Genomic DNA, 72,089 nt, shown 5'->3' with positions numbered 1-72,089 from the left:
AGGACCTACCTTACAAAGTTGTCATAAGAATTAATACATATATGGGGTTTAGCAATGTACCAGGCATATGGTTAGCATCGTGTAAGTCTTAGTTGTTACTACAATTGCCACTATTATCATCATCAGTATAATTGGTAAAAATCCAAAAAAAGTCCAACAAAGACAGAATTAAAATCCAATACTGTCCCAAAGTAAGCAAGAGTCACACTCCAGATTAATTCCTTTTTTTTTTTTAAATTTTTTAAATGTTTATTTATTTTTGAGACAGAGAGAGACAGAGCATGAACAGAGGAGGGGCAGAGAGAGAGGGAGACAGAATCTGAAGCAGGCTCCTGGCTCTGAGCTGTCAGCACAGAGCCCGACGCGGGGTTCGAGCTCGTCAACTGTGAGATTATGACCTGAGCCGACGTCAGATGCTCAACCGACTAAGCCACCCAGGAGCCCCTGGATTAATTCTAAGCACAGATGGAACAGAGAGGGCTTATGGGAACAGCACACACGCACTCGTACTGAGCCTTACAGTGCCGGAAACAACCGGCTCAGCCGTCAGAGTCTTCCACACACAAAAATACAAACAGGCAAGCAACTTCTCAAGTGGTCTGAAGAATGCTTAGTACTTGGACACCCATGTTGTTTTAAGAAATAAAATTACTTAGGGAGCCCCTGGGTGGCCCTGTCAGTTAGGCGTCTGACTTGATTTCGGCTCAGGTCATGATCTCACGGTTTGTGGGATTCAGCCTTGTGCTGGGCTCTGTGCTGACAGAGGAGGCCGCTTGGGATTCTCTCTCTCTCTCTCTCTGCCCCTCCCCACTTGTGTGCTCACACAAGTGCACGCTCTCTCTCTTTCTCTCTCTCTCAAAATAAATAAACTTAAAAAAAAAAACCTTCAGGAGCATCTGGATGGCTCAGTAAGTTAAATGCCCAGCTCCTGATTTCAGCTCAGGTCACGATCTCATGGTTGGCAAGTTCAAGCCCTGCATCCGGATCTGTGCTGACAGTGCAGAGCCTGCTTGGAATTCTCTGTCTCCCTCTCTTTCTGCCCCTCTCCCACTTGCTCTATATCTCTCTTTCTCAACATAAATAAACATTAAATTTTTTTTTAACCTGAAAAAATAAAGTTACTTAGAATAATGAGAGTAAAATAGACCGAGTACTTAAAATGTGCAATGCACGTACTCACCTCTTTACATACATGATCTCATTTAATGTAGTTTAATTCAAATGATGACCCAACATATTTTTACCCCTGTATTCGGGATGTGGAAACCAGGCTCAGAGAACATAAGGTTTGAAATAAACCCGTGCTTTATATAGTGGGTTGAAAAAGAACGGGAATTACATACAGAGGGAACAAGAAATCTCATTACTCGTTTAATAGGAAGGGATAAGCTTCTCTGCAGTGTTCTTCGAATGCACGAAGACTGAAGATATGAAATGTAGCACCTGACTCTATGCCTCACTGGCAGAAGCAGGGGCCATCAACTTGGGCGAGAGGCCTCTGACATTGATTTTCCCTCACATCTTCCTTTATAGCCTTCCCTCCTCTCCCCTTCCCAAAAAACAACCACAAAGAAAAATAAGCCATTAAGTCACACCTCCATCCCTCAATCACACAGATGCACACTGTGGCCGTTTGGTGGGGTGAGGGTGTCACTTTGAGGAGAAGAGGAGTGGTCAGAAAGGAGGAGCCCAGTGAGACTGAGTCAGTCTTCCACAAATCGGCTAACCTTGTGCTTTGCCCTTCTTCAGTGGATACATCCTTCCACAAAGAACTCTTACTTGCCAGAACAAAGATGGAACATAGCAATGGCCCTAGGAGCTACAGAGAGTTTCACTCCTTGTGTCTAAGGAAAGTTTGGTTGACTCTAGAGCTAGAAGGCAAGATCAATATCTTTCACTTCCTTCTGAAGGGCTGCAAGAATGAAAAGATGATGATTTTAAGACACAAATGTCTTGATGTCTTTAGGCATGCTGCTCAAAAACATACCAACAGGAGCTGGTGAGCATGCATTTTCATGGGCGGGTCCATTGGGCACTCCCCATGGGGCTCTGGGGGCACCGGTTCAGTCTCCATGGACCCTGACCTGATGTTGGGAAATATCATATATCCTTTCACAGTTCGTGCTCAGCTATCAGCTGAGCCAGAAGCAAAATGCTTTAGGGCTGCCTCGTTCCTGTTCCTCATCCCCCTTAAGCTCTGCTACCCCAGGTGTCATGTGCAGATAAGAATCATGGGCATCACTGAAGAGTTTATGAGAATTGCAGAATCTTGCGCTCCACCCAAACCTACTGGATCGGAGTCTTTATTTTGGTAAGCACCCTAGATGATTCATATGTACACACATTAAGGTCTGAGAAGCATTGCCTTGGACTATTAGGGACTAAACTGGGGTCTTTATGATGAACATAACTGCCAGCGATAGGGTGGGGAGAGATGTAAACATGCTTTGTCAACTGTAGTTTGTATGGGGCCAAAGAGGAGCACAGACACCTATCCCTCCTCCTCCCATGGATGTGGGGAACTACAGTTACTGGGCAATTGGTTATGAGTAGTTTGGCCCAACCATCGGTGAAAACAGTATACAGGTGAGCAGAACAAGCCTGTACGTACCAGTCCTCTAAAGGTAATTTGAATCATTGGTACCAGGGATGCAAGGTACTCAATAGGGCTGAAAATCATTACCTTTCCTCTTCCCCCAGGAAAATGGTAGGATGGTTTTGATATGGTGGGATCAACGTCTTTGACCCTCTATTCTTACGTGGTTTCTGAAACATTTATCTTTATTGCATAACAAAATAAGTCTCCCAAAATAAGAAAGAGGGGAGATTTCTCTAGTTTACCCAGATTGGTGTGTGCTTTGTGATAGGGCAGGCAAAACAAGACGGAAAAGAAATGGGTAGGCATGGATGATGGGGGGAAGGGTGAAGGGTAGGGAAATGTCTCTCTCCACAGGCCAGACAGAGTGATATTAACGCATGCAAGTGTTCTGTGGTTTATAAAACACATGTATGGACTTTATTTATCTCATCTTATTCGTGCAGAAACCTCATGGCAGATATTCTTATTGATTGCACCATTTCACAGATGGTAATAATAAGATTGAGAGAGATGAATCAGCTTGCCTAAATTGCCCAAATGAGGAAGCAGTGAATCAGTCCTCAACACCAGGTAGATCAGCAAAGTGCGAGTATTTTGTACTGTACAGCAAAAAAGAGGAGGAGGGAGGGGGGAAGGAGGATGGGGGAAAAAATAGAAGAAAGGAGACAAGAAGAGAGGGAGAAAAAAAGGAGAGAAGAAAAACTGCTCATTTTGAACTGCAATTTCCCAACATTTTGACTAGACATTTTGTCCTGCTTCCCTTCTTAATTGATCTTTTGCAACTTGGTCCTACTTCGTACCATTTTTTATTTGACATTTAAAAAAACGTCGCTAGTAACTGTGATTACTAATTACATAAAAGAGAGAAGGGAAATTTCAAATACTTTTGATTTAGTATTCTGTGCGCTTATGACGCACACAGAATCAAAGTGTTTCCCACCGTCTCATTTTTGCTACAGCTGTCATTTCCGTCGATATAAGCCTATTTATCTCAAAGTTTCATTTTATCTTAATTGATTTTGAGATTAATGTTACCACAGTAGTAATTCAGGGCTTGACCTGAAGGGGAAGAAATATCAGTATGTTAGGAAGCATTTATTGTTTTTTTTTTTTTTAATTTTTTTTTTTAACGTTTATTTATTTTTGGGACAGAGAGAGACAGAGCATGAACGGGGGAGGGGCAGAGAGAGAAGGAGACACAGAATCGGAAACAGGCTCCAGGCTCTGAGCCATCAGCCCAGAGCCTGACGCGGGGCTCGAACTCACAGACCGCGAGATCGTGACCTAGCTGAAGTCGGACGCTTAACCGACTGCGCCACCCAGGCGCCCCGCATTTATTGTTTTTAAATTTATTTATTTATTTTGGGAGACAGGGTACACGTAAGAAGGGGAGGGGGAGAGAGACAGAGGGAGAGACAGAGAGAGAGAGAGAGGGAGAATCCCAAGCAGGCTCCATGCTGTCAGCACAGAGCCCGATGCTGGGCTCGATCCCATAAACATGAGATCATGATCTGAGATTAAATGAAGAGTCAGATGCTTGATCGACTGAGCCACCCAGGTGCTCCTGTAAGGAAGCATTTAGATGCCACATTTGTTGCTGGGCTATTATGTTATCATTGTTCTTACAGCTTCCATCGATAAGGAAAGTTGAAATCCTAAAGCTAGAGTGTTAACACTAGAGAAGACCGAATAGGTGACCTGTTTCCATCACGAAACAGAAGAAATTTATTATGAAGAAATGGTGTTCCATCATGGACACCAGGGATTTGTCTAAGATTCCACAACTACCTAATCATTGGTACTCAGGCATTCAGAGTACATAAGAAAAATAATTTGTTAACAAGCTAAAGATTTCCTTTTGTTGTTGGAACATTAGCATAATCACTCTGGCCCCTCGTTGTCAAACCAATCAGGTTTTTGTTGTTGTTGTTTTACCTACATGGTCAAAATAAATCATTTTCACATCATCATGCTTTATTTCTCCCCTCAAGGGACCATCACAATGGGGACTCACTGGTTTCTGTATCTTTTGCTTCTTCTTAAATATTTCAATTCCTGCAGGATGGGAAAAGACACCTTCACATTCTATTCCACCCACTTCTGATTAGAGTCGGATGATAATTCCGTGTCCTCAGTACCTGGTACAAAGGCTTGGCACTGTATTCGTCATCGGAAGTAAATCACTTATTTAATCTGTCCGTCTAAATAAAGAGGTAAACCGAGGCAAACTCATATTACCTGAAATTGAGTTAATTCCGGAACAGCAGAGGAAATGGCAATTTGCAAACACGCGCCATAGCTACTAGGGGAAGGTCTGGCCAGAGTCCACTCTGTAAACCCATTTGCTTGAGAATGGGGAGAGATTCTTGGCAAGTGTTCCTCGGTCGGGAGATAAGTCTTGATCTTATGTAAATCAGGCACTACAGGAAATCAGTCTCTCTGTGCTTCACTTCTGTTCTGAGGGCGCAAGCATTCGATTTTCCATTTAATGCCTTCCAGTTCCCTTTCAGATTGAGATCTTTTCACAAATCCTTACGACCTTCTGAGTGGCGGAGTGTCCATTTGACAGAGGGGAAAACTGAGAGTGCTCGAGGAGAAGTAACTCGGCCAAAGCAGCACAGTCAGAATCTGGTGGAGCCCTGCCCCAAACCCAAATCTGTCTCACTCGAGACTCTACGTCTTTCCTCGATTTCAGGTAAATACAAAACTCGCATCTTGATTAGGTGAGGGAATAGAGAACCAAATGAATAAAAGAATATGCATTTTGCCCCAAGGCTACTGAACATTGCACCGATCACTGGGGCAAAGGAGTCAAGAAAGAAAATCTATCCTAGTTGGATAACTCAGTTGTTTGCTGGAATCACCGAGAAGGAGACAAAGCTGCCAGAGAAGACCACCAGGAGACACTGACAGAGATTGACAGGAGGCGTTCTGCTTTCCCAACTCGGCTGCCTCGAAGCGCCTCAAAGCAACGCGGGCCCCCCAGCTCTCACTCAGTGCCACCAGGGCGGGTGGCCAGCCGCCAGGCTGCTGTAAATCTGTTTTTTAATTTAACCTTCTCGCTGGCCTCGCCATTGGGATTGCTGCACAAACAAGGAAACCAAGAGGAGCCCCTCTGTGATTATTATCACCGGATGAAATCCAGAGCATGCTACGGAACAGACCATGGCAGCAGTGTGGGGCAAGGGGAAGGTTGATTTCAGGATTCTGTGAGGGTCCTTGTAAATCATTGAGGGTAAGAAACAGGATAAACTGAAAATAAATGTAGCATACAAAATTATCAGTGTTGCTCTACAAGGGAAGTGTTTAAATACAGCCGGAATCCTTGGAACATAACCAGAGGACTCCTGTTGTCTCCAAAGCTATTCACAATAAGTGGCCCCTGTGACTCCAACGTGCCAATTAAACAGTTTGTCTCTACCTCAACCTTAATTTGGCAGACAGCTCTGTTGTAAATCTGCGTACTGGGATGGCAAAAAGTTGTTTCTTAGTGATGCCCCCCCTCCCCCAGAGTTTATTCTTTGCTTAACACAAAATGTAAATATGCCATTGCGCTGACTGGAAGTCAAATGAAAGATGTCAATTGGAACGAAATAGCCAAGCCCCAGATTAATTACTGCGTGAAATATTCTAATTTATTGCCCATGGTTTGTATATCAGAAGAGGCACAGGGCCTGTGAACCTTGCCGACACAGAATTACCTTAGGACGTAGGAGGGAGAGGTCTAGAAACTCCGCACATCGTCTTTTTGTTGAGATTACATTGCTAGAAACTTCCCTGCCTAAAACCTAGATGACTTGTGTCACACAGTAAGAAGTCATCAGAGTCCTGAGTAGCGAAGGCAGTGGCCACTTGACAAAGGTTAATGTAACAAAGTTCAAGAATCGTATTTAAACGTTTTGTACAAAGCCTATCATCTCTATTTATTTGGGGGTTAGCTGTGAGAAACGTGACTACCATCTAGCTGCAATAATGTTGGCAGATTTTATGGGACAGTTCCACTATGAAAAACTCAAAAACTCTCTAGAAGCCAGACATCTGTATTCTGTGCCGTAGTTAATGATGATTCTCTTGCTGCAAGGAAAATTGAATAACTTCTGCCAGACTATCTAAGTGTGGCTGCTGCGGTGAATGCTAGAAGACAATGAGCTCAGAGGGTGTTTGGCCAGTCTACCATTTACAATATCGGATTGAACCTCAAGCTCTGAGGCAATCTTTTTCCTGTGCAAAAAGGAAAGGCCTGGTTTGGGACAGGTGTGAGAAAAGAGTAATGCAATCTGGGCCTACCTTAACATTTAATTCAGGGTTCTCGAATCATTCCTTAGCTAGGTTCCCATCTGCTTCAGTGATGTATGGAATATAACTGGAGTAGGCATGCTGCACCAAAGAGTGCCCCTTATATAAACTCTTCTTGTTTTCGAAAAACTGCTTGTTTCCAGAAAAGCCGCAGAGGTCATGGAGTTCCTATACACCCTTCAGTTCATTTTACATCACCATGGTACATCTGTCAAAAGAAACAACACTATTTATTTATTGCTATTAACTAGACTCCAGATTTATTTGGATTTTCCATTAATGTCCCTTTTATTTTTCTGTGCCAGGCTCCTACCCAGGATATTCCATTTCATATATTGGCCAGGTCTCTTAAATCTCCTCTGGTCTGTCATGGCCCTCATATTTCCCTGCTCCAGTTCAAAGTGAGGGGCTGGGGGCGGTTGGCTAACTACACCTCTAGGCATATTAGAGTGGGGACCATCTAGATACATTGTCTTGAATTCTTCTATAAGGAAGAATTGTCTTTTCTCCTTTATTCTATCTATCTATCTATCTATCTACCTATCTATCATCTATCTACCAATCATCTATTATTTATTTTCTATTATTGATCTATTAACTATCTATTTATCTATCATCTATCATCTATCTATTGCACTATGGACTTGTGTATTTATACACGGCTTTGTATTTTTACTCACGGATATTTATTTTGTACTTTGGGTTATAATCCAATACTGTGTTATGTATTTTGTTGTTCAAAGTCCAGCTTTGGCCAATGGGAGCTCTTTCGAGTGGTTCCTGTGTCCCTTTAATATGACCCCATTCTTTAATTTTGTGAGTACTTCCTTAGCTTTTGGTACTACAGCGTGTTCCATGTTCATTGTACGTTTCCCTTGCCCCAGCCCTAGAATCACCCATTTCTCCAAAGAAATTTGGTTCCATTTATTGGAGAACAGAATTTTGGAATTAAGATCCTGATGCTCTATGTGCCTATTGCTACCAGGTGCTGTTGCTTCCAAGCCTTCTTAAGTAATAGAACCAGGTAATGTGTGTGTGTCTAGCAACACACACACACACACACACACACACCCCTATAATTGTTTCTGCATCTATCCATCTGTGTATATATTAAGTGAAACCTGAGTAAAAGCTGATGTGCTGGTCTCTAATCTCAGAACTACATCTGTAACCTCCTTTTCCATCACTGAGAAACCTCAGCTCCCCCCGACCCATCATCATCCATTCATTCATGTGTTCAACCCCAGTCCACATGTAGAACATTTCTAGAATTGCTCATCTGTACCACCAGAAGAAACACACTTGCCAGCTAACAACCAGTGTGATTCCTGACAGCTCCCAGTCAAAATACTGTTTTCCAGAGTTAGTTAGGTCAGCTCCTTTACCCTCCACCCTCTTCTGTAAAGTTGTCATGCATTTGTAATAACATGAGATTCATGTGTCACAGTCGGCACACGATTCTGGTTGGTGATGGTGGTACTTTTTTTTTTTAGTTTGCATATATTAATGCTCACTCTTCGTGATTTGCAGCTCTATTGTTTTGTGACAACTCTTTTTTTTTTTCCTTCAGACAGATCCAAGCTTCTAAAATGAGCTAACCCAAGAGAGGAGCTGGAGAACCCACTGCTCAACTCTACATAACCACAGCCCTTCTTTCTTGCTCACCCTTTGATGTAGGAATTCTCTGCCCAAATGAGCTAAACCTGCTTCCAGCTCCAACATGGGCCTCTTCCCTATATACTTCCTCCTGAGACCAAGGGAAAGCCAAGGGGAGGCTGTTGGCCGGGTGGCAATGAGGAGGGGGGCAGTACAAGAAGTGCTCTGGGGATGAAGGAGATCGATACTCTTGCCCTGAGCCCCACGAATATGTTAGAAGCAGATCATGTGCTAAGTGCTCAAATGATCTCACTTAGTATGCCAAACAATCCTATCAGGTATCCACATTATACTGAGGAGGAGTAGGACACAGGAAAGTTAAGTAGGTTGTCTCAAGGTACGCAGCATAGAAATAGTAGAGGATAGACTACAAGTTCAGATTGATTTAACTATGGACGTGGGGGGTTAACCATTACACTACTGTCTCTCGTGTACTGTCTCTTTCAGAGCTTCCATGTTGCGTGACTCCATTGTCTTCAGGTAGGAGTGCGTCCTGAACGCGGGGACTGCACCTGGCTGTACCAGGTGGCTATGGCTGTAAAAAGAAACAGTTGATCTTGCGCAACATCCAACCTGTTAACTGTGCTTCCCTCATTTCTCACCTGCTACTCTCTTCTCTCCTTTTGGATTTGTCCTCAACCAGCAGCGTGGGCTCCTGGATTTACAGCATCTGTGGTCCTCAGCTCTCTAGTGCATATGCGTGTGCTTGAGAATCCATGCGTCTTTCAATCAGGAGGTTTAAAATGGGTCAGCTCATTCTTAGCAAATGGCAGGTATGCCTCTCAAGGTGGGAGGGCATGACATCTCTGCCACGTGCCACCTCCTCCCTCCTAGCCTCCCCCACAAAGGAGTATTTTAATAGAAGGTTAATGGAGGGCACACAGAACAAAAAGAAAACCCTGTCATCGTTATTCCATGTTTTACTCTAATAGAGGTCAGCTCTCCCCGATTCTTCCTAGTATCCATCTTTAAAATGAATTATTTAGCCTATGAAAACAAAAACTAGTTTATTTATGATGACAGAGAAGCTGTAAATGTGCTCCTGATCTGTGCATTGACTAATTAGATTAATTAAGCCAGCATGCATTTCAGACCAGGCAGGCAGGTGGCAAATAACATTTGAGATGATTTATATGATATATTCCATCAAGCTTACAGTTGATAAATAATATCACATTCATTCCATTAAGATATCAAAGCAGAAAAAGAAAACAGTGCATTCTTGGCTCTGGGCTGTTACCAAAAGAGCAACTATTGAGGTTACTACATGGCCATTATTTACTCCGCTCAAAAGGGTAAAGGGGAAACACACACACACACACACACACACACACACACACACAAGGCAAATCTCAAACTCAAGTTAGTCTCATCCGTTCCTCTCATTATGCAGAGGTAATTCTTTGCCGTGGCAGTAGAATTGAATTTTAGGAGTAAGAGATGAGATTTGAATTTTAATTAGGCCATTGCTGCCTACTACCACATTTGCCAGAAGCTTCCATACTATGGTGTTTTCTAATCAGCCTGCTTTCAGTGGGTACTCCTCGTAAATGAATGTGAAACTAGTTAATGCAAGATCTCTCTTTCTGAAGCCTTCAAACCTCAACATGCCTAAGAACCCTGGGAACGTTTATTTGAAAGCAGGTTCCTAAGTCCTGCTTCCAGGAGGTCTGGATGGAGCCCAGCAATGTGTATTTTTTAAATTAACACCTTGGATATTGATATTACCCTATACCAATAAATTCATATACCAAGAACTGAAGCCTATGATTTGACTTTTGGTCTTCTAGGATTCTCAGTTTCATTGACTATTATCAGACCCACTTCTTCTCTTAAAGAACTCCATGGTTCTCAATGGATTGGCTAAAGGACCTGCTTTAGAATTTCCTTGGGGACGTGATTAAACATCAGATTCCCGGGCTTGAACACCTACTGAATCTGAATTTATAAGAGCAATACAGGACCATCTGTGTTTTAGCAAATGATACAGATGACTCTGATGAATACTAAAACTCAAGAACTACTGTCTTGGACCAAGAACTATTTGATGTAGGCATAAACTGGCAGGATCTTCCCCTGTAGTTATAGTTTTGCTTCGAAGACAAAGGTGTATGTCTTGCCTTACCCAGGTCAGTGACTTCTCTAAGAATGATCTCAGGTCTAGACAGAAAGCAGTGCCGGGATGGTCTGCTCCGCAGGGTCACCTTTTGGTTTTCCAACGCTTGTCAGTTTCTGCCCGAAGGGTCTTTGCAAAATTGCTACCATCCTGTTGAGGGCTGCTCCACATTGCCTCTAGGATGCTGGGATGAAAGTGGTAAGTCCCCTGAGCTCCTGCTGCTGGGATGTGTTGGTGTGTTTGCAGGTGTCGTGGCAATGACTAATGGCAACGATTGGTATGTGAGATGGGCCCAATGAAAGACTGACAATCTCCCCAGCCCTGGAAGAGATGATAACCCTTCCCACTGCAGAAGAATGGCAGGCAAAGTGGCAGAAGAGAAATTTTGAGAATAGACAGGCAGACAGGCACATTAGCTGAGTAACCCAGGAAAGGGGCAGCCACATTTTACCGAGCATACTAGCCCAAGAAAAGCCTCCTCCAAAGGCATGTGGTAATGTCTTTTTTAAACTTTGCACAATCAAGTAAACAGAGATATAGAATAATCTGAAAACCTTAAGAGAGTTCTAATAATGAGATGATATCAGTTCATCCCAGACTACATCGGACAAGGACAAGCTGGCTGTAAAAGGAGAACTTTGGAATCTGGGAGGAGAGGTCTTTGTTCAAGACCAGAACGTACTGGCTAAAATTATCACTTGTTCGACAATGAGAAGGAACTAGAAATTGATTTCAGAGCCTCTTTTATATCCTTCATAATTCTTGCGATATTTTTTTTTTACTTGTTACTGAGTCTTGTTTTCTCCTTCCATAGTGTAGACTCAGGTTATTCTCAATAAATCCTTTGGTTATCAAGTTCCCAAAGAAAGAACCTTCCAGATATCAATACATATTAGGGACCTTAGGTAAATCCTCCTTGATGGATACAGAGAACATTCTAGTTCCCAGAGTAGGCAAACTTTGTAGGTACTGTTCCTCTGAAGAACCTTTCTAGGTAGGTGAGCTACATCTTTACATAGTGAAAGGAATAATATCACTCAACACGGTAAAAATATATCTTAGCCCATTTGAAATGCCTGACCTTATAAAGCACTTTTGTTAAGATGGTCTCTATTAAGTTATAATTTCCAGATTATACACAGTTAAGCAGTTTTCCTTCATATAAAGAAGTTACTGTTGGAATCAGTTATGAGTGGTCTCACCTTCTGTTGCCTTGTCACAACAGGGGCTTGTTCTACCTTGGACCTGTCCATCAGCAAAGAGGCAAACTGATTCAGAAACAAGCCCAGTTATGCATATCTATCTATCTATCTATCTATCTATCTAGTCAAGGGCATACGGTTTTGTCCAATCCTCTCAATTGCTAATCTCAATTTGTCCCTATCTCCTTTTGACTCTATGTATGTTTCAGATTTTATTTTATGCTCTGCCTGTTTCTAAGAAGGCTCTTAAATGTCTGATAGTAAAAGACATGCAAAAGGTAGGTTTATTAAAAGGAAATCGAAAATGTCAACCATACCCAGAGAAAGTGCATTGTTAATCCAAAGGGCATTCGTGGTTACTCTGATTGGGTGTTAGATTTAGCTATAAACTTCCTCAAGCCAAGGCCAATGCCAACTCGAACGTAAATTGGTTAACATAAATGTTATTATTTAGATTTTAAAAATCTACTAATTCTTTAAGGCATGAAACTATTTTTAAATCAGATTTATTGATGTATTATTTGCATATAATAAATGTGCCTATTTAAAGGCACTTTATACACTTTGACAAATGTGTATAATCATGTACGTAACCACTACCACTCCAAAAAGTTGTCTCTGCCCCTTTACCATCAATCTCCTCCCCTAGTTCTTGGCCTAGAAAATGCTTTGCCTTCTGTCACTTTATTTTTACATTTTCTGTAATTTCATATAAATGGAATCATACAACATATACTCTTTTATGTCTGGTTTCTTTCCCTGAATGTAATAGTTTTGAATATTATATAGGAGTGAATCACAGTTGTTCATCCATTCATTAGCTGATATATATCTTTTCCAATTTTTGCTATTAGCAAAAAGCCTTATATGACATATGTGTGGACATATGCTTTCATTTATCTTGGGTAAGTATCTAGGAATTGCTCTGTATCCCTGCTATATGCTTGGCATTGTCAGAATTTTTTTAATTTCAGCTATTCTAGCGGGTGTGTAGCAATATCTATTTGTGGTTTTAATTTGAATTTTCCTAATGACTAATTATATTGAGAGTCTTTTCATATGTTTATATATCTTTGGCAAACTGCTCAAGTTTTTGCACACTTTTTATCAAGTTCCTGTCTTTTTATTTTAAAACTTGTAAGATTTCTATATACTCTATAAGCTACATATATTCTGGATTCCATTCAGATATGTGTTTTGCAAGTGTTTTCTCCTAGTCTGTGGCTTGACTTTTCATTTCATTAACCATGTCTTTTGAAGAATAAAGAATTTAAATTTTGATAAAGTTCAACTTGTCAATTTTTTTTTTTATAGTTCTTGCTTGGGGAGCTTGGGTGGCTCAGTTAAGCCTCCAACTTCCGCTCAGGTCATGATCTCACGGTCCATGAGTTCAAGCCCCGCATAGGGCTCTGTGATGACAGCTCAGAGCCTAGAGCCTGCTTCAGATTCTGTGTCTCCCTCTCTCTGCCCCTCCCCCACTCATGCTCTGTCTCTCTGTCTCTCTCTGTCTCTGTCTCTGTCAAAAATAAATAAACATTATAGTTCTTGCTTTTTGTGTCCTAGGGAAATTTGTCTAATCCAAGGCACAAAGATTTTATTCCTATGCCTTTTCCATAAATTGTATCATTTCAGTTTTTACCTTTAGGTCTATGATCCATTTTGTGTAAATTTTTGCATATGGTGTGAGTTAAGGGTCTGGGTTTATTATTGTTATCATTGCTTCATTCATCATTTGTGGAAAAGACTACTCTTGTCACTGAATTTCCTTGGCATCTTTGTCAGGAATAAATTGGCCATTTCCAGACTCCATTTTGCTCTTTTCATCTATATGTCTATACTTAGGCCAACGTCTTAATTACTATAGTTTCATAGTAAGTCTAGAATTCATATGGTGTGAGTCTTCTGACTTTGTGTTTCAAAATTGTTTTGGTTATTTTAGATTTTTTGTGTTTCATATGAATTTTAGAATCAGCTTGTCAATTTCTAAAAAAAAAGTCTATAAAAACTACTCTTTCTATGGAAGAACATTTTCACACAGCCCATATGTTATTGAAATACAATGTTAACCTAATCTCTTTCCTTCCAGTCTCCCCCTTTTCCAGTCCACTCCAGGCTGGCTACCAGATTAATCTTCCAGAAATGTCCCCTTCATGATGATGTCCTGCTGTTGAGAATATTTAAGCTCATTGTAAGAAACGGTGTGAGAAGGAGTAGGAGCTCTGGAACCATGTAAGACTGGTTTCAAATGTTACCTTCTCTCCATGTCTCTTTCCCTATTATACTTATTGTGAGAAATGAGAATAAATAATGGAGTTAGGCACCTGGTACATGGTCAGCATGTGTTAGTTTTCTCTGCACTTTGACTCAGCAGTGCTGATGGACATAAAATTTCTTTTATTTCCCATTATTTTTATTGGAGCATAATTAACATGCGATGTTACAGCAGTTGCAAGTGTACAACATATTGATTCGGCAATTCTATACTCAATGCTCACCACAGTAAGTGTAGTAACCATCTGTCACCATACATTATTAGAAAATTATTGACTGTATTCCCTATGCTGTACTTTTCACCTCTCTGACTTAATTGTTTTAGAACTGAAAGTTTGAACCTCTTAACCCCCTTCCCCTACTTTGCCTATCCTCCACCCACCTCCCCCCTGGCAATCAACAGTTTGTTCGACATAACATTTCTTGAAAGGCAAAAGATATGGAAACATACAGGGAAGGTCACACAGAAACGGAGATGACACCTCACATTCCCCTGCACTGATGTGGACTTCCAAGTCCCCACGAGGCCACAGAGCTGCTAATGATGACACCTCTGCATGGAGGGAGGATTCCACTTGGCCCTGGCTCAGCTCTGCCATCCTCACAGGTTTATTTATACATTTCTGCCCATTCCCCACCATCAGCTAACTGTTCTGGAAAATCACCACGTTTCCACCTGCCTCTCAGATGGAAGTCAGGGGTACAAAACAAGCTCAACCTAGCCCTAAGCAGTTGCTATGAGCCTGGTTGGATTAAGACAAGTTCTCAGATGTAGAACGCTTTGTCAGACTCAGGTGTTAGACCGGCCTGAGGTCCAATCCTCTCTAGTCTAGTACCAACAACCTTCAGGTAAGCGGTCCCACTTTACTTCCTTGAACTTTATCTCGCCTCTGCCCTCCATATCGTCGTTGCTTCAAGTAGAATATTTGCCATATCGCACACTACCTATGACGTTGGTGTCCTTGCTACCCTGACTCTGGCCTGCTTTCCCTGCTTCTAAGGCCTATTCAAGCCTCTCCCATTAAAATTTTCCTGACGAATTCCAGTCCACAGTGATATTTTCTCCCCTGTTTTCAATAGACTCTTTTGTATCCGTAGAACCCAGTCTGGCCTGAAAGTCCATTTTCAGATTTAAACATAATTCAGGTGGTGTCAAAATGAGATGTCAGAAAATGAGTAGCATATGAATAAATTCTAATTGAAATAAGAACAAATGATCCAGCAAGTCATAAATGCTTCTAAGTGTCTCAGGGAAAAAAAAAATTAGATAGAATAGAAATCACATATGGGTTCAGGACAGGCTTAACAAAAAGGTCCTAACTTGGGATCCATAGATCTTCTGACTAAGAAAAATGATTCGAAGTTCAGACAAAGATCCACGAGGGGCCCAAAGACAAGTAACTACTTACAAAGCACTCTAAGGCATTCGCAGGAAGATGGAATTGGTGTTTTCGTGTTAGTTTGCTCAGGGGCCAATTCTAGTTTCCTCCAGTGGATACCTTTCATCTCTACACGGTTTTACCACAAAAGTGGAGAAAGCAATCTCTAGCCAACACAGGATTCTAACAGGGCCAACATAACTTGGTGCGGCCAAGGCAGAGTTGATACCTAGTGTGGAGGGTAAGTAAAACCTTATTTTTTTTTCCGTATTATTTCCTTCTGTTGTCTCTCAGTTTCAGGTTATCCTTATTAGGCGAAAAGGAGACCATGCTAGAACTAAGGAAATTTGAATAAAGTATGGATGTTAGCTAATGATCGCTATTGGTTCATTAATTACATAAACATGTTATATAGCCACAGCAATTTTTCTGTAAATTTAAAACTGTTCTCAAAATAGTCTATTAAAAAAAAAGAAGGGAAGAGTGTTTTCTGACCACTAGACGTGTCTGGGCCACCAAAGTTACGCAAACTTTTCAGACTTCTCAGTTTTTCTTAGCTCCAGTTATGTTTACTTTCACATGTTTGAAGGCAAATAAAAGCAGTGGGATGAAGAATTATCATCATGCATTGCCCTGCAGGAATGCTGCTTGGTGGATAGAATGTGCTGGAACAGCATGGTTCATGCCAGACGGCAGCACATAATTTATGACAATTTCTTTCTTTATTTTTTTTTTTTAATTTTTTTTTTCAACGTTTATTCATTTTTGGGACAGAGAGAGACAGAGCATGAACGGGGGAGGGGCAGAGAGAGAGGGAGACACAGAATCGGAAACAGGCTCCAGGCTCTGAGCCATCAGCCCAGAGCCCGACGCGGGGCTCGAACTCCCGGATCGCGAGATCGTGACCTGGCTGAAGTCGGACGCTTAACCGACTGCGCCACCCAGGCGCCCCTTCTTTCTTTATTTTTAAAGCAACCAACTTGCCTATAAAAAAGCCCAAAATTATACAGCTTCTCTCCCCTATTAGCTTATTAATTCCTTGAAGGTATAAGCCATACCTTCTCATTCTTTTATGCAGCACACAGTACCTTGTACTCAATAAATAGCTGTGGTTTGAATGAACACTATAAATGGAGACATTGATAACCATTGGGTAGTCTCCATATCTAATCTCAAAAATATATATATACTAGTCAATCTAGATTCTCATCAATTAAATATAACAGAAGCTTGTTACTGCCTTTAAAAATTAAACGCTATTGAAATTACTACGGCAATTAAATCTACATCATGAATTCATCGTATTGAAAGAGCTTCTCTACCCAGAAGAAAATAGAAGGTTTTCAGTTCAACAAGCAAAAACCATATTTTGAAAGATTAATTTCCATCTTTTTGACATCCTTGTCACTCAAAGCCAGAAAACTTGATTTAGGGGTTTCAAATTCTTGTCACTTAGAACAAATCTCAAGCTGTGGATGTCTATGCAAAATTTCAGCAGAAATGTTTTCCTGGCCAAGTTATTGCGGCCTTCAAAATAGAATTTGTAGCAGGCTCTGGCAGTTTCTAAATGCAGAAGATTGAATATTGATGTAATGTCAAAAGAGTTCCATAATTAAAGGTGTTTCTTTATAGCATCTCCCTTCATCCATTCATTAACTCAACAAATATTTATTGAGTACCACCTATATGCCAGACATTGCATTAGCAAGGCTTTTCTGTTTCCTGAGTCAGATCACATTACCTGAATGAGTGAATGAATGGATGGATGAATTAATGAATGAGAAGGTGCCTCCCAAAGCCGCATTACTGCACTGCTCAAGACCCCATTGAGGGGGTATGTGTGAAGGGAAAAATGGAAAAGCACAAAATGCTCACTTTGAAAGGCTTCCGTTCACGTTCTCTACTCTTTCCAGATTTCAACCCAGAAAGGGAACCAGGCTATCATCAACCGAGCTCTTTCGAGCTCTCCTCGCTTGCTGTCTCCTCTTCCAAGCTTCCAAGCAATGGAGAAAGGCTTTCCATTGGTTAGGAAATGTTAGGTCATATCCATCTTTTGGGGACCGTAAGTCTGTGGTTTTTATTGTTAGTGCTGCTGCAGTTCGTTTAAACTTCTATTATGAAGAATTTAGAACACACAAAACTAAACAAGATAGTATAATAAACCCTCATGTACCCATCACACATCCTCAAAAACACATCACCTCATGGCCAGTCCCGCCCTACCCACATCCTCACCCACTACACCATCCTAATATTATTTTGAAGTAAATCCTCAGCATCATATATTTTCAGTTATATCCTGGACTAAATGGAAAAACCGCAAATTTCTGAGGGAAGGAAGGAAGTGAAAAGCAGGGTTTTTTTTTAGCTTACAGTAGGATGAACCTCAAGAAGTAAAAGGGAATCGGGTGAATACAGCCCTAGGAATGGCAAGAGCTGGGACCCGAAAAGCGTCTGAACTTCCTGTCTTGTTCTTGTTCTTTCCACTTCGTATCCCCGTAATTCTCTCCCATGGGCTTAGTCCACCCTCAACTGGATTGACTCTGTCCCTACAGAAGGACTCAAAGCTGCAGAAGCTGTCTCTAAACAAATATGTATTGAGTACCACCTATATACATGATATCTATATACCTTAGATGCATGAGACAAAGTGAAGCTATATGACCTTGAGCAATTTTCTTAATTTCTCTGTGCCTCAGTTTCCTGGTGTGTAAAATCATGATAATACTCTCCAATTTGACGGCAAGAATTGAGAAAAAGAATATACGTAAAGTGCCTCCCATGCTTCCTGGCTTGCAGTATGAAATAAGTAAATGGTTGCAATTATTAGTATTATTTCTATAGCCTGGTCCTCCAGGTGACTACAAAGAGATGATTATCAAGACCAGAAGGAAGCTAGGGTCACCAGCTGCGACCAATTGCTGTGACTGTGAACTGAAAACACCTGCCTTTATTGTTTCTTCAAAGCTAAGATCCAAAAAATACAAAGGTGTTTGTTATTTTCTTGTATCAACTGAATGCCCTTTCCTCCAAATCCAAGAATTTACTGAAAGCCAAACCGAGGAAGATGATGAGGTTACTAAAAAGGGGGAACACTGAAAAGCACCCAAAACTCACTGCCCAAGAAAGTGAAAGTGAGTGGCTTTATCAAATTAGAGTAGATAGCATTCCTATTTCTGGTTCTTGCTTGAAAGGGAAGCCAATAAAATGGCCTTAATGAGGAAAATTGCCCCCATGAATGGTTCTAGCCTTCCAAACCTAACATCTAATGATTTAACAACAGGGTCTCTTTGCTGAAGACGAGGCAACTGCTATGGCTGTTACAGCTGGAAAAGATTGGCAGCGCAAGTACAGAGACGATTCTGGATAAATACTGCGGTAGGAATAGATCCAGTACTCCAAACAAAATTGTCTGCCTGAATTTGCAGCTTGCCAAACGTGTTTCTGCTTTGGAAGGATACAACTCACTCTAGAAGGAAATTGTATAAGAAAGGCGCAGAAAATTTAAACCAATGGAATGCAGAAATTGTACACAGCCCCATTGTGATATTTCTGGAACCAGAAAATCCAGGAAGGCCCAGGAAGATACGGACAGTCTGGAGATGTGTGTGAGGCTTCTTTCCTCGCTTCGGGGCATCATGCCGTTCCACGCAGATGAGTTTGTATCCTCTCTGGTTTCACCCAGATTAAGTTATGAAAACTTGGGGCGCCTGGGTGGCTCTGTCAGTTGAGCGTCCGACTTCGGCTCAGGTCATCATCTCACGGTTCATGGGTTCGAGCCCTGCGTCAGGCTCTGTGCTGACAGCTCAGAGCCTGGAGGCTGCTTGGGATTCTGTGTCTCCCTCTCCCTCTGCCCCTCCCCCACTTGCGCCCTGTCTCCCTCTGTCTCAGAAATAAACAAACATTAAAAAAACTTATATCTCCCGGGCTTATCACTTTGCCTACAACCATGAAATAGTAAATGGAGACTGGAAACTGGGATGATAAACATACGTATGATCAGAGTCAAGTTCTAAAGAGCCTTCAGAAATATCAGAAGCAGGCATTTTTCAGCACTTGTCAGTATGACCTGCCAAAACCTGAAATAAATCTCCATTTCTGACACCAGAGAGACAGGCTAACATCGAGCATTGGAGGGAGAACAATAATCAAAAGTAAGAACTCTTCTTTTGCATCTAATGTCTTGGATTTGCACTGAGCTTTCAGAACTAGGTTCTATTTACTTATTCATTCAGGGGAACCTGGGTGGCCCCTTCAGTTAAGCGTCTGGCTGTTGATTTCGGCTCAGGTCATGATCTCATGGTTCGTGAGATCAAGCCCCACATAGGGCTCCGTGCTGAGAGCAAGGAGCCTGCTTGGGATTCTCTCTCTCTCTCTCTCTCTCTCTCTCTCTCTCTCTCTCTCTCTCTCCCTCTCTCTCCCCTGCTCGCTCTCTCTCTCTCTCTCTCTCTCTCAAAATAAATGAATAAACTTTTAAAAAAGATAATTTACTTATTCATTCAAAAGGGATGCCTGGGTGGCTCAGTCAGTTAAGCATTCGACTTCGGCTCAGGTCATGATCTCCTAGTTTGTGAGTTCAAGCCCCATGTCTGGCTCTGTGCTGACAGCTCAAACCCCGGAGCCTGCTTCAGATTCTGTGTCTCCCCCTCTCTCTGCCCTCCCCTGCCCGGGCACTGTCTCTCTCTCAAGAATAAACATTTAAAAAAAAACTTTTTTTTTTTTTTTTTAATTTTCTCACTGACCACCTCTGTGAAGTCCTCAGTGATGATCAGGCCAGAAGAATGATTGATGTCTCTCCAAATCTGAGATTCTAAAGGGAGCAGATTCCTTTAGGACTCAGTGGAGTTGAGCAGGTAGGTCTTGATTTCATGCAGTGCCTCCCGCAGGATGAGAAATTTCAGTACAATGTGGCACTAAGCTCCAGTATGGGAGGGAGAGTCGGGGGTCAGCCTGTGGTCTTTGTTTTCTTTGACCTAATCTCTCACCTGTCTGGTCATTCTCAGCCCTTTCTCTCCTATTTCTCCTTAAGCCCACCCAGGCTCATCATTTCCAAACTGAGCCCTAGCAGAGATTTGGCTGTGCCCACAGTGGGTGGCCCAACGACACAGCCTGCCTCTCAAGTTTTCCCTGAGCGAGGCAGTAACCCATTCTGGGCTGCCTGGGGAAACTGTCCCATGCCACCCTATCCTGGCGAAGGATAGCCCTGGAAACTGAAATGCCTGCATTCCAAATCTATGTTGGCCCATGGCCCACTGAGCGGTCAAGTGCTAAACGTGGCTAAATGATACCAGATTAGCTACAAATTGTCCAGGCCAAACATGCACGTTTATAGCTCCTTTATTCAATAATGACATCACTAACAATTACTTTAAAATTTTTATTATGGAAAATGTCAAACATATATAAAAGTAGAGGGGGATAATGAACTCCCGTGCACCCATCAGACAGCCTCACAATTACTTTTTAAGTTTATGACGGTAAAAAGAGTTGCATAACTAGCAAATCATTTCAATACTGCACAATTACATTTTGACTCAAGCCATATTTGCACTTCAGCGTGGGCAAGCCCTGCCTTTCAAGATCAGATCCTGCTTCGCTCCGTTATTACAGGCCATTCCTCCTGGCAGACTTAGACTGAACGGTTTAAGCAAATCTACCCGAGATATTATGTGTTTGCTCCCTTTCGTAAAAACAGAAGGCAATTGAAAAGGTCATCAAAATGTTCATCCGTCAGGTCAGTCCACGCAGTTCTCCTTTTTGTCCCTGCTGGGAATTAGGCAGGAGAACATGTTTACTGCCTCCGATCCCAACCATAAAAAGGCCAGGGAGGTAACACACACCATGCAGCCCCCCTTAATAATTAATTACACAGCCCATCCGTGAGTTTATCTACACATTTTTTGAAGCCACTTCTATTTCTAGCCTGTGCCAGTTCTGAAAGAGCCCGGGAGAGACCATGTTCTGAAAGAGCCCGGGAGAGACCATGGAGATATCGAAGTGGAATCAGAAGGTGGTGGGACAGGTAATAAATTACACTTGCATGGATTTTACGCCTCGAGATACAAACAGAAGCCAAAGCCGAGCAGTTGAAGTAGCAGGTGAACTGGTACAATGTTCTCTTTATCACTAACGAGCCTATCGCCTAAACCAACACATCCGCACCCAGTCACGGCAAAATTGGACATACCTGCTGTGTGGCGTTGCCTTTTGAGGTTAAAATAGAATTCTGAGCATGATGAATCTCCATCCCCAAACGAGCTCATTAGTTTTATCAGCAAACAAAATCTCTAACTCCTCCACCTAAAGCTGATCTGTGTCCTCTTTCCTGCCCCTTCCTTTTCTGGATACATCATGTGCTCATCTCTAGTAGGATGGGATAAGGGAGGAAAAAACTCTGAGTCCAAGAAAAAAAAAATTCAAAGAGCACACCATATTGACCATGAATTCTGAGGGACATCCTGCACGAAGGACAGACATGCATTCTATGTAATGACACTGTGTATTCACTTGAATCATGTTCCTTAGAAAAAGCGTAATATCGAATTCTAATAAAGTCTCTCTTTAAGGACAAATTTTATATACTACACATTTCTCCAAATCAGAAATTCATTCACTGTAACCTGAGTCTCTGCTCTTGCCATTATGCGGCATTGTTTTTGTGACTACATCAAAATAACTGTCATCTATCATCGGGTTTAGTCTGGAGTCATGTGATTTTGAATGAGGTATGAAAGCATGCCTTGAACCACATGCAAAGTTCTGTATTGCTAACAGATGCTTCTCCTTGAACAGAGCTTGGTTTTCCTAGCTGACTCACGGAATTACCCTTCTGGAAGCCTCAGGCATTTCCGTAGCAGCGGGAGAAGCACGGATTCTCCTTTCAGGTGCTAACTGGGGCACGCTCGGTTTAGGCAGAAGACAAAACTGAGTTTTGGGGAAGGTCAGTGTTACAGCTTCGTCACGGAAGGAATTTTGACTCAGTTGCTGTCAAGTACTACTCTAAGACTAAGACTACGCCCCAAGGGGAGAAAGAACCGAAGGCGTGTTCCTTTGTCCACCTGAGGACACTCGCTGTGACCTGTCTAGTCATCTGATGGCAGGACGCTGTAAGACACGGCCTCTCTCTTGTCATGGGAGGGAGCTTTGCGTGCTGCTGTTTCCTTGGCCTGGAGTGCTCCCACCTCCAATGTAGCCCCTCCTCATCCTGTACATTTCAGCCCTTCCCCAGAGAAGCCAGCCCTAGCTGGGCCATGCTTCCTTAATCTAGGCATGCATAGAACCCAGATTATAGAGCATTTATGTTGCCCATAAATTACTTATAAGTGCTTCCGCATACACTGTGTGTGTCTTGATCTCTATCTTGAGGGTGTTTAATTCACAGTTGGAGGACTTTAATCTAAAATGCACACTCCAGTTTGGTTCGTTAGCATCTAAAAGCTCCAACAAGAACAACAACAAGAACAACAAAACCTATACTCCAGGGACAGCTACACAAAGACTTCAAGTGTCTCTTAGTCCACAAGATGGTTTAACACTGAGTAAATTGCATCTTTAAAAATAATTTTCGTTGACTTGATGACTGGCATTTCAAAAATGTGGATTGGCTAGAAATCTTCTGCACTGTCTCTTGCCTCTGCAGCAAAAGGGCAAAGAATTGAGCAAGTGCAGGGGCATAAACCCTTCAGAAGGGTGACTTAGGTTTAAGGGGCCATCTGGGTTTGGGTTCAACAGAGTATGGTGATGCCTGAATCTTGCCGCTGGAGTGTTGTCACATTAATTTGAAGTGAAGTTTTAATGTTTTTTAAAGTTTTATTTACTTGTGTTGAGAGAGAAAGAGAGAGAGAGAGAGAGAGAGAGAGAGAGAGAGAGAATCTCATGCAGGCTCTGCACTGTCAGCTCAGAGCTCAGTGGGGGGCTCGAACTCACAAACCCTCGAGATCAGGAGCTGAGCTGAAATCAAGAGTCAGACACTCAATGGACTGAGCCACCCAGGCGTCCCCGAGCGAAGGTTTAAATTAGCACACCTAAAGCCTTGCTGCTCAGTGTGTCATCTGGGGACAGCATCATCAGCCCTACCCAAGAGCTGGTTGGAAATGCAGACTTGCAGATCCCAGGCCTTCTGGATCTCAACAAGACTTCCAGGCACGGACATTTGAGGGCTGAAGGCTGGAACCGTATCAAGCGTACAGACCAGCTTGTCAAAGTGCTTTAATTTTGTTCTCTTTGGATGCCAGCTTACCGATCGCCACTGATGTGGCAGAATTCCACATAATTTTCAGAGCCTACCTTGATCTGCTGTAAAATAACCGTATCATTGCAAACCACCAAGTGGGCTTCGGCCAGTTCGTAACTCTTTCTTTTCCCAGGCTGCCTCGGTTTGTAATCTTACATTCACTGCGTGATTATTTAATGTGTGTCTTCCTTATTATACTGCATTCTCCAAGAGTGCAGAAGCAGAGGGTTTTTTTTCCTTTTACCTCTGTAAGTCAAGAGTCTAGCATGGTTACTAGTAAACACTCAATAAATATTTGTCGAATGATCAGTGTTGCGAAGGAGGGAATGTTTATGCTTTTCTGAGCAGGCAGGGGAAATACATTTAAGCTTTTATGGGCTTTAGAACTTTGAACTGACTCTTGGGTGCTGAATGAACAACTTCCATTGTGACTTGCCCCCCCAAGTTCCAAACGAATATTCCCCAAGCTCATATCTTGTACCCTTCTAGTGCCACTATGGAGAAGCTCAGGGTGTGGAGGGCCATTTATAAAAGGTTTTTCCTTTTCTTTTCTCTGTTTTCCTTTTGCTTATCTTTATTTGGTTGAAGCTTGCTAATCAGGTATGCACAAGTTGAAGAGTCATGGAATGCATCACCACAGTTAAAAAGGACGTGGAAACATTATTTCGTGACTTCAGGACATTGTTTTGGGCTCAGAGTGGCAGACAGCCATCTTCCCAGAGGGAGGAAAACCAGCCAGTGGTGACACACATATGCCTTCTCTCAACTCCAGTCTTGTGAAATAGCAAATCTTATCAGAAATATGTAATCAATTTAAGCTTATTTTATGCAAATTATACCCTATTAAGGAAGCTTGTGAACAAAATCTCTGAAAACAAGATTCTGCAGGCTTTTTCGGCACCTCTGTGATAGACAGTACTAAATGCCAACAGACTTGCGTATTTAAAATACTTAATGATGGGGAGAAAATATAAAATTAATTATCTTGGTGAGAAAAAAAAACTGTCAGACAGATAATTTATTAAAAACTATTTTAGAAAATTATTACATAAAACATTTCTAAATAAGGGCAACTGATCTATCTAATAATAGGAATTAGAACATCACCAAAATGTGCCAAATTAAGATTTATGTTGAGCTACAGTCTCAACAACAGATGAAATAAATTGTACCTATAATGCACAATTGGTTGTTCGTGGCATTCTCAAGTCATAAGAGTGGCTTTTTGGCCCATATTTGCAAGATGTAATGTTCTATATGAGTGTTATTCAAGGGAAGTCAAATACCTTTAATGCTGTAACTGTGCCTGCAAGGGATATTTTTCAAGAGTGTGCTGTGGTTCATACGGTGTGATGGTTAATTTTATGTGTTAACTCGACTGGGCCACAGGGTGTCCAGACATTTGATCATGTATTATTCTGGGTGTGTCTGGGCACCTGGGTGGCTCAGTTGGTTAAGCGTCTGACTTCGGCTCAGGTCACGATCTTACGGTTTGTGAGTTCGAGCCCCGCGTCAGGACCTCTGCTGTCAGTGCAGAGCCTGCTTCAGATTCTCTGTCCGCCTCTCTTTCTGCCCCTCCCCAGCTCGTCCCCCCACTCAAAATAAATAAACATATATATATATGGTTTGGTAGGCTGAACAAAGCAGATGGTCCTCTCCAGTGTTGATGGGCATCACCCAGTCAGGTGAGGGCCCGAATGGAAAGAAAAGACTGCATAAGAGGGAATTTTGTCTGCCTGAATAATTGAGCTGGGACATCATTCTTCTCCTGCCTTCAAGTTACCATAACTTACATCAACAGCTCTCAAAGTTCTCAGGCCTTTGGACCCAGACTGGAACCACAGCCTGGCTCCCCTGTATCTCCAGTATGTGGATGGCAGATCTCGGGACTTTTCAGCTTCCATAACCATGTGAGATAATTCCTTCTTCTCCTTCTCCTGCTCCTGCCCCTCCTCCTTCTGTGTGTGTGTGTATGTGTGTGTGTGTGTGTGTGTGTGTCTGTGTGTGTGAATACATATATGTACAAAATCTCTCGATAGATAAACAGATATAATCATAATCAAAATCCTGATGATTTATATATATCTTATTGTTTCTGTTTCTCTACATATGGTTTATTCTGAGATGGTTCTTCCATAGGGCTACCGTCATCAATATTCTACTTTTAGGATCAGAGATTTCTCACTGTTTTCAAAACTACATGCATAAGAAAAGAAATATGCAGGCAAGAAATCCATACACTGCAATCATATGTGGATGGAGCAATTGGAATGGTTAAGTAAGTAATACGGTATTGTTAAAACATAACATTTTTCTTAGGCTTTCAACTTCACGTAGGGAACTTACCATTTGAAAAGTCTGAAGCTATAATATTTTATTGCTTAAGAGATATTTATGCACATAGACCCCTGACATGGAAAGGCACACATTTTATCACGCTGCTCCTACAACTCAAAGTGTTCAATAGATTTAGTATTTTTAGAATGAATTAAGACCACACGTAGGCAATTCAAGCCCCAAAGCTTGTGGTTTCAACAAGGAATGAGGAGAATAATACTGTGGCGATGGAAACGCTTTGCTCAGCGCTAGGCATGTGTTCTTAGGATGTGGAGCATGGAAGTATGATTTACCCAGAGAACGGGGGAAGAAAGCAAAGGGAAAAGATGGGGAGTAGAAAGGAGCTTTCAGCTCCCCAGAGCCCAGGTCTTTCTCTCCACAGAGTGGAGGTGATCCCCAGCAGAGGTCAAGGTGATCCCCAGCACAGGTCATTTCCCAGAACGCTAGGGTGGAAGAGACCACCTTTGTCCCAGTTCCGTAAACTTGCCCTTTCTGAGATTGCAAATGCCACGACCAAAGAGAATACATTCTAGTTCTTTTCCCAGGCTTAGCTGCCCAAATTGGAGGAGACCGTTTAGTTATTCTACTAAACCATTCTCTGTTTATTTATATAAAGAGCTTTCCAGCCACACAGACTGAAGAACTGGAAAGGAAGCTGGTCTCACACCTTTTCTCTTTCCTGCTTATTTCCATTCTTTACTTCCCAGGACAGAACCCTTGCTCTTTTGGGCTACTGCAAATACGTGCTTCAGAAACTTCAGATAGATCCTCCACTTTGTGACATAAATTACTTTCAGGGCAGCAGAATAACCACAGAGAAAGAAAGCAGATCTAGGTTCTAACCTTATCCATTTGACTTAAACAATTCATTGGGTAAATACTGGTATAATACCTTCCATGTGCCAGGCATTGGCGTGGAGGCCAACAAGGAGATCAAAGGAGAGAAAGCCCACATAATTACAACACTGAGATGTTTGCAGAAACACACTAGATCACAGGCGTTATTAGGAAGAATGCAACCATTTCTGCTTGAGTAAAGAGGAAAGTCTTTGCTGAAGAAGATACCACTGAGCGGGATGCTAGCAATAGTCTCTCCAGGCCATGCCCTGTAACCTGAGGCTCCTATTTGGCCTCTGATGCATTTGTTCCACAAGCCTTACGCTGCATGCTCTTCCTGGTCTCTTTTTCCTCCACAGTCTTCCAGTCCTGATCCCTTTTTCTTTTTTGCTTTTCCCTCATACTTTGTCCTTCTTTTCAAAGGCTTGGGTCAATATTAATTATGCATACCATATCTAAGCTTATAACTGCATTCCTTTTCTTAAATGTGGGCCTACTTTATCACATACACACATGTATATAATTTCATAAAAAAACAAAATGCAATCAAAGTGTGCAAATGCAAACAAACTTTGTATTTTATCACCCATTTTAAAGCAGTCCGTTGCCCCCATTTTTTTGCTTGGTGCTCCCATTCTTTCAGGAATTTGCCCCAACCATACAGGTAATTTCCATTTCTCTGCAGTCTTACCTATCTTTCTCATAATCATATAATCTCTCTCTGTCTCTCTCTCTCTCTCTCTCTCTCTCTCATCTATAGGGTTTTTCTTCATTGCTTACTTTATAAAAATAACATTATGTTATGCACACTTTTCTGTATCTTGTCATTCTCAGTTCTGATTCGTTCTTTTGAATATTGTATAATATTCCATGGTGTAGATCCATGATGATTTTGTCAATCATTCCCATAAAAATAAGAACGTCACCCCCAGACTTTTGCTACCATAAATGCCCATATACATGTGTTACTTCTCTGGTAAGGGTTTCCAGGGGTGGAGTTGTTAGGTGAACACACACACACACACACATTATTATAATAGATATTGCTAGGCAGGTGGTTTCCAAAATAATATTTTAATTCACACCACCAATGTGTGAGAAAATACTCTTTCTGTGTCCCTGTCAGTAACAGATGTTTATAATTTTTTTCAATCTTTAGGAATTGCTTCTTTCTTTTCTTTTCTTTTCTTTTTTTTTTTTGACTGTATTTAAATTTTGGATATGTAAAACGTTATTACACGATTCCAAAGACAAAACCATATAACCAATTTCATTGAAAGAAGCCACTTTTCTGTCACTGTCCCCATCATACTGCTTCCAACATATTGCTTCCTTCTCTTAGGAGCAATAATTTTTATTCATTGTTAGTTAATTCTCTAGTAATTCGTTTCAAATATACTGATTTACATTTGAATTTATACATTTAACGCCTTTCCTTACACAAAACGTAGCATGCCCTATATATTTTTTTCTGTACTTAACTATTTTCCCTTGAAAACATATTCTGGTTCTCAAACCACATGAGTCTATGAAGACTTTCACTATTCTTTTTTTTATAGCTCCACAGAATTACATTGTATATATGCATCCCAGTATATTCAACCGATCTCCAACTGATGAACATTGGGGTTGATTTCAATCTTTTGCTACTATAAAAAATGCCAGAGTGAATCATCTTGACTATAAGTCATTTCATATTTTTGCACTGTATTTTTAGGCTAGACTCCTAGAAGTGAGGTTGCTGAGAAAGGATATATGCATATACAATTTTTCTAGATATTACGAAATGCCCCTGCATTTTGGGTTGCATGACACTGCATTTCCCCAAAATGTATGAGTTACCCCAGAGCCTCACCAAAATTTTCCATTCCTACACTTTTAAATTTTTATCAAATTGACCCATAAGAAACGGCGATATAATTTAATCTGTACTTCTCTTATTTACACTGAGATTAATGATTTTTCATATGTTTAAAGGCCATTTACAATTATTTTGTCTGTGAATTACTTGTCATATATTTTTCCCATTTTTCTACTGGGTTATTAATCTTTCCCCCATCAATTTTAGTAGCTATTTAGATTTTAGTGATGATAACCGTTTGTGTAAATTGCAACTTATTTATTTTTTTACTTTGCTTATGGTGATTTTAATCGTGTCAAGTTTTTTTTAATTACTTTTTTATGAAATTGAACCTAATTATTCTAATTGCTTATTGACTTTGAGTTGCAGTTGGTAGGTATCCCTATTTCCAGTTCGTTAAGGATCCATCTGTGCTTGCTTTCAGGAGTCGAATGCTTTAGATTTCTACATTCAGGTCTCTGATGAAGTTTGAGTTTATCCTGGTATACGGAATGAGGTACAGGACTAATTGTATCCTTTTCCAAATGTCTCAACACCGTTAATTTAAAAGTTCAACTTTTCGGGGTGCCTGGGTGGCTCAGTTGGTTAAGCATCCGACTTCGGCTTAGGTCACGATCTCACGGTTCATGGTTCGAGCCCTACGTCAGGCGCTGTGCTGACAGCTCAGAGCCTGGAGTCTGCTTCGGATTCTATGTCTCCCTCTGTCTCTCTCTGCCTCTCCCCCACTCATGCGTTGTCTCTCTATCTCTCAAAGAATGAATAAACGTTAAAAAAAGAAAGAAAAGTCAACTTTTCTCTAAAGATACGAAACACCATTTTTGTTATCTCCCAATTTCCATGTGCAATGGGGCCAATTCTTCATTATAATCTGTTCGTCTATTCATGCATTGATGTAATACTCACATAGAGGGTTTATCAAATGCCAGGCCATCTGACACAGCATGTCTCCATGTCACCATCCCCAACACTGAGTTTTCAAGGTGTCTTTTTTTTTCTTGTCTATCTTTGCTTGCTTACTTGTCTAGGAAATTCAAAACTTGGGTAGCTGCATAAAAAAATGTCTTAGTATTTTTACTGGGATTGGGTTAAATTTATAAAATAAATAAAGAAGAATTGATATTTTCTGATACTGAGTCTTCTTAGCTAACATTGTAAGTTTTTCCACTTATGCAAATATAATTTGGGGCATTTCAGGGATATTTAAAAATTGTCCTCACTTAATATTACATTTCTTGTTAAGTTTATAACAAGGTGTCTCATTTTCTTTGTTGTGATTTTAGCGGGGGCTTCTCTTTCATTAAGTCATCTAACCTTTATATACACAAAGCTCTATTGATTTCTAGGTATTTATTTGAGATCCTGTTTTTTTACTACATTCATTTGCCTGTATTAGTTTTCCCATTTTTCTGACTTTTCCGGATATTCAGTTTCAAAAGTTTGCCTTCATTCTTCCTAATTCTGATGCATCTAAATTCCTTCTCATCGAATTTTTTGGCTCATACTAAAACCAAGTTAAATTGTATTTGTTGGGGCGCCTGGGTGGCGCAGTCGGTTAAGCGTCCGACTTCAGCCAGGTCACGATCTCGCGGTCCGTGAGTTCGAGCCCCGCGTCGGGCTCTGGGCTGATGGCTCGGAGCCTGGAGCCTGTTTCCGATTCTGTGTCTCCCTCTCTCTCTGCCCCTCCCCCGTTCATGCTCTGTCTCTCTCTGTCCCCAAAATAAATAAATGTTGAAAAAAAATTAAAAAAAAAATTGTATTTGTTATGTTGGGCATCCTGATCTTTTCCCTCCCTTTAGCGGAAGTGCCCCTGCTGTTTTCCCATTAAGAAGCAGGTTTCAGAGATTATACACATGTACATGTAATTATACTACAGAAGTATCTATGATTCTATTGATTGGTTTTATCAGGAACAGGTGTTAAATTTTGTGAAGTGCCTTTTAGGCACCTACAGAAACAATCCTGATTTTTTCTTTGATATGTTAATACATATTGTTTAGATTTTTAATATTATATTTCTATATTATTTACAGATTTTCTAATATTGAAGCATTCTTACCTTTTTGGAATAAACTCCACTTTGTAATGATATATTATCTTTTGAAATTTTTGTTTAATTTTATTTTTTTAATTTACATCCAAATTAGTTAGCATATAGTGCAACAATGATTTCAGGAGTAGATTCCTTAATGCCCCTTTCCCATTTAGCCCATTCCCCCTCCCACACCCCCTCCAGCAACCCTCTGTGTGCTCTCCATATTTGAGTCTCTTCTGTTTCATCCCCCTCCCTGTTTTTATATTATTTTTGTTTTCCTTCCCTTATGTTCATCTGTTCTGTGTCTTAAAGTCCTCATACGAGTGAAGTCATATGATATTTGTCTTTCTCTGACTAATTTCGCTTAGCATAATACCCTCCAGTTCCATCCAAGTAGTTGCAAATGTGATATATTATTTTTTAATGTGTGTGGGAATCTATTTATTCATGTTTAAAAAAAATTTTTTAATGTTTATTTATTTTTTAAAAAATTTTTTTTTCAACGTTTATTTATTTTTGGGACAGAGAGAGACAGAGCATGAACGGGGGAGGGGCAGAGAGAGAGGGAGACACAGAATCGGAAACAGGCTCCAGGCTCTGAGCCATCAGCCCAGAGCCCCACGCGGGGCTCGAACTCACGGACCGCGAGATCGTGACCTGGCTGAAGTCGGATGCTTAACCGACTGCGCCACCCAGGCGCCCCATGTTTATTTATTATTGAGAAACAGAGAGAGACAGAGCATGAGCAGGGGAGGGGCAGAGAGAGGGGGAGACACAGAAACTGAAGCAGGCTCCAGGCTCTGAGCTGTCAACACAGAGCCCGACGCGGGGCTCGAACTCACAAACTGTGAGATCATGACCTGAGCTGAAGTCAGATGCTTAACTGACTGAGCCACCCAGGTGCCCCTATGTATTCATGTTTTTAAAAGAATTTTGCCTGAATACCCATATGTGATATTAATTTTTGGTTTTCTTTTTTGTATAATCTGTATAAGTGTTGATAGATATTTGTGTCTTTAAAAAAATTTAGAAGTTGACCTTTTTTCTATATCTTCAACATTTTATTTTACTTATTTTTTATTTAAATCCAAGTTAGTTAACATATAGTGTAATAATGGTTTCAGGAACAGAATTTAGTGATTCATTATTTACATATAACACCCAGTGCTCCTCCCAGCAAGTGCCCTTCTTAATGCCGATCCCCCATTTAGCCCACCCCCCCACCCAACACCTTTCTAGCAACCCTCAGTTTGTTCTCTGCATTTCAGAGTCTCTTAGAGTTTGCCTCCCTCTCTGATTTTACCTTATTTTCCCTTCCCTTCCCCTATGTTCATCTGTTTTGTTTCTTAAATTCCACATATGAGTGAAATCATAGGATATTTGTCTTTCTCTGCTGACTTATTTCACTTAGCGTAATACAGTCTAGTTCCATCCACATTGTTGCAAATGGCAAGATTTCATTCTTTTTCAACATCATTTTAAGTAGCACGGAGATGACCTCTTTGATAAAGATTTGGTAGAATTTTTCTGGGGCTGGTGTTTTTTTTTTTTTTTTTTTTGGTTTTTGTTTTGTTTTTGTTTTTTTTATGATGGAGCTCTTTTATAGTATTGCACTTTTTTTTTCTTTTTTTTTCTGTTTTGTTTATACTTTCTATTGTACTGGGGTCATTTGGGGTAGATTATATTTTCCTGTAAAGTTATTCTTTCCACCCCGGGTTTTCAAATTTATTTTAGTAGAGTAACACACAATCTGTCATGATTTTATCTTCCTTGTATCCCTTCTTTCTCTCATCTCTGCTGGTTTCATAATTTTGTTCTCTTGTCGTTTATTTTGTGTTTTATATTTTCTAGATTTTTTCTGTCACTCTTTCCATTCATTTATATTTCCTTGAGGCTATTTATTCCTTTTGATGTTATAAATCACTATTTTACATTTGAACAACAACCATCCTCCAACGCAGTGTATCTCTGAGTATTTTGGGGGAATTCATGCTTCTAAGCTCCAGAAAGATTTCTCTCGTGTGTGCCACATTGCTCTCTTCTACTATGCTGTTGCTATTTTTTTTGTTCAAATTGTATCTTTCAGCAGCTCTTTTACATGTAGCCTATACATTTATTTTCTGCTGCTTAACAAATTATCTCAAATTTAGCTTAAAACAATACCCATATATTAACTGACAGTTCCATAACTCAGAAATCTGGGAGGGCTCAATAGACTTCAATGCTAAGGGTATGACAAGACTGGAATCAAGGCATCATCGTCAGTCAGGCTGGGTCCTTATCTGGAGGTTCTAAGAAAGAATCCACTTCCAACCTCATTGAAGCTGGCAGAATCCGGTTCCTTGCAGTTGTAGGACTGAGATCCCCATTTCTCTGCTGACTGGTGGCCCCAGGAGGAAGGGAGGCTCACACAGATTTTTAAGGCCACCCATATTCTTTCTCATGCATCCCCTATCCACCTTCAAGTGAACAATGACATGGTGAATTCTCCCTCATGCTTTGGATCTCTCTGATTTCCTCTTCCATGTCTAAGGGCTCATGCGATTAAATCAGGACCACTTGTAAATCTCCCTATCTTCAAGTCAACTGTGTCATATAACATCATCATGGGAGTGATAGCTCATCATATTCACTGGTTCTAATGATTAGAGCAGGACATATTTGGGAGGCAGGGCATTTTAGAAATTCTGCCAACTGCCATTCATGTTCCAGTCCCCAGTGGTTCACATGGCTCCCAAATGCAAAACACATTCACACCCTCTCAAAATTGCCCAGGGTCTCATCCTACTGTATAATTCAAAGTCCACAATCTTATCACCTTAAAAGTCCAAAATCTCAAGAGCTCAATCGTCTAAATCACTACAGGCGAAGCTCCTGACCGCAATTTCTACCTGTCGATCTATGGAAATAAAGAAATGAATTATCTGCTCCTAACGTACAGCGGTGGGGCAGGCATAGGATAACAGTTATGGATATTCAGACACACACACACAAAAAAGAAGAAGTAACATGGAAAATAAAAACCAGTCACCGCTACAAGCAGTTTTGAAACCTCGCTGGTCAAATTTCTTTAGGTGTCAACATTTCTGTGGCTCTCAGCTCTGACCCCTGTGCTCCGTGGGCTTCACTGTCTGTGCCCCTGGTTCTGCCCTCCCTCTCTTGCTTTCATTTTTGTGAAAATGGTAGCAATGAAATTTCAGCTAAGAAGTTTTATCTGCCTACATCCTATCAGGAGACTGTTGGGTCTGAGAGCCCTTGCAGTCTCTCGATGCCTTGCAGCCCAACCTGGCAGTCTTTCTGCTGACAGAAAATTCTCAAGAACCTCGTGGGCATGGATTTGACGGATGTTCACTCCATTAGATAAAAAGGTTCGTCCACAGATCGTCTGTGGATAATCTCTTCGCTATGTTTAGCTTCTGCTGAGATGGCTGAAAGGCAATGCTCTTCAACTAGGGCCCCCTGGTTTGATTGAGAAGATCTGTGACCCTTAATCTCCTGCTACTGAGAACTCTGACCTTTTGATCTTTCAGAGTTTCAGTAAAAAGTTTCCGTGAAATGCTCGACAGTCACATCCTTGGTTTTTCCTCGTGCCATGCTTTCAAAAACAATCTCTTAATTTTAGCATTATCTGCCATCTGGAAAGATTGAGAATTTCCTGAATCATCAAGTCCTGTTTCCTAAAGTCACAAACTATTACATGTCAGAGAGAGTTCACAACATTAATAGAAATTTAAAGTTGACGTAGCCTTGAAGAAAAAATAATTAGTGATTCTCAACTGGAGACCACTTTGTGCCCCCTCGATATATTTCTGCCTAAACACATCGCTGGTCCTCATAATGTGGGGAAAGGAGGAGTAGGTGCTACTGACTTCTGGAAGGTGGAGACCAGGAATGCTGCCAAGCATCCTACAATGGCACAAGAAAGCTTCCTTCCCCAAGAAAGAATTATCTGGCCCTAAATGTCAATGTTGCTGAAGTTGAGAAACACTGATGTAAATAAACCCTTTGACTTTATTTTTAAATTAAAAAAAATAATCTTTTTATTTTAATTTTTTTAATGTTTCTTTTTGAGAGATAACGAGACACAGAGCACGAGTGGGGACGGGGCAGAGGGAGAGGGAGACACAGAATCCAAAGCAGCCTCCAGGCTCTGAGCTGTCAGCACACAGCCTGATGTGGGGCTTGAACTCACACACCGTGAGATCATAACCCGAGCTGAAGTTGGTCGCCTAACGGACTGAGCCAGCCAGACACCCCACTCTCTTTATGTTAAAGATGAAAGTACCTAGACCTGGGGAGGTAAATAATCAACGTAAGTCACAGAGCTGTGCTGTCTTGCAGTCAGAATTGGGACCCAGCAGAGGATCTTCTTTCTGTTACACTGTGCTTCTCAGTGATTCTGTACTTGTGGATCCCCCGATTAGCATTTGGCACATTAGGTAAGCCACTCTTTTTAAGGACACTTTTAAAATGTTTTTCTTGGGGCGCCTGGGTGGCTCAGTTGGTTAAGCGTCCGACTCAATTTCGGCTCAGGTCATGATCTCACGGTTCATGAGTTCGAGTCCCGCGCCGGGCTCTGTGCTGACAGCTCGGAGCCTGGAGCCTGATTTGGATTCTGTGCCTCCCTCACTCTCCATTCCTCCCCTGGTCATGCTCTGTCTCTATCTGTCTCTCAAAAATAAATAGATGTTTTTAAAAATGTTTTCAATCAAAAAAATAAAATGTTGGGGCGCCTGGGTGGCGCAGTCGGTTAAGCATCCGACTTCAGCCAGGTCACGATCTCGTGGTCCGTGAGTTCGAGCCCCGCGTCAGGCTCTGGGCTGATGGCTCAGAGCCTGGAGCCTGTTTCCGATTCTGTGTCTCCCTCTCTCTCTGCCCCTCCCCCGTTCATGCTCTGTCTCTCTCTGTCCCAAAAATAAATAAACGTTGAAAAAAAAATTTTTTTTAAAAAATAATAAAATGTTTTTCACAATTAGGAAATTAACTAAAAGTAAAATATTTACACATGAAGAATATGGCGATAATCATTTCTCAGCAGTGAAGAAACCAAGACTCCCACATTTCTTCCACTTTGTGTGCATTCAGTCTAATGACAGAGACCTTGAGCCCTCGTGCTGCTTTTACACTGTCATTCAGATTCTTTCCTTACACTTCACTTTTACCAACCCAGACAATCCGCATTCACCATCATGGGCTGTTTAAGATGTCCAACAGTTGCATATATTCAGATGGAACATAAATCCAGAAACTACAGAGAGGTTTTGGTTTTTGTTTCTGTTTTTTGCTCTGTTTTGTTTTGACCATAGTCAACTCTTCACCAAAGTACATTCTTCTCGAAAACTGGAAGGTCAGATATTTCAAGTTGGGAAATAATGACAAATGAATTTTGAATTCTCTTTCTGTTGCATTTTCTGTCCTATTGCTGTATACATGGAAATTGTGTGTGTGTGTGTGTGTGTGTGTGTGTGTGTTTCCCATGTGCCCAGTTGTTCCTCACTGAGTGTTTTGGCACTGAGTTAAAAAAAAAAAAAGTATTAGAAAAGAGACAAACTGTTAGCGATTAAGCCCTTTCCGACACAACTTTGTACTTTTGAGGACCTGGGGTGGATTAAATGAGATAGAACACCTCAAGCAAAGAGCACAGAGAAAGTTCTCAGTAAATATTTGCTCTGTGTTCTTGAATATCTTTTCCGACTTGGCAAGAGTTGATTCACACACTCTGCACGTCAGTGACCTCGGCAACTCTAAAGCAAAATATCTGATACTCTGCCGTTGATATTATGTGACATCCAACAGCAACCTTTGATAAAAGGGTTCTTCCAGTAGCTTATCCTACTTTCTCTCCAAGCATATTTGTCATCAAATTTTATAAGCTTGTCGACTGTATTATGACTGGCGTAGGGTTTTGTTTTGTTTTGTTTTGTTTTCCCTACAAGGAGGGAAATTCTCAATGGCCTTTTCTTGGCCTTCAGAAATAAAATTTGTCCACTGAATGGTGGAAAGCATTATTTTATCATTGTTCTGAAGACAATATTGACAAACTTCCTAGCGTGGTGACTATACTTCAGATTGATTTGAAAATTTGGTGGCTCCCTGGCACTATTCGACAAAGTTTCACATCAGACGGAGCAGTGGACTCTTAAGGTAAAACGGAAGTTTGGTCTCACCAAATCAGATTTTCAGACTTCCATTGTTCTTGTTTGCACTTTGCTTTCACAGCTTGTGAAAACGCATCCCATTTAGAAACTCAGTTATCTCAGCACATGCAGAGTCCCATTCCATATTCGCATCTAAGCCCTGCTCGCTATTTATATTGACGATGTTATTCAGAGTTGTGGTATTTGCTTTCCTGTTTTCCTCGCTACTTTCATGCTTCCGTTCACAACTTTCGAGTCCCTGATCCACTTCTGTGAGTCGAGAATGTAACACCTTAGAAAAGAAAGACTAAAACTGGGCAAATGGAACCAATGTAAACAAAAATACGTAAACGAGGCGAGAATGAGTTAGTGGAGATCAAGGACACCCTGTTTCCTGAGTGAACTGGCTGGGAGAAAGAGCTACTACGGTGCTTGTAGAAGAAGCAGAGTCTCTCAGAATATAATCATTAATCGCACCTTTCAAATTCAGCAATGGCTGTGAATAAATCATTTCTCTGCCTTTCCTCTGAAACTGTCAAGCTGCCTGCAGACCACGGGAGGGGCTGACTGCTGGAGTCTCGGGAACCAACACCCCACGCTCCGAGACGCACTCGTTCTACCCAACGAGACTCCCCAGGAGAAGGCACTGGTGCCCATCGTGCCCAAAGTCAGGTGTTGAGGCACTGAATCAGATCGGCTCTTTTGAGTGACAGTGATGACACCACATTCAGCGGAATGTTGTCACTTGCCTAGAAATGTTCAGTTCTTCACAAGAGCACGGGGCATCAGCCCGACTTGAATCAGCTACTTTGGCTTCTAAAGTGGGTCAAAGACTTTTCCTTACATTCCTGAGTTGTGCGCAAAATAGATGCCATGAGAATTTGCATAAAATTTAGCTATACTTGAAGGGATCTGTCTGAAATTAGGGTTACCTGGGCTAATGTCTCCTTCACACCAGGGATTCTGGATTCTAACCCCTGTTCTGCAAATCACTCATGAGAGGGATTTTAACAAATGACTTAGCCTCTTTTTAACTCTGCCTTCTCTTTCCTTATGAGCAAAGGAAGACTCTGCCTTCTCTTTCCTTATGAGCAAAGGAAGAGATGTCATTTTTCTGGTGAAAAAGCAGATGTCAAAAAGTAAAAATAAAATGGACTCACGAAGACCCTTCCTATGAGACCAAGATCCCAAGAATGCCCGGACAGATTAATTTATTACTACTTTAAATTCTAAAAATAATAGTCCCAACCCATGGCTATTGAACTACAAGTGAATGCCCAAGGTGACAATATGGTTTCTCTCTTCCCTCTGTCCCTCCTTTCCTTCCTATTCTCCTGCCTGGTGCGAAGGGGAGCTTTTAGCCTTTAAGTTATACCCCACAAGGAAATCAAGACTATTGAAGAGTAGTGTATCAGTCTAATGGATGCTAGGAGTCACCGATCATGGTCACCCCACATTAAAACTGGGGGTGTGGTGGATAATTGCGACATCATGGATGGACCCGGAAGACATTATGCTAAGGGGACTATGTCAGTCACAGAAGGACAAGTGCTACATGATTCCTCTTACGTCGGGCATTGAAAAGAGTCAAAGGTATAGAAGTACACAATGGAACGGTAGTTACTGGGGATGGGGTGGGGTATATGAGGTGTTGTTCAGTGGGTATAAAGTTATAGTTATACAAGAGGACTAAGTTCCAGAGTTCTGCTAGAATATAGTGCCTATAGTTCCAATAAGGGATTGTGTACTTAAGGATTTGTTAAAAGGGTAGATCTCATGTTAAGTGTTTTTACCACAAAAATAAACAAAACCGAGAGACACGGGGAAGCATTTGGAGGTGATGGAGGTGTTTATTACCTAGATCTTGGCAATAGTATTACAAGTATATACGTCCAAACTCCCCAAATTGTATACATTAATTACATGCGGTTTTTCTGCATGCCCGTTATAACTCAATAAAGCCGGAAGAAAAACTGAGGGGGTAGACTGAAAAATAGTTTCTCTTGATCTATCCATGTGGAATTCTGGAAGATTGGATCAAGGATGCTGGTGGCGGTGGGTAGAAAGAGTGGAGAGAGGGAGACTGAGAAGTAGAAAAGAAAATCAGAAGAGAAACAGAGACGCAAGGGGACTTCAAGGGCCCTCAGAGTGAGGCCAGTTCTGTTTGGAGTGACCACAGACTAGATGGGGGCAGGGGCTGTGGATACTCCTTTGGGCTCTGTGTTTACAATCAAGTAACATGGCTATGATCTTCCTCAAGAGGGCTCTGACCAGCCGGTGCTCAGTGGTTGAGGGGCAGGGATCCACTTACTAAGATACACTGTATCTTTGAGGAAGTACCATTTTTGGAGCTGGTCATCCTCTTTCCTTACCCCTGACCCTGAAGCTGCACCCAGCTCAAGGCTCCTCTCCTCCCCCACAGCACCTATGTGCTGCTCCCAAAGAGCATAGAGGAAGTCATACCCCACTGGGGACAGCTCTTCGGTTCTTGGGGCACAGAGATCAGAGCCCGTGTTTTCAAAAAAGATATTTGCCTTGGTTTTGAAAATACCATTTTTTGTTGTTGTTTTTTTTAAATTTTTTTTTCAATGTTTATTTATTTTTGGGACAGAGAGAGACAGAGCATGAATGGGGGAGGGGGCAGAGAGAGAGGGAGACACAGAATCGGAAACAGGCTCCAGGCTCTGAGCCATCAGCCCAGAGCCCGACGCGGGGCTCGAACTCACGGACCGCGAGATCGTGACCTGGCTGAAGTCGGACGCTTAACCGACTGCGCCACCCAGGCGCCCCTTGTTGTTTTAATTGAATGTGCCTGTATTGGGATGCGTGGGTGGCTCAGTCTGTTCGGCGAACGACTTCGGCTCAGGTCATGATCTCGCGGTTCACAGGTTCGAATCCTGCGTCAGGCTCTGTGCCGACAACTCATAGCCTGGAGCCTGTTTCGGATTCTGTGTCTCCCTCTCTCTCTCTCTGCCCCTTCCCCGCTTGTGCTCTGTCTCACTCTGCCTCTCAAAAAAATGAAAAAACATTTAAAAAAATTAATGTGTCTGTATCAACACTGGACACGTTAAAAAAGAACACATTCTGTACCTAGAATAAAAAATAAAATATCCTACCAGAGTGAACACTGAAAGCACAAAACACAACTAAACGATGTTCAAATGTTTTTTTGTTGGAGGAAAAAAAAAAAGAATTATTTCCTTAGCAGAAGTTGAAAAAGGAGAATTCATTTTCCTGTTACATAAACTTATCCTCCATACCTCAATTTATAAATTTGGAATAGGGATAACTCTCTCTGTGTCACATAAACCAGAACATTTTTAAGGTAAGGAATAGAAAAGATAACAGAGAAAATGACTTCCCTATTTGTGTGTGTGTGTGTGTGTGTGTGTGTGTGTGTGTGTAAAACCAGTCACCATTCTGGTATGAGAGTGTCCTATCTATGCAGGATGACAAATTTCATTTTAGCTTCCTTATCTAGCCATATATCCACACAGTGTTAACAAGTCATTGCTACCCTGGCTTGATGGAGGCAGCCACGAAAAATTCAAAATAATCATAAAAATCAAGACACCGTGTTGTTGCAACCTTTCTATCGCTGACAGGTGCCCGATACCGTGATTGAAATCTCGTGCATGTGCGGTCTAGGTGGCTAGCTGCACCTGGTATGAATAGCATGTGTTCTAAACTCTCCAGCCAGGCTTTCCAGGGCAGGTTGCAAATCATACCAGGTCAGTGGCAGTGGGATTCACTCCTGTCACTCACCCTTGCCTTTTGTTCCATCGTACATGTAAGAAATTTCCAAATGCCAAATAGTTTTAGAAATGCCAGGACAGGAAAAAAAGGGCAATGGAACCAAGGAATGAAAGCCTTCATGTAATAATTCAAAAGTGTCAGGTGAGGGCAGGCTGCATTCCAGCTGGTGTGTGTGTGTGTGTGTGTGTGTGTGAGCGAGAGAGAGAGAGAGAGAGAGAGAGAGATAAACAGAGACAGAGAGACAGAGGGAAGGGTTGGTGGTGGGGGCTGAGTGCAAAAGGAAAATTGCAGAAACAGAAATAAAACCTGATCTAATCTGGACGGGTGCACGAACAACCAGAAGGAGCCTATTACTTGGTCACTAGAGTTACAAGAGTCAGCTAGGAAAGGATTAAATAGAGGAAAATGGTCCAGGCAGACAGAAAATGTCCAAAGAATGCCAGACATTTGGGGAAATGTGTACTCTTATAGGAGAATATGATCCCGTGGAAAGTCAGAACACTACTTAAAGGATAATACAGGCTGAACTGAGAGAAAATACTGGACATCCCACATGGAAAGGAATTTGTTTTGTTCCTGACCGGAAGAATGGAAAGACATACCCAAGACAGTTGAAAGACAATAAGAGCTAGAAGACAGAGACAAGATTGTGGAGACATTTTCTGCCTGGGTTGAAGACATAGCTAGGACCAAGTCAGTAGGTGATACACTGGAAATACCGGAAATTAAGTTGAATCAACAAATGGCCACCCACACTAAAATATACACCTGAAATATACTCACAGAGGTGCCCTAACTTTTCCAAATCCTGGAAATTTTTGGTTCTTCCCACTAAGCCCTCTTTAACTACGGGTGTTATTCTGAAAAGCTACTAGGCTTATGGGAGGCCAGGAAAAAGTAGAAGAGAAGAGGTCAAAGTCAGTTCCAAATTCTCGTAATTCTGAAAAATGTTTCCAATATCTGCCTTGGGGAGGAAAAGTCACCTGAATCCTCGAGGGGTGACCGTATGAAACACGCAGCATCAGAAAACTGGGGGCCTTCCCTATGGGCGTGGTCTGGGCGTGGCCTGTTTCATCACCACTCCACCTCTCCAGCTTTAGGGGCAGAATATTTTTTTTCCTTCCAGGACAGAAACTTTGGATGGCTCCCGCTCCTGCAAACCCAAACCAAAATCTGATGGATGTGGGGATATTAGAAGCGGGATAAGAAAAGGAAATGGTGTATTTTTATCCAAACCGCAGCTGCCAAACTATCTCCTGCAATTCATCAGTAAATAAATAAAGCCACAGCACTGTTTAATAAGTCAAGTCAATAAAGATGAAAATCATCTGGCCGGTCCCTCTCACTGTCCAGTCACTTCACCCAATTTATTCTCTTTCAATTACAAACTTGGGTCCTGCCTCTTCCGCCTCTCTGCCCATCCCATCCCCCACTCCGGGCATTTCTCCAATTAGTCAATTCCGTAAATGGAGAATTTAAGGACCGGCTCAAAACCTGTGTTGGTTCTTGGTAACTGTTTTCCTTTCGAGTCAGCTTCTATTTAAAAAAACAAATCTTCACTTAATGTTAGCTGATTAAAGCTTTATCAATCTTCCCATAAAACTAACTTAGCCCCGGTTTTTTCACAGCAGGTACATCTAACACTCGTTCACATGGCAATGTGTAATGTAGAAATGCAGACAGCATCCCAGGAATGTCCACTGCAATGTTATGTGCACTTGGGATTCCCTAGTATTCTTTTTCCACCCACGTATAGATAATGATGACTCTATAGATCATCTTTATGTCACCTGTCAGAAACAAATTAAGTCCCCACTGCCGTGCGGTTCCTTCAGAGTCAAATGCTGTCAGGACAGAGCTTGCTTCTCAGTTCACCTATCTTTTTTTCCAGAGCTCTGCTTTGCAAAATCTTGCATTTGAGTTTTGTTTCGTTTTGTTTTGTTTTAAGGAAAAATACATGCTTTGCAAAAGCTCAGGCACCAGTTTTGATAGCATTATAGGAGCACATTAAAGGAATGTGTTAGAAAGTGGGAGACATATATCCTTTTATGCATTGAGTGTAATGAGGTGGACCGATTAGTCTAACTCACAGGAGCAAATCACCACATAGTCTGAAAGGTCTACTGTTCAATGCACTGTAATTAAATTAAAGTTAAAATACTGTAATTATTTAGAACCAGGATGCCATTTTTTAACTGACTTCGTGAACTCATAGGCTCCAATGAATGCAGAGATGAAATAGCAATAACACAAGTTGGCTATATATTATCTTGTCCATCTTGTATTTGGAATTAAGTTATTACTCTGGGGTTCAGAGGTTAATAAGAAACACAAGAACTCTCTTCTATATAATAGTAACTTTATGTTGACTGAATTTAAATACAAATGGGGAGCTTTAATTTGATTACTTACATACAGGCACCCAAACTTCATACGTACACGTACACACGATGTCGTTCTCAAGCGATCCCCTCACCTTTACCGGGGGCTTTTTAAGTGACAGGAACTGTGCTTTACATCCACTCTCTCCTGTAAAACACAGAACCACCTTGTAAGACAAGTGTTAGTCGGTTCACTTTAGAGACAACGATACCGTCTCAGCTTGGATAACTCAAAGCGATTCAACCTTCAGCACAACTCAATGGAGTCGGTTTATGATGGTGCCTCATCATGACCTGTGTCCTCCCCAGTCTAGTCTTTCATGTTTTCCGACCTTTGTGAAGGACCCCACTCTCTGTTCAGTGCAAGAGGTAGAAACTGGGAGGTGTCCTTCTTTCCTTCTTCTCCCTTACATCCTCCACGTTCAGTTCATTGTTCAGTCTTACACATTTTTATCTTGTATACACCCTTCAACCCGTCCCCTGAATTCTGTCACCCTGATTGCCAAGCTAGACCAAATTGCTACCACAGCTCATCCACACCATGGCCACGATCTTCACCTCATCTTCCAACTTCCCTCTTTCTTCGCCCAATGGTCTCAGAGCAAATCTGATCATGCTACTTTTCTGCTTAGAACACATCTATGGCTTTCCACAGCTCTTAGGACAAAAAAAAGAAAAAGTCTTTAATGTAGCCAACAGGATTTTCCCCTCTTGTCTCTTCAGGCTCATAGTTCATTCTCTCTAACCTCTTTCTGGTTCTTCAGTCACACTGACTTCCCTCTGTTTCTTGAACAAATATTTCACACTTTAATCTGCCTCAGGACTTTTGCACATCCTGTTCTCTATGACTGACCTGACCATTCTTCCTTCATCCCCTTTGCCTAATAACTGCAAATGTGATCTTGACTTTATTGTTACTTCCTCAGAGAAGCCTTCCTTGAGCCCACACTAGGACGGGTCCCCTGTTACATGATCTCATAGCATCCTATCTTTCTCCCGGAGCACTTAACATAGTTCATGAATATACCTTTCTTCTTCTTATTTGTTATTCTCATTGGATTATTAATTCTTTGAGGGTAAGAATCTTGTCTTTTTGCATTCCACCATTACCCCAGGACTTAGCAAAATGCCACATTCAGCAAGTATTTGGCCACATATTTGATTCACAGTCTGACTTTTTTTAGAGAAAGAGAGAGAGAGAGAGCGTGAGCAGGGGAGAGGGGCAGAGGGAGACGGAGAGAGAGACAGAGAACCTTAAGCAGGCTTTATGCTCAGTGCAGAGGCCAACGAGGGACTTGATCCCACGACCCTAGGATCATGACCTAAGCTGAAATCAAGACTCGGACATTCAACTGGCACCCCAGTCTGACTTATCGTTAATTGAATAGCCTCTCATATGACTGAAAACAGAGGGGGACAAATCTCTTTGAAGAAAGAATAACGAAAACAAGTGGGAAGTACACAACATAGTAGTTTCCCATCTGATATATTTTGATGGCCAGGAAAAAAATGTGTCATTGGTAAATCATGATGGCTAGAATCTCCACAATTGGAAACTATCCCGAGTCAAGTCATATTTTTAAGAAATTCATATCAGGTGGAAAATTTGTCACCTTAATTAGAATCATTAGTCCAGATGAACCCAATAGGTAGGCAGCAAAGAGCAGACTCTCAAGAAAACCGGTCAAAAGAGAAGCAATTTTTTTAACATTTATTTATTTTTGAGAGAGAGAGAGAGTGCGAGACGGGCAGAGAGAGAGGGGGAGACACAGAATCCGAAGCAGGCTCCAAGCTGTCAGCGCAGAGCCCAATGCTGGGCTCGAACTCACAAACCATGAGATCATGACCTGAGCCGAAGTTGGATGCTTCACTGGCGGAGCCACCCAGGCGCCCTGAAAGAGAGGTAACTTTGATCAAGAAGAAAGGTTTGAAACTCACAGGAAGAGTCAACGCGTTTGTAAGGCTGAGGCATGTACTAAAAATTGCCCAGTCGGGGGCCTGGCTGGCTCAGAGGGTAGGGCACACGACTCTTAATCTCGGGATTGTAAATTCAAGCCTCACAATGGGTGTAGAGATTACACAAAAACTAAAAATATATTAAAAACACACAAACCAACAAACAAAAACAAAAAAAACTTGCCCAGGCAGGTAGTAGTCGAGATGCCCACCGGAGGGCGCTCATAGTCATCGTTGTGTCACCTGCAAAACTGAATCCTCTGTGGTCCCAGCTCTGCTTTGAGTGCCATTCAAAGATACATCAGTTCCGCGTCCAAAATAGCTTAAAAGCGTTTAACCGACGCCGGTAGCTTTTTGGATGTTTTAAGCTATCCAAGGAAAAGGGCTTTGTTATTGTAACACAAAACTTAAGGGCCCTTAGGCCCCACTCTCTCACTCTCCATTTCACTCACATGGCAACAACTGCTCCCATTGCCCCCAACCCCCAACTCCAGACTCCCCCAGTCTCAGACCCAGTTCTTGTCTCTTACCCCCACCTCCCTGCTTCAGCTTTTTATTATGTAGATAAATTTATCTGAGATCTCTGGCTGCTATTCACCCATTCCCCAGTTCCTCCAACATCAGGACTGACTCAGCAGGCAGTATTATTTCCTTAGAGTAAGAGAATGGGTAAGAAATTGAATATTTATAATGTAATGATACGTTATTAAAAATCTCTACTATTGGAGCACCTGGGTGGGTCTATCAGTTAAGTGTCCAACTTCAGCTAAGGTCATGATCCCGTGGTTGGTGAGTTCCAGCCCTGCATTGGGCTTTGAGCTCACAGTGCAGAGCCTGCTTGGGATTCTCTCTCTATCCCTCACTCTCTCTGCCCTTCCCCCACCCCTCAGAATAAATAAGCTTAAAAAAATTGCTATTATTGTCACCTTGGTTGTTGAAAAATACGCAGTTACCATTTCATAATTTATGAGTTAGGCTTCATGCACTATCGGCTCTGGAAAGCTATGATTTGTCCCCTTGTGGGGGCTCTGGTAGATGGTGCCGGGTGCAGACCTTCTGGTGCCCTCTAAAGCAGCTACTGTTTGGATGAAACGTGTCCGAGTAAGACATTATCTTGAAGAACTATAGGAGCGGGACAGCAACAGATTTAGGCACCGAGATAGGAAGTCAGGAAAATGTATCGCTATTTTTACCAGTAGAGAGGATGGTGGATAGACAGAATCGCACTTAGTCCACCCAAGTGTCATTTGCTTTAGTAGACCTTGCACAGATGTATCAGAGAACAAGTTCTATGAGCCATCAGTAATTAATAGAATCAATGAAAATTGCCTTGGCATAATTAATCCAAAATTGGGGGTCCAATATATTTATCACCATCAGTATACATCGATGAATCACATATATTCAGAAATGAGAGATGTACCCCTTGATGAAGCCTCCTCTAATGGTTTGGTTAGCACAGGGCTCTGAAGTGAAACACTCCAAGCAATGTTGATTTCCAAGTGGGGCATGCTTTCGGCAGTGAGCACATTTAACGATTTTCTCATTTGATACCTAATGAGATTTTTCAAACTAATTGCAGGCTTACAAAAGTTTTCAAAAGAAGACAGAAACAACATTAAGAAAATAAACCATGCCAATGACCCCATGCTGGGAAGAATTAAGATACCTTTGGTTCCAGAAATCTGAATTTAAATAGGATGGGAACCAAAGTATGTTTCATCAAATTAATTAACAAAGAGTTTCAATACAGAAATGCTAGATTGTAACAGAGTTTCAAAACCCTGCACGCCTTGCAGATAGACCTGGCCATTACAAAGACCAGTCAACTGCAAACCACCCTTGCTACATTTGAATGTAAATTTCCAGTGAAATTTCTAGTAAAATACATTTGAGGTGGTCTCCATTAAAGTCATGAACTTTCATTACCCAGAAAAGCCGATGAAATATAACCTAGCAGCAATCTAGTTTAATTACAGACTGTTCTACCATCTACATAAACATAATGCTCTTTCATATGATGTTTTCCTAGTATAATATATTTGAAATAAACAGTATATGTAATTCCATTCCATTCTATACCCTCACATTAAAAGTTAAAATGATGCTATTTGTTTTAACTTCCTAAAGTTATTCTTCGAAGTATTTTTTTTTTCACAGAGGGAGGGGGAAAAAAGAGAGAAAGAAAAAAATGGATGGAAGGAAACCTGCTAACAGTCTACGATTAAATTTAACGGCTCCTGAGAGGCTCCCACAGCATGTCTGTAACCTAGTTGGGACACTCCATGTGGATGATTGCACAATCAATTGTTTTTGCTCTTTAATAGGATGCATGTGCCAAAAGATAAACTGTTTGGGTTCAAAGGGCAGTGAATTCATTAAAAGAAGTTCCTAATAAAAGTGATTCAAGCTTTGTATTTAGCTTTTAATACAAAAAAATTAATTAACATTTGCATTATGAGACCTGACCTCCCCAGGGAAATATAATCAATTCTCCCAATACAGGATGGATTCTGCAGAAGACATAATTTCTTATTGTGGTGCTAATCAATCATGTCAGTGGTGCAAGGGAACTGTAAATGATGCGCAAAACTATTAAACTCTAGACTCTTTTAAAAGCCAGTTGTCAACGCCATAGTATATAAATATATACTTATACTGGGGACTGTTTAATTATAATATTGATTAAATTATTGCAGTCCCTGGCATAATTCACGATGATGGTGTGCTATCTGGAATGAATAAAAGACAACCGAAAACACATCTATAGTCTTGCAAATGTAATTTCACAAAGAAATTGTGTTAATTACAGCAGTCTGATACATGCTTCTACTGCAAAGGCTGCGTTACTGAGGAAATGACTATGACTCGAGAAGAAAGAGTCGAGATGATTTGGGGCCATTTTTTAACCATTATTTTGTGTTCATTTGAAGCATTGCTTTTTTAGTGTGTCCCTGTTTTTTTTTTTTTTTTTTAATTGAGGTAAAATCCACATGGCATAAAATTCACTTGAAATGTACAAGTCAGTGGCTTCCGGTACATTCACAATGTTGTGCGACCATCACCAGTATCGAATTCCAGAATATTTCCATCAACCCGAAAAGGTAGTATTACCACCAAGCAGTCATTCCCCATAAGTGGCATCCTATGATATGTAGCTTTTTGTGTCTGCCTTCTTTCCTTTTGAATACTATTTTCATGGATCACTCATGTTGTAGCATGTATCAGTACTTTACCTCCGCTTATGGCTGAATAATATTTCATAGCAGGGACGTAAAACATTTATTTATCCATTCTTCAGTTGATAGACATTTGGGTTGTTTCCACTTTCTGGTTATTATGAATTATGCTGCCATGAACATTCATGGACAAGTGTTTGCCTGAACAATGTTTTCAATTCTCTTTGGCACGTACCTAAGAGCAGAATTGCTGGTCATATGCTATCTGTTTAACATTTTGGGAAATCACCAAGCTGTCTTCCACAGTGGCTGTGCCATTTCGCATTCCCATCCGCAATGTGTGACTAGTGATGTTGAGCATCTTTTTATGTGATTATTGTCCCTTTGTATATCTTTTTCTCGAGAAATATCTATCCACGTCCTCTGCCCGTTGTTTAGTTGTGTTGGGGGAGGGGGGTGTTTTTGTTGTTCACAAGGTATTTATATAGTCTAGACCCTTATCAGCTTTATGATTTATATTTTCTTCCATTCTGTGGGTCATCTTTTCACATTCTTGATAATGTCCTTTGATGCATAAGAGTTTTTCATTGTCGTGAAGTCCAATTTATTTGCTGTTGTTGCTTTTTCTTTGGTTGTCATGGATAGGAAACTGTTGCCAAATCCAAGCTCATGACCATTTACATCTATGCTGTCTTCTAAAGGTTTATGTATTTATCTCTTACATTTAGATCTTTGATCCATTTTGAGATAATTTTTGTATGTGGTGTGAACTAAGTAAGGGTCTAGCTTCATTCTTTTCCATGTGTCTATCAAATTGTCCTAGAATCATCCATTGAAGAGATTGTCTTTCCCCCACGGAATCATCTTGGTGCCTTTGTCAAAAGTCAACCATGGGGGCGCCTGGGTGGCTCAGTCGGTTAAGCGGCCGACTTCGGCTCAGGTCACGATCTTGCGGTCTGCGGGTTCGAGCCCCGCATCGGGCTCTGGGCTGACGGCTCAGAGCCTGGAGCCTGTTTCCGATTCTGTGTCTCCCTCTCTCTCTGCCCCTCCCCCGTTCATGCTGTGTCTCTCTCTATCTCAAAAATAAATAAACGTTAAAAAAAAAAAAGTCAACCATGGATATAAAGTCTTATTTCTGAACTTTTGATTTTATTCCATTGATATATATATATATGGCAGTACCACAGTGATTACTCTAGCTTATAGTAAATTTTAGAGTCAAGAAGTGTATGTTTTCCACAGTGTGGAGTTTCCTCAAAAAATTAAAAATACATCTACCCTATGACCCAGCAATAGCACTGCTAGGAATCTATCCAAGGGATACAGGAGTGCTGATGTACAGGGGCACTTGTACCCCAATGTTTATAGCAGCACTCTCGACAATAGCCAAATTGTGGAAAGAGCCTAAATGTCCATCAACTGATGAATGGATGAAGAAGATGTGGTTTATATATACAATGGAATACTACTTGGCAATGAGAAAGAATGAAATATGGCCCTTTGTAGCAACGTGGATGGAACTGGAGAGTGTTATGCTGAGTGAAATAAGTCAGGCAGAGAAAGACAGATACCATATGTTTTCACTCCTATGTGGATTCTGAGAAACTTAACAGAAGACCGTGGGGGGGGGTGAGGGAAGGGGGGAGATAAAGTTACAGAGAGAGAAGGAGGCAAACCATAAGAGACTCTTAAATACTGAGAACAAACAGGGTTGATGGGGGGTGGGGGAGAGGGGAAAGTGGGTGATGGGCGTTGAGGAGGGCACCTGTTGGGATGAGCCCTGGATGTTGTATGGAAACCAATTTGACAATAAATTATACATTAAAAAAAAAAGAAGTGTATGTTTTCCAACTTTATTCTTTTTAAAGATTGTTTTGGTTATTATGGGTCACTTGCAATGTCATTTGAATTTCAGGGTTAACTTTTCCATTTTTGTAGAAAAGAGCACTGGGATTTGGGTAAGGTTACATCAAAGCTATAGATTCTTTTGGGTAGTTTGGCCATCCTAAAAATGTTAAGTCTTCTAATCTACAAACATGGCATGTCTTTCCATTTATTTGGACTTTCTTTAATTTCTTTCAACATTGTTTGTGTTTTAAGTTTTCAGTGTACAAATCTTACACCTGTTAGGTTAAATTTAATCCTAAGTATTTTATTCATTTTGATACTATTGTAAATTAAGTAACTTTCTTTTTTTTTAATATGAAATTTATTGTCAAATTGGTTTCCCTACAACACCCAGGGCTCATCCCAACAGGTGTCCTCCTCAATGCCCATCACCCACTCTCCCCACACTCCCACCCCCCATCAACCCTCAGTTTATTCTCAGTTTTTAAGAGTCTCTTATGGTTTACCTCCTTCCCTCTCTGTAACTTTTTTCCCCATTCCCCTCCCCCATTATCTTCTATTAAGTTTCTCAGGATCCACATAGGAGTGAAAACATATGGTATCTGTCTTTATCTGTATGACTTATTTCACTCAGCATAACACTCTCCAGTTCCATCCACGTTGCTACAAAAGGCCATATTTCATTCTTTCTCATTGCCAAGTAGTATTCCATTGTATATATAAACCACATCTTCTTCATCCATTCATCAGTTGATGGACATTTAGGCTCTTTCCACAATTTGGCTATTGTTGAGAGTGCTGCTATAAACATTGGGGTACATGTGCCCCTATGCATCAGTACTCCTGTATCCCTTGGGGAAATTCCTAGCAGTGCTATTGCTGGGTCATAGGGTAGATCTATTTTTAATTTTTTGAGGATGCTCCACACTGTTTTCCAGAGTGGCTGCACCAGTTTGCATTCCCACCACCAGTGCAAGAGGGTTCCTGTTTCTCCACATCCTCTCCAGTATCTATAGTCTCCTGATTTGTTCATTTTAGCCACTCTGACTGGCGTGAGGTGGTATCTCAGTGTGGTTTGATTTGTATTTTCCTGATGAGGAGTGACACTGAGCATCTTTTCATGTGCCTGTTGGCCATCTGGATGTCGTCTTTAGAGAAGTGTCTATTCATGTTTTCTGCCCATTTCTTCACTGGATTATTTGTTTTTGTTTTTGGTTTTGGTTTTTTTTTTTTTTTTTTTTTTTACCCTTTATTCTATTACACTGATTGATTTTTCTGTGTTGAACCCACCCTACATTCCTAAGATAAATAGTACTTAGTAATGATGTATAATCTTATGAATATGTTGCTGGATTCAGTTTGCTACTACTTTGTTGAGAATTTTTGCATCTATATTAATAAGGGATATTGGTCTGCAATTTTATTTTTTTGTGATGTCTTTGTCTGGCATTGGTATCAGGGTAACGCTGGCTTCAGAATGAGTTAAGAAATGTCCTCTCCTCCCTCAACTTCTTAGAAAAGTTTGGGAAGGAGTGGTGATAATTCTTTTTTACACATTTAATAGAATAGACAGTGACAATATCTGGTTCCAGGCTTTCTTTTGTTAGAGGTTTCTGATTACGATTCAATCTCTTATTATATAGGTCTATTCATATTTTCTATTTCTTTTTGAGGAAGTTTTGGTGGTTTGCATATTTCTAGGAATTTGTCCATTTTGCTGGATTATCTAATTTAGTGACATACAACTGTTCATAGTATTGTCTTATATTGTTTTGTGTTTCTCTATGGTCAGTAATAATGTCTCCTGTTTCATTCCTGATTTTAGTAATTTAAGACTTTCTCTCTCTCTCTCTCTCTCTCTCTCTCTCTCTCTCGGTCAGATGATTATCTAAATCATCATCAATCAACTTTATTTCCAAATTTCCTTCTGTTATTGATTTCTCATTTCATTCCAATTTCAATCTTTTAAAATTTATTTATAATCATATGTGGCCTAAGATATGGTCTATCCTAGAGAATGTCTCATGTACCAAAAAAGGAATATATATTCTGCTATTATTAGGTGGAGTGTTCTATATATGTCTTGTTAGTGCTAGTGAGTTTATATTTTTCTAGTCTTCTATTTCCTTCTTCATTTTTGTTTAGTTATGCTATTCTTGAAAGTGGGTGTTGAAGTCACCAACTATTATTTTTGACCTATTTTGCCCTTGAATTCTGTCAGTTTGTACTTCATAAATTTGGAAACTCTGTTGTTAGGTGCATATATACTTATAGTTGATATAGCTTCTAAAGGGATTGACACTTTTTTTGTTGTTTTATAATATTCTTCATCTTTTATAACAATTTGTGTTTTAAGGTCTATCTTATCTAATAGTCATACTAGCTCTCTTCTGATTACTGCTTGCATGGAATAATTATTTTCATCCTTTTGCTTTCAACTTCTTTGTGTCTTTGATTCCACAGTGGGTGTCTTGTGGTCAACTTATAGATGGATTCATTTTTTTAAATCCATCTGCCCATCTCTACCTTTTCACTGGAAAGTTTAATCTATTTACATCTAATATAATTACTGATAAAAAAGGACTTCTGCCATTTTGCTGTTTTCAATATGTCTTATATCTTTTATTTCCTGAATTCATCCATTAATATCTACTTTTGTGTTAGGTAAACATTTCCTAATATACCATTTTGATTCCTTTCTCATTTCCTTGATCATATATGTTTTTAGTTAGTTTCTTAGTTGTTGCTCTGGGGACTACAGTTAATATCGTCATTTGTAACAATTTAGTTTGAATTAGTAGCAACTTAGTTTCAATACTATATAAAACATTTGCTCTTATGGAGCTCTGTTCCCCACATTTTATGTTATTATTGTCACAAATTTCATCTTATACCTGTGTGTACAGCAACATAGATTTATAAGTATTGTTTTATGTAGTGGTTTTTTCAATAATTTAGGAAAAAACATATAAGTTACTAACCAGAAACACATTAATACTGACTTTATAGACTTTTATTGGTGTTCTTTATTTCCTCATGCAGATTTGATTACTCTCTAGTGCCCTATCATTTCAACCTGAGGGACTTCCTTTAGCGTTTATTGTACAGCAGATCTACTGGAAAAACAAACAAACAAACAAAAAACCTTTCTTTTTATTCTTCAGAGAATGTCTTAATTTCTCCTTCATTTTTAATGGACCCTTTTGCCAGATACAGAATTTTTGCTTAAGTTTCTTGTGTCTTTATTTTCTTTCCGCACTTGGAATATGGCATCCAACTTCCTTCTGGCTTCCATGATTTTTGATGAGGAATCAGTTATTAATCTTATTAGGGATCACTTGCACATAGCGAATCACTTCTCTCTTCCTGTTTTCAGTGTTCTCTCTCTTTGCCTTTGGCGCTCAGCAGTTTGATTAGAATGTGTTTCCCTGTGGATCTCTTTTGAGTTGATCTTATTTGGGGTTCATTGCACTTCTTAGATGTGTGATTTTTCGTGTTTCATTAAATTTCAGAAGTTTTCAACTATTCTATCAATATAATAACTAATATATTTCATATATTATTTCTAACCCTTTCTCTTCTATGGAAGAGATATTAGGCTTATGTTAGCATACTTGATAGTGTCCCACAGGTATTTTAGGCTTTGTTCATGTTTCTTCATTCTTTTTTCTTTCTTCTCCTCATACTGGCTAATCTCAAATGACCTATGTTCAAGTTTGCGGATTCTTTCTTCTGCCTGCTCAAATCTGTTATTAATCCCTCTAGTGAATTTTTTATTTCAGTTATTGTAATTTTCTCAATTCCAGAATTTCTATCTGATTACTTTTCATAACTTCTTTTTGTTGATATCCTCTATTTGGTGAGACATCATTCTTACCTCTCCCTTAATTCTTCATACATTGTTTTCTTTAGCATTTGAGCCTATTTAGGTACCTGAGTTAGTCTTTATCTACTAAGTACAATACCTAGGCTTCCTCAGATACAGTGCGTATGCATTTTTATTTTTCCAGTATATGGACTATACATTCTTGTTTCTTTGAATACCTTATAACATTTTTTGAAAGCTAGGCTTTTGGAGTACATTTTGACTATTACAATGTGGCAACTCTGGTAGTCAGATTCTTTTCCTTTCCCAGAGTTTGTTATGGCCACTGATTGTGGCTGCATTTGTTTGTTTGTTTTCTGAACCAATTTTGTAAAATCAGTATTTTTTTGTTATATGTAGTCACTGCTGTCTGTATTAGGTTACCTTAGTGGTCAGCTAGTGATTTGGCAGAGATTTTCTTAAACATCTAGGAGTCCCCCCCCCACCTCAAAAAAGAAATAAACAGGGGGCCCTGGGTGGCTCAGTCAGTTAAGTGTCTGACTTCGGCTCGAATCATGATCTCATGGTTTGTGAGTTTGAGCCCCACGTCGGGCTCTGTACTGACAGCTCAGAGCCTGGAGCTTGCTTCGGATTCTGTTTCTGCCCCTCTCTCTATCGCTCCCCTGCTCATGCTCTGTCTGTCTGTCTCTCTCTCTATCTCTCTCTCTTTCTCTCAAAAATAAACATTAAAAAATTAAAAACAAACAAAACAAAAACACCTCACAGTTTTTACTAATAAACTTTCCAGGGTAAACCTTCAATACTCAGCTGGACAACTTACAAGTCTGCTTTAACCTTCACTTTCTGTCTGCACAGATTCAGAAGGCCAAGCAGGATGAGAGTTCAGAGCTTTTCTGAGTATGCATCCCGCCCTATGTGCCTCTCGCCTTGTAGATATGCTTTTCAATGTATCTATTATTTGCTCCAACTGTTATCCCTTGCCCCAAGTGGCAGCAGCTAATAAGGTTGCCTTAACTGTTTCTGACGAATGTCCCCATGTGGTCATCTCTCCACCTTAGGAGAGCTCGCCTTAGGAGAGCTAGGTTGAATAAAGGCAAACCCTTTATTGCCTTATTCAGGGAACCACCAGATGGGCCAAAACCCATAAGCATAATTCTTTGAGGGCAGATCTTCTCTGCATTAGCCAGCACTGGAAACCCAAACCAGGAATGCAGGATGCCATGTTCAAGACCCTTCCTGAGCTGGGGAGGGAGGTTGGGACCAAGGTAAGCTAAAATACCCCAAAGCTCTCGCACTGAGATTCAGCCACCTTTTGCTTGATCAAATGTTTGTCTGGATGCTGTAAAACTTTGGCTAGTTCCAAGAGTTCTGATAAAGTTGATTCCAACAGTATTTGTCAGTGTATTCACTGCTTTTGTGGGAGAAAGGGGACATGGGGTTGCCTATCTACCATTTTTTACTGATGTTACCTAGAACATCCTCTTTTACACCACAAAAACAGCTGCGGTAGAGAGAAGAATCCACCAAAAAACTATTTTTGTAAACAGTGTAGCTCGTGAAGCAGTGAGTAACATCTAATTTTGATATTTTGTCATATCGCTTATAGTTGACAGTTTGCATGGTTGTAAATCATTTGGACGGTAGCAAAGTTTGCAGGTGTTATAGAGGCAGGTACTGCAGGAGAAAAGCATACACAAGTGCATCAATTGATTTGCCCCCAGGTTGAAATTTTCTAGTTTCATGGACTGCATATTTATTGTTCAAATCCCTGAATTTTAAAAAGAGAGCAAGAAGCTATGGTTCAATTTAACAAACACAGTCCGTTTTCATTGTATACCCACACATGTGTGATTTGTTTTGTTTTGTTTTGCTTTGTTTTAAACTGAATGCTGCAGTAGCAGACCTCTCAAATGGAGTTATAAACATGGGGGATAATTTTTTTCAAGATAGAACAAGAAAAGAAAAGGAAGAGATAAGATTTTTAAAAAGCAAATGAGGTTATTTATCAAGTCGGAGCTGACCAGATTTAGACATTTAAGAAAAATCCAATTCCACTTGCTAATACCCATCTCACTTACCCATGTATCCCTCATTTTACCTAACCGTGTGTCTGCAACCAAACATCTACTCAATGCATATTTGTTAGATTAATATTATAATTTGAAATGACGGAAATGCCAACTCCATAGTCTATAAGATACTCTATTCCCCCCTCTGGGCATGGACAGACGAACAATACCGAGATTATCTTCTGCATGTCCTTCCTAGAATATTAAAACAAACCCTGCAAATTAAAGACAATAACAGCTCCTTAAATTTATGAACCAATGATGAGTTTCTCTCGTTTAATGGCTTCTGTTTTTGTTACAAAGCGGAAGTGTCATTTGTGAAAGTGAAGTAGATGGTGACGGGTTTGAGGTTCACGTCAGATACTGCTCCCTGCACCTGAGAGCTCATGATCACAAGAGATCGTGAGGCAATTTCTTTTAGATTCCCACGATACAGATAAGAAAGGTAGTCATAGAAAAAAAAAGAATGTTGAGTAACTTAGCCCAGATCTCACTTCTGGGAAATGATGAGCAGGGGTGTGAATCTAGTCAGCGTGATCCCAGAGGTCACGCCCTTCACCACCACACGTTCGTTGAGTTACTCTTGAGTTGAGTTTATGGCCTATCTTTGCAGTTGTATGGATTTTCTCTCTCCACTGCGCCTCAGTCCAGGTATGGGCACTTTAATATGGAACTCTAGATTTGGGTTTTTAACAGGCAGATGTATTAGAAAAAAAATAAGAGGGTAAGGGTGTGAGATGAATGGTAAGAGAAGGATTATAGTGACGAAGCCTAGACACTGAGCAGGGAAGGAGGGACAAGCAGAGGTGGTTGGTAGTAAGCAGTAACGAGGGACGTGGGATTTTAGAGGTCTCAGGGGGATCTAACAGCAGGGACCATGGGAATAACTAACAGAGAGCTTTTAGGAAAATAAATGGTGGTCAGACGGTAGGTCTTTTTGTACAGGGTCTCACATGTGGAACCCTTTGAAAAGACCACAAGGCGCACATTTTTGTCGTAAGTGTGGAAGTATGAAGATAATTAGAGAGGGTGGTCAACTGGAAAAAATTCCAAAACTTGAGGGTCCAGATTGTCAGAACGGCCGTTCACCTGGATGTTAAAGACGTGTAAACGATTGTGGATTCTAGGGAAGTGAAGGTCTTTGAACAGGTCACGCTTCGAGCTCATTCACTCTCTATCTGGTTACCCTCCCCCTTACTTTCCAGTCATCCCACAGGCTTCTTCATTTTTGTGGCTTACTTAGACTCGCTAACAGGGTATCATCCGTCACTATATCCTTGTAGTGGAGCGTCTGTGATCCCAAAGAATCTCAGTTTTGAGCATTCCAATTCAGGGAGAAGAAAAGCGATGCACAGATTGTTTATTCACAGCATGTTCCTACTTCCAAATATTTTTTTCCTGAGCTTGTCACTAGAAAGAGTTCTGATGTATGGAAGAAGGATATGAAGGCCGTAAGGTTTTTGTTCACAAGTTTCTTACAATTTGTTTGTATGTTTATTTTCTCTCTCTGCCCAGATCCAGATTTTTCCATACCAAGAGTTTAGAGGGAAAGCGTGCTTTGAAGATCTTTCTGGGCCCCCCAGCCCAGCATGCATTATTTACTTAAAAGGCTATGCCATTAGCCACAACCCTTTCAGTAAATTCCAGTGGTTTAACTTTCCCATAATGGTAAGGAACAGGCTCCGTGCCCTCCCTGGCATAAAGAGAAAGAAACGTCCCCTGTCAAATCTCAGCTGTCATGGAACCATGACTGGCTGCTTAAGAAGTTCTCATGTCCTAGAGAAATCTCAGTTCAGCCTTTCTGAACGAAAGTTTTGGCAAATGTTTTCTGGAGCACTGGCACTCCTAATGCTCTGTCCTGCTCCATTACACCCTTCCTCTGGAGACTTCTCCAAGAATTCATGCAGACCATGTGTGAGCTAGCAAGCCCTAAGGGGACTGGCAAACCCCCGCAACTATATGCAAAGCTGACAGGAACCAGCTGACAAGCAGGATGCACATGTGTTCAAGAGACTAGAACCAGAAGGTAAGAGGGAAGGAGGTGAGCATTACTCATCACTCGAAGCCAAAATGACAAATCAGTTGCATCCAGGATAATGCAGAAGGAAATGAGCTAAGTCCTTGCAACCCACGACTCATCATCCTGACATCGTCATGTGACCTCCTCACCCATCAGAGATTATCATTCCCACATAACCTGATTAAGAGAATGAGCTTTCAATAGCTCAGGGCTCCTCATTCCACCATTGCTGGGACACCTGGGAAGTGTTCTGGAAAGACATTTACTGGATAGTGGCTCTCCTTGGGTGTTAGACTTACGGGGAATTGGTATTCTTCCTTCTAATTTTTAATTTTTCTATTTTTTTCTAGAATAAACATGCACATTACAAAAGAAATATAAGCTTATTTAAACTGCCCCCCCCCCGACTTAAAACTAAGTCCTTTTATCACTTTATCTATAAGGTACAGCAGACTTGAAATCACTTCCAGCTGCTCCTGACCCAGGGTAGGGATGTCCCATGGCTTCATACTTTATTAAATAGTGGCCCACACAGAGGAGCCCCCTAGTGAATGCTAGAATGATCTTGGCAGAGGACAGAAATATGAAAGAGTTCACATCAGCACCAACATCTTTCAGAAAAAAACTTACAGAATTACTTGAAATAGACATCTGTCCTTTTAAAGAAAAGAAAAACTTTTATGTAAACTAAATCAAATTCTTCTTACCACCCCACCTCCACCCAAATCATCTTTACTGATTGGCTAGACACACCCATCCCCCCGATGGTGAAAATCAAGCATTCGAGAGCCACTTTTGTCATTATGCCGTTCGTTTCTTATAAGACATGATTCGCATATCTACAGCGCTGTAAAGGAAACATTTTAATCTTCATATCATGGTTTGAGGAAGAAAAGAAGATGAAAGGGAGCTAGAGAGAAAGTTTGGGTAGTCAAATATTTCATTTTTTTAAAAAGCACTCATTTGCAGTGTATTCAAACTTCCTAAATCTAAAGAACTGTGGGTGTAATTCACCTCCAATTCTGATTTAAATAATATACAACCTGACCTTACCCCCTGGAAAAGGCATGTGCAGAAAAGTAGCAGGTGTGCATACTGGGTGTGTAAACCATTAGATATGGAAACTTTGAATAAGTTTTAGCAGGATGAAACCTCTGTAGATTAGAAATGCACACTTTTTATTAATTTAGTGGAACTTTATAATCATCCTCCTTATCTCTGCCACAAGGGAGCTGTTTCTCTCTAAACTAGGACAAATTTACATAAATTAAAATCTTGCTTTGTTAAGTTTCAAGTTTCAGAGGGAAGGAACAAGGGATCTATTAATAATCTACAATTATTATGTATCGACTGTAAGCTGGCACTGTGATATTTGGTTTAGGCAGGTATCTCACTTTATTTTTGGCAAAACCTCTGAGTTGAGAACACCGAGGTTCAGAGGCCAAGTGACTTGCCCAAGATCATACAGCCACTTAGGAGACAGGTTCAAATTCAAGGTCCATCGGAGTTCAAAGCCTTCAACCTCTTTCTTTTTTGCCATTCTTAAGGGTATTTATTTTCCTTAATTCCAAGAACTAATGTAAATTCTGAATCATGAGCATTTAGCTTTATGAGAAAAAGAAGGAACGTAATATAAGAGAATGAATATAATAAATTCATCATAGTAGCATTGCCTAGTCTGATGACTGTATACCTTCAATATAATGTTCTCTTTTCAAATGCCAAAAGTAATCTATTCCAATGTTTCAATGTTTTTAAAACATTCTAAGTGATTTCTCTTGAGGTCCTAATACCTTTTGAAAGGACCTTCTGGTATTGCTTAAACACGTAAACTGTCTTCTTCTGAGTTATAAGGACTTCTATGTAAACCAGACTCATTCACGTGCTCCTAACTTATTCCCCTCGCTCCCCTTTTCACTCATTTGGAAGCATCTAAGCCAGGTTTTCAAAATGGCTTTTCATAGTTTTTCATCTTTTGAGATTTAAATTTTAAATTTATGTCTTTGCTACCCCAGGCCTTCTCCCTTTCTAATTTATTTTTCACTTACTTCAAGCCATCAACATATCCCTGCCACCAAGTTTGATTTATATTGCTCAGAAATATAATCCAATCATGAATCTTCCTTGGGAATGCCAACATGGCATGAGAGAGAGAGCTCACTTTAATGATCTTTTTTGAGTAGAAAACAAAAACAAGAAAAACAAAAAAAAAAATCAGTGGGACTTTAAAAATACTTTTAAGCAAACCCTATAAGCCTATGGTAACATAAGAAACCTGGCTCTTTTCTGAATCCAAAACTTAAAGCAACAATCCTTCAGACTATTGCCTGAGCTATTCGCCCACAGGAATTGGAACTGGCCAGTTGAAGTTATAAATAAGAGACCCCGAACATCCACACCTATTATCCCACCTCTACTCCGTATCCTATAAAATCTAAAATCAGGCACTTTCCATTTTACCGGATCAGGTGAATGCATCTGGTCCTCTATGCCATGTCCTACCACTCAACGAGCACAGATACCTCCCGAGCCACAAGGTGGTCGCGTGGTTTCTTTCTGTTGCCGGTCACAGAAACCAACACTGGTGTTTCGGCTAAGGAGCATGTTTGTTAGGAAGTCATTGAGGTATCTCCCAGTCACAATCAAACCTCAGGTAAGGCAGGAACCAGGGAGGCTCCAGATTTCATGGACACTCTAGTCACCATTCTATACTTAGTAGGATTCAAATTTAAAGACTTTCAGATTTGGTGTCTCTTTGTTCCATGGCTAGATTCTCAGGAAGGAATACCTCGTTAGTTCATTAGGAGGTTACCCCAGGTTTCCTCATTTGGCTCAGGAGGGTCCCTGAATGCACACCTAACTACCAAGAGTCAAACCTTGAATACTGGGAATTATGCCCTGAGAAAGGAAAGTTGCTGTACTTTCCTAAGGGGTATCTCATAGATACAGGCCCCAAGAACAGCACCAGTGAATCTTCTGAGGCTCTACAGAAGGATGATGGACCAGAAGACACTTCAAGTTTAATTTACAAACACTAGGGGCGCCGGGGTGGCTCAGCTGGTTCAGGGTCTGACTTCAGCTCAGGTCATGATCTTCCGGTTTGAGGGTTCGAGCCCTGCGTCGGGCTCTGTGCTGACAGCTTGGAGCCTGGAGCCTGCTTCAGATTCCTTGTCTCTGTCTCCCTCTGCCCCTCCCCTGCTCGTGCTCTGTCTCCCACCCTCTCTCAAAAATAAGTCAGCATTAACAAAAATTCAAAAAAAATAATTTACAAAGACTAAGTTAGCAAGGACAAAATTAGCATGTCCGTCAATAGAAAGATCTATTTTTACTTGATTAAATGCAGCAAACACAACAGTACTCACACTATGCACAAAACAATATGTTCTATAACATAGGTCTATGAAAAAGAGAAAAAGAACTGATTCCTGCCATCAAAGCAAATGTTTTCTGAAATTTACCTGGAAGTCTTAATCGACAGTCACTAATTTACTCCTTTCAACAAATATTTCCTGAGCTCCTACTATATATACCAGGCACTGTTGCAGTTCTGAATGGTTCAGTAATGAACGCAGGTGACAGAAATCCCTGCCTTTATGGAGTATTCATTATTAGATACGCAAAATAACAACTAAGAAATGGGCCCAAATCTTGGCTCTATCACTTACGAGGTGAAGGTTATATTTCTGAATCTCTGCACGGTTCAATTTTCTCATTTTTATTTATTTTTGTTTTTTGAATGTTTTTATTTATTTTTGAGACGGAGAGAGACAGAGCATGAGCAGGGGAGGGGCAGAGAGAGGGGGAGACCCAGAATCCGAAGCAGGCTCCAGGCTCCGAGCTGTCCGCCCAGGGCCCGACGTGGGGCTCCAACTCACGGACTGTGACATCGCGACCTGAGCCGAAGTCAGACGCTGAACCGAGTGAGCCACCCAGGCGCCCCCCAATTTTCTCATTTTTAAACTGAGAATGTAACAGTACCTCTCTCACAGTACCGTCAAGGAAGTGTACCTACCACATAGTAAGAGCTGCTGCCATCACCGTCCTCAATCTCATCGTCACCACAATTACAAGACTCTTCAGCCGGATCTTCAACCCTCTGACCCTGAGGTCAGTGCCTAAAGCTACCCCCCCTCTCAAGCCAACTCCGGTTGAAGTTGTTCAACCAGATTGATGAAGATGGGCGTGGGTGTTTTATCAACCTAATCATCGTCCGTGTGAGGGACCATATTAGATGCTGGGTTCACCTGAAGCAGAAGCATTTTGAGGTGCAAGGTGTTTATTGGGGATCGATACCTGTGAAAGGAAGTAGGAGGAAGCAAGACTGGGCAAAGGGAGATGCTGAACTACAACCCAAGCCCAGAAGGTTCTCAACCAAGCACAGAATGATCTGAAGCGAGTACTGCCCGTTAGAATGGCGTTTTGGGGGCAAACGCCTGTGTCTTTCTACCCTCATACTATCGTTCCATGGGGAATCTGGAGTATTTAGACTGAGTAAGGCCTGAATAAAAAGAATATATGATCTTACACTCTAGAAAACTTACGGTTTAGGAAGGAAAGGAAGATACTCAGATAATGATAACAGGGAGAATGTGTGCGGGCAATGAGTTGCCAAGTGTCACGAGAGTCTACTTAACAGAAAGATTATGTGTGGCTGAGATAAGAACCCAAAATAATAGTATTTATCTCTTCAGACTAAGAAAAATGTTCAAAGCTGAATTGAGCAAGAAATTAATAAATGCTTGCATGATTAATATATTTTGCAGTATACTAAGAAATACATATGTGATGTTTGTCTCCTAAAACACTTGGAGTTTCTGGGACGGTAATAATTGCTTAGGAGCTGACTGGGAGTGGGAGACCCCAGAAAACTTCAGGACGGAAGTAGGTCATCAGAAAGACCAAGCCATGATTAGGGAGTTGGAACTTTTAGCCCCACACCCAACCTCTGGGGAGAGGGGGACTAGAGATCTAATCCCCAACGGCCTATGATTTCATCAGTCATGCCTACATTATGGAACCTCCAGAAAATCTCTTGACAGAGTCGGTAGAACTTTCAGGTTGGTGAACACTTGAAAGTGCTGGACAGGTGTCTCCACTGGTCCCTTTACCACCCCTCTGCTCTCTGTATTGCTTCCATTTGGCTGTTCCTAGTTGCATCCTTTATAACAAACAGGTTAGCATGAAGTGTTTTCCGGAGTTCTGTGAGTTGTCTAATGAATTACCAAACGTACACAAGGGGTCAGGAGATGTTTGACTATGTAGTAAGCCAAGTAGAAGTGGGAGCAGTCTGGGCACCTCACTGACAGCTGGCATCTTGAGGGGCCAAGCCCTTGACCTGTGGAGACTTTGCTAACACCAGGCGGTTAGTGTCAAAACTGAATTGAAATGTAGGATATCCAGTTGGCATCAGAGTTAGAAAATTGGAGAATTGGTTAGTGTCGGCAAACACCACACATTCTGTGTCAGGAGTGACGTCAGAAAACAGACATAACAATTTTATATGAGTCCAATTTTCTAACTTTGATTTAATGACAAGAGTTACGTGAATGTGACATCAACAGAATTAAATAGAAACCAAAAAAAAAAAAAAAGAATGTAATAAAGCACTAAAATAGCATTAGTAGAGACATAATTTTTTTCTAATGCCTATTTATTTATTTTGAGAGATTGAGAGAAGGTAGGGGCAGAAAGAGAGGGTAGAGAGAATCCCAAGCAGGCTCCGTGCTGTCAGTGCAAGGGCTCAATCCCACCAATAGTGAGATCATGACTTGAGCTGAAATAAAGAGTTGGGCGCTCAACCTACTGAGCCACCCAAGCTCCTGAGAATTTTTTTTTGATAAAAAGTAAATAATTTTCAAAATAAGCTATCAGGCGTAAATACAGGAATATGATTTAATTTTTTTTTCAACAGGGCCTTCAAGCTGTAAAGGAAAAGCAGTGAAGGATGAACAGAGCAAAATGCACTGAGCTGAGAAGGTGCTCTTTCCACAGGCCCCAAGATATCTTCCACTAGACCATTCTTCCATGAGGTCTGTTTCCCTGAATCTTATAGAAACTTCTGGCTATCATAAATTATTATTTGTTTTAATGTGGGCTTAAGGGAGGAAGATACTCAAACACCAAAGAGGTTTCCAATGAAAACCCAGCATTCAGGCAACTTTAAATAAGTGAGTGGGAATACATTTGTAAAAAAAAAAAAAAAAAAAAGTCCTGAATGTTTTTCAAAAATAAAACATGTTGGAAACATAACAATTCAACCCCCCCTGGCTTATAATTTCTTTTTTTTAAAAAAAGCATTAAAAATGAGCTTTAACAAGATGTTTTTCAAATAACTAAATGTAGACTTGAACATCTTAAAAAAAAACCCTAATAATCAAGTAAGATTTTACTAAATTGATACAGTATTTGTGCTACAAAAGATTCCTACCTGTTTAAAAGAAACCAACATAGTTGTTTGTTTTCTTTTGCTTTGTTTACCTATAACCTCCTATTATAATATTGAAAGTAGAGGTGATGTGGTTTAGGAGTTCTGGAAAAAGACAAAACCAAGGAATTAAAATCTTTTAACAGTTGATGAATAGAATAATAAGAGATTTTTATTTTTTTTATTTTTTTTTTAATTTTTTTTAACGTTTATTTATTTTTGAGACAGAGAGAGACAGAGCATGAACGGGGGGAGGGGCAGAGAGAGAGGGAGACACAGAATCAGAAACAGGCTCCAGGCTCTGAGCCATCAGCCCAGAGCCCGACGCGGGGCTCGAACTCACGGACCGCGAGATCGTGACCTGGCTGAAGTCGGACGCTTAACCAACTGCGCCACCCAGGCGCCCCAAGAGATTTTTAAAAAAAACAGCATCCTTATATTGATGTTGTAAGAGAATTAAAAAACATAATTCAATATTTTTCTTAAAAAAAATCTTTTCAAAGGCATATCTGTAATATGTGAGTAATAAGCTGTAGGAACCAGATGAGTTGCAGATCCAGAATCTAGGAAAAAGATCATCAGAAAAAAAAATCATTCTCCAACACTGAAATTAGTATTAATGATAATAAATAGAGGTAGTTACAATTACGTTTGAATTGTCATTTGGACACTGACTATGTTTATTTTTATTTTTCCTTATTTGTAAAATGGTTTATTTGTTTGTTTATTTAAATCTAAGTTAGTTAACACACATAGTGTAATAATGGTTTCAGGAGTAGAATTTAGTGATTCGTCACTTACATATAACACCCACTGCTCATCCCAACAAGTGCCCTCCTTAATGCCCATCACCCATTTAGCCCACCCCCTCACCCAACACCCCTCCAGCAACCCTCAGTTTGTTCTCTGTATTTAAGAGTCTCTTATGGTTTGCCTCCCTCTCTGTTTTTGTCTTATTTTTTCTTCCCTTCCCCCATGTTCATCTGTTTTGTTTCTTTTGTTTCTTTGTTTCTTAAATTCCACATATGAGTGAAATTATATGGTATTTGTCTTTCTCTAACTGACTTATTTCGCTTATTTAGCATAATACATTCTAGTTCCATCCATGTTGTTTCAAATGGCAAGATTTCATTCTTTTTGATCGCCAAGTAATATTCCATTGTGTGTGTGTGTGTGTGTGTGTGTGTGTGTGTGTGTGTATACGTATATATTCTATGTCTCCTTGATCCACTGACCAGTCAATGGACATTTGTCTCTTTTCATAATTTGACTATTGCTGATAGTGCTGCTATAAATATTGGGGCGCATGTGCCCCTTTGAATCAACATTTTTGTATCCTTTGGATAAATACCTAATAGTGCAACTGCTGGGTTGTAGGGTAGTTCTACTTTTAATTTTTTGAGTAACCTCCATTCTGTTCTTCAGAGTGGCTGCACCGGTTTGCATTCCCACCAACAGAGCAAAAGTGTTCCCCTTTCTCTGCATCCGCACCAACATCTGGTGTTTCAGGAGTTGTTAATTTTAGCCATTCTGATAGGTGTAAGGTGGTATCTCATTGTGGTTTTGATTTGTGTTTCCCTGATGATGAGTGATGTTGAGCATGTTTTCATGTGTCAGCTTGCCATCTGTATGTCTTCTTTGAAAAAGTGTCTGCTCATGTCTTTTGCCCACTTTTTACTAAACATGTCTCCAGAAGCAAGAGAAACAAAAGCAAAAATGAACTATTGGGACCTCATCAAGATAAAAATCTTCACAGTGAAGGAAACAATCAAGAAAACTAAAAGGCAACTGATGGAATGGGAAAAGATATTTGCAAATGACATATCGGATAAAGGGTTAGTATCCAAAATCTATAAAGAACTTATCAAACTCAACACCCAAAAAACAAATAATCAAGTGAAGGAATAGACACTGACAATTTTTAAAGTAAATATTCTTCCCTACTTTTATTGCTCATAATTTAAAAGAATCTCTCTATGGGTGCCTAGGTGGCTTAGTCAGTTAGGCGTCTGACTTAAGCTCAGGTCATTATCTCACAGTTCATGAGTTCAAGTCCTGCATGGGGCTCTGTGTTGGAGCCTGGAGTCTGCTTCGGCTTCTGTGTCTCCCTCTCTCTCTGTCCCTCCCCTGCTTGTGCTCTGACTCTCAAAAATAAATAAAACATTTACAAAAAAAAAAAAGAATCTCTTTAAATTGTAAATAGTGTAAAATGAGCCCAAACCTTGGATATTTTAATAAATCATAAGATTTTTATTGCCAGAATATGAAATTTGTATATTGAATTAAGAACAGAGACAATGGGGCACCTGAGTAGCTCAGTTGGCTAAGCGTCCAACTTCAGTTCAGGTCATGATCTCACGGTTTGTGGGCTTGTGGGTTCAAGCCCCGTGTCAGGCTCTATGCTGACAGCTTGGAGCCTGGAGCCTGCTTTGGATTCTGTGTCTCCCTCTTTCTCTTCCTCTCCCCTGTTCTCTCTCTCTCTCTCTCTGTCTCAAAAATAAATAAACATTTTTTCAAAAATTAAAGAACAGAATAAAAAGGACTGGGATACTAAACATTGGACTGGGATACTAAACATCTCAAGCACTGGTTGGTAGATATCGATATTATGATTCTACGTGAAAGATTCTTGGACTATATTTGGGAGACACTCAATAAATAGTTGATCGATTAGTGTGAATTACTAATGAACAAATGAATTGACACCCTTAAAGAGTCCTCATACGGGAATAAATTCTTTGTTAGAATTGTCTCCTAGCTAAATCTAATTTTCCTGAGGGATCAATCTTTGCTTACCATGAAAGTATCCAATTTACAGTTGAGTTTTCTGAGTGAAGGTAATCCCCCAAAACTGATCTTTTTGTTAGGTCAAGTCTATCTTACAGTATTAATGAATAAACTGATATTTTGCGTTTATATCAGATTCTTAAGGTTTTGGTGAAAATCAATTAATTTTCCAAGATCCGACCAGTAATAAGATAAAGGGCAAAAGTTGAGTATTGCCCTAGAATACACAAGTTTAAACCATGAACACTAGTAAGACTAAAGCAGAAATCCATTTGTAAATCCCAGGCTGGAATAATCACCTGGGTTTATCCACCTTGTCTACTCATAGGCTGCACCACTGGTATATTTTCTGCACACACGTGCATAGAAACATCCACTTATATCGGAATAAATCTGATCTACTCACTTTTCCCTCTTCTATTCCAGTTTAATCCCTGAACAGATACGTGTTAAAGCCTGCAGTGCTTTGCCTTCCTGGGAAAGAACAAAAGTTAAGAACTATAACGACTGCTTGCCACTTCAGACGAGAGGTGACACCCCCGATCCACACTTCTGCATGGTTGCCCAGCCCTGCCTCTTCCCTGTGGGCCGATGGTTTCTGTGTGCCATCCTCGAGTATGTTTTCAATCTTTGGGTTGACAGAAGTAATGACTTAGGACCCAAGTCGATGCTTTCTTTTTAAAGAACCAACAGAGTTGCAGATCTTTAAAAAAGAAAAGAAAAAAAGAAAAGGAAAAAGAAAGAAAAAAAGGAAAATTTATGCTCACCACACTCAGCTGATGTTCAATTATCCCTTTCCAATTCTCTAATAAGGATTGCCTAAGGCAATCTTCCGTTTTAAGCATTACAGAATTACTGAATAAAAGTAGACATATTGGATACTTTGAGTCCAATAAAATTTGCCACCCATTGATGTGTAACTCCAAGTAACTTGGTGTTTTAGAGTAAATGGAGGTGAAAATCAGAAAGGTTGGTGGGAAATCCCAAGAGTACCAGAAAATTAAAAACCTAGATAAATGCAGCATGCTGGTAATGAGATGAAATTTAGGGATTAATTGGTCTTAGCTTCCTGACATTGTGATCATAAAAATCTTAGGTTGACAGATATTATGTAATACTTGCTGATACAAAGGCCAAGAAATCAAATAAATTTTGGAAGTGTTGGCTAAATAAACTAAAACCACACCTATGTTCTGTTACACTTCGGTCAGCCCTTAAAGTGCTAACATACACAGTCTGCCTCCAAGAGGGGCATATAAAAAGAATATAGCACTCCAGAAAAAGAATGGGGAAATCAGAGAACATTTCACAGGATTATTTCATCATCAAACTCTTTCTTCTTGAAACATCTATGAACATTTCCTGGAATACAGTTTGGGAATTGCTGACCTAGTTTGGTTTCCTCTTAGCAAAAGTGAAGAAAGAGACTTTGTGAGAGAAATTTATGTAAAACTAAAAAGCAAGCCAGTGACAGAACTAGAACAGTAAAATCAGAATTTCCTCCACTTCCCAGGCGTTATTTAGGAAATAATAGAAGGATGAGGGAAGATTATGATTAACCATCGAATTATATCAGGTGAGCTACACATGAAATGGCAAAAGTTGTAAGGAATGAAAGGCATCTGGTTTCATTTTAATGTTGACTCAAAATATTTTTAGAAACAAGATCATTGATCTATAATGCAGAATAAGAGACATTACAGACAGGCAACTCTTAGTGGTAAGTAGCGTGACTAATTATCATCTTGAGTCAATCTTCACAATCACTCTGTAATTGTATCAGTTTGATGCAGCGTATCAGTTTGATGGCCAATGGAAGACCCAACAAACAGGAAAATGGCAAAGAGTGGCTTAAAAATAGAGGTGTGTTTTTATCCTGTGAAAATCCATCTGGAGGTAGACAGCAGGTCCAGGCACAGAGGGAAATCTATAAGGAAATCTACAAGGATTTGGGCTCTTGCAATCTTCATGCTGTGCCAGCCTTGGTGAGTGGTTTTCATGGTCATGATCACTCAGCACTGCCACCTCCAGTGTCTTGTTTGAGCTCCGGGACTGAAGGAGGTTGAGAAGGGTAGAAGATTCATTCCAACTGGGTCAGTTCTTCTTTTTTTAATCAGGAAAACAGTGTCTTTCCTGGAAGCTCTCCTTCTGCTCATATCTGCTTATATCTAATTGGCCAGAACTGTCCCACAAGCAACCCTGGAAAACTGAATTGGACTATCTTTTCATTCAAAGTCAGACACATTGTTGCTCCAAACCAAAGCAGGGCCAGGTTGATAAAGAGAAAGGGTAAATGGCTAGTGCTAAAGTGACTAGGAGTGTCTGCCCATGCAGGTCTTATTATTCCAATTTTCAGATGAGGAGACTGATATTTCAGAGATAAATATTTAGTCAACATCACATAACTAACAGGTGGATATCAGAGGATGAAGCCAGACCTATCCGGGGCCTCAAAACTAATGTATTTTGTTCAAAATGCAGGCTCTCTTGGAGGGGAACAGGGGCAATCGGGAAACCACCTTCAAACATAGCTCTTGTGGGAAAGACCTACAGAAATGAGACAGGGAAAGAAAAATCCGTAGCTTTGGCACATGAAAGGAAAGGAAAGCAGAGGTCTAAAGTGCCTACTTGCTCAATGTATCCATCCCACAAAAGAAGCTTTGGTGAGGAAGCATCATTTGTCTTGGCCTCTGTTAGAATACCAGTTATTTGAGCTACGATGAGAATATATAGACTCCAAAAATTCTTCTGACCCTCTGACATTCCCATTAAGACTTTTTTCTCCGAACTTTCCCGTCATTCTTCTTCCCCTCCTCTCCTCCTCATCTTTCCCTCCAGATGCATGGCCATTCCCCCACCCCCGTGCCTCCCCCCACCGACACACCTTTTCAGTACATCCTATGTGGCGGCAATTTTCCAGACTAATTTCCAAGAGAATTGTAGAGAAGATGCAAAAATGACCCTCTGTCCTAGCTGCAAGAAAAGTCTGTGTTGCTAGGAAACCAACAGGAGGTGCTAACCATCCCTCACTAAATGAGGGCAGCTCCCAGCAGAATAATTCTTTTTGTGGAAGAATCGAGACCATGATTTTACTTCCTACCTCCAACTGGCTCTGTCCACATGTATGCTTTTATTCCCCAATACAAGCAGCAGAAATGATTAAAAATAATTTTAAGGATATGAAATTGCACCTATGAGGAAGATCAGAGAAGTTGTGTAGCGTAATGTAGAGCCGCTGGGTTGAAGAGTTTCTTTTTTCTTCGAACATTTAGACCACGGTTTAGAGAGTGGTGCCATTCTACAGGGGAGCAAAGTAGAAAAACATTTAAATCAGGTGTGGGTGAAACACGTGATGGAAAGACCATTGCCGGAAGTATTTACATTTCAGCAGAGATAGGTAAACAGATAGCTAGAAATAGCGAAATATGTTGTGGTCTGTATACCGTATATCATTACTTCTATCATTAACAAGCCACATCCTCTGAATTGATTTTCTTATCTTTTTTTGTCACAGACATATGTTGTAGGTTGTTTGCTTAAGTCTGGCCTGAAGGGAGCTAAAGTTAGAAGTCTAGGATTATATCATTTCCGAGTGAGAGAAAGGATAAGAGAGTCTAGAAAAGGAATGATTAATTCATTCATTAAACAATTATTTGCATGTTGATTATCCGCCAGGCTCCTTCTAGATGTTGGAACAAACATGTCTGACCCCACAGAGCTTATATTTTGATGGATGAGATAACCAATAAATAGTTAGGAAACATATATATGCTGGATAATACTATACTAAGATGAAAAATACTGTAAGGATAGGGGATATAAAATGTCAGGGCAGGTGCTGAAAGACGAATTCTGAATTAGAATCTAAAGTGAGGGAGTGAAGCATACAGATGTCTTGGGGGAAAAGCATTCCAGGTGGAGTGAACGGCGGGTCTGTAGCAGGGGAGTACCTGACATGTGCAAAGAGTAGGAAGCCAGTGGGGCTGGGATACTGGAAATGTTGAAGACAGCAGTGGGGATGGAGTCGGAGAGTCACAGGGTAGGAGTGGATAAACGCCAGAAGGGGGAGATCTTATAAGGCCTTGTAGTTAGTTCATGGCGAAGACTTTGGTTCGTCCTCCAAACGAAATGGTGTGAGCAGAGTCAGTACTCACAGAATGACTGCATGCCCTTGTACATACCCCAGTGTCCCTTGCGGCGGGGGTCACACCATGCACCTAGCTCTGAGCGGAAGTGATGTGTGTCACTTCTGAGTCAAGGTAATGAGGAGGCATTACCCTTCCTTTGTAGCTCTCTGCTCAACTACCATGACCTTTCCATTCAAATGTTCCAAATGCAAACAGTAACAACCATCTGACCCACCTCTGACTTCACCTGAATGAAAAATAAAGCTTTGCTACTTTATGTCCCATGTGGTGCTATTAGGAGGGTTTTGAAGAGAGGACTGACATTATCTACCTTACATTTAACAAGGTGACTCTGGCTGCCATGTGAAGAATAGTCTAGGAGATTAGGGGTTGGGGGTACTGGACAGGGAGAGGCATGAGGTAGGAGTCCACTGCACTGGTCCAGATGGCAACAGTGGTGGTTGGGCAAGGTCTATGGCAGCGAAGGTAGTAAGAAATAGTTGAATTCCAAGTATGCTGGAATTCTGTCTCTGAGAAGAGAAACGGAGGTTTTTCTTCCACGCAAACAGAAGGAGGAAATTGCCATCAACTGAGATGGGAAGGCTGAGAGAAGGGGAAAGACCAGAAACTCAGTTTGAAGTTAGAGATGCCTATTACTCATTCAAAGCGAGGATATCTAGTAAGCAGTTGGAGATAAGCTTCTGAAGTTTGGGAAAAACGGCTTGTGGTGTCTATTTGAGAGTCACCAGCCCATAGATCA

The sequence above is a fragment of the Lynx rufus genome, unplaced genomic scaffold (assembly GCF_022079265.1).
Source record: "Lynx rufus isolate CCGP_SWC_20201006 ecotype Redwood Valley unplaced genomic scaffold, mLynRuf1.p SCAF_2, whole genome shotgun sequence".
NCBI lineage: Eukaryota > Metazoa > Chordata > Mammalia > Carnivora > Felidae > Lynx > Lynx rufus.
Note: the sequence above shows the minus strand (reverse complement) of the source record.